Source organism: Malurus melanocephalus, unplaced genomic scaffold (assembly GCF_030028575.1).
Source record: "Malurus melanocephalus ecotype Western Australia unplaced genomic scaffold, MMel_1.1 scaffold_61, whole genome shotgun sequence".
Taxonomy (NCBI): domain Eukaryota; kingdom Metazoa; phylum Chordata; class Aves; order Passeriformes; family Maluridae; genus Malurus; species Malurus melanocephalus.
Window position 1 is genome coordinate 2,540,501 of NW_026623293.1, and position 72,089 is coordinate 2,612,589.

The 72,089-nt window shown below is 39.8% G+C and overlaps 2 protein-coding genes across 4 annotated transcripts in view; one reads left to right on the forward strand and one right to left on the reverse strand.

Annotated features, from left to right (window-relative positions):
* Positions 1-2,800: 2,800 nt before the first annotated feature.
* DNAJC3 (DnaJ heat shock protein family (Hsp40) member C3) lies at positions 2,801-31,864 on the reverse strand. Its single transcript, XM_057366216.1, has 12 exons — positions 31,670-31,864; positions 25,658-25,768; positions 23,460-23,584; positions 22,364-22,438; positions 15,984-16,136; positions 14,549-14,730; positions 12,550-12,669; positions 10,679-10,784; positions 10,461-10,581; positions 6,588-6,720; positions 5,659-5,807; positions 2,801-5,315 (listed from the first exon to the last, which is right to left on the reverse strand). Exons 1-12 carry the CDS (start codon positions 31,749-31,751, stop codon positions 5,158-5,160), a joined length of 1,515 nt encoding a protein of 504 aa, XP_057222199.1. The 5' UTR covers positions 31,752-31,864; the 3' UTR covers positions 2,801-5,157.
* A 9,985-nt stretch (positions 31,865-41,849) lies between these two features.
* The window catches only part of DZIP1 (DAZ interacting zinc finger protein 1), a 38,075-nt gene continuing 7,835 nt past the window's right edge, over positions 41,850-72,089 (forward strand). For 2 of the 3 annotated variants that reach the window (XM_057366218.1, XM_057366217.1), the window contains exons 1-14: positions 41,850-41,909; positions 43,976-44,046; positions 45,344-45,413; positions 45,483-45,977; positions 50,411-50,495; positions 51,769-51,893; positions 53,675-53,836; positions 54,467-54,604; positions 55,611-55,673; positions 56,906-57,046; positions 59,394-59,442; positions 60,777-60,836; positions 69,570-69,712; positions 70,003-70,198. In XM_057366218.1, coding sequence (XP_057222201.1) covers positions 45,411-45,413; positions 45,483-45,977; positions 50,411-50,495; positions 51,769-51,893; positions 53,675-53,836; positions 54,467-54,604; positions 55,611-55,673; positions 56,906-57,046; positions 59,394-59,442; positions 60,777-60,836; positions 69,570-69,712; positions 70,003-70,198 — 1,660 coding nt within the window. In that variant the 5' untranslated portion in view covers positions 41,850-41,909; positions 43,976-44,046; positions 45,344-45,410. The remainder of the gene's footprint in view (positions 41,910-43,975; positions 44,047-45,343; positions 45,414-45,482; positions 45,978-50,410; positions 50,496-51,768; positions 51,894-53,674; positions 53,837-54,466; positions 54,605-55,610; positions 55,674-56,905; positions 57,047-59,393; positions 59,443-60,776; positions 60,837-69,569; positions 69,713-70,002; positions 70,199-72,089) is intronic. The other variant, XM_057366219.1, reaches the window with a different exon arrangement.

A 72,089-nucleotide genomic window follows, 5' to 3' on the forward strand; every position in this document is an offset into this window, starting at 1 on the left:
CAATACTGTAAATTCCTTGCATAACAAGGAAATAACCGAGTCTCCATAKCAGAGGACAAACACCTCCAAACCATTATTCAACTGCATTATTTTCTTTCCAAAATACCTTTCTAAGCTTRTACTTCCATCCTGCTGCCTGACTTTGCAGCAGCATTTCACATCACTCTGACTTGGTATTTCATGCTTGAAGCATACATTGAAAAAATTGCTTTAAGACAGAAGTTAAAGGTTCTTTAAGAAACCTTAGTTCTCTTTGATTATGGTTGTGTGTGTGAGAATGTTATGCAGTATAAAAAGTGGGTAATTCATGCACTGATTTCATTTTCCCTGTAGCTTCCTGTTCTTTTTTTAATTGGGATTACCTCTGCTGGTTTTAAAAAAAGAAATAGCTCTTTAAATACTATTTATTTCCTTGAGATTACTTAAATGATTAGAATATAATTTTTAGACAYGTAATTTGCTGGAGATATTTTGAAGATGTAAAAGGTTTTATGCATTTTTCTACGGTGTTTTATATGTACAAAATGTTCTACAGTATTTTTTTCCTGCATAATGCTACTTTCAAAGAAAGCTCTTTTTTGAGATATACAGTGGTGTATAAAATAAGAAAGGTCCCACAAATATATTGTGGGACTTCTAAAAAATCTCTTTAAAGCAGCACTTTGAGTCATTAGCGTATCTATAGTTTTAATATTTAATYTCTGGATTGTATATGTTGTACAAAATATTAAAAAGTACCACTGAAGAAAAAAATATTATTTTCTGTTCTCCCTTTCTGTATTACACAATAACCATTCCCGACTTGGGTAATAGATCCAAAGCAAAAAAAAAAAAATGGCATCAAGTCCTTAAATGTCTTTAATCTACAGAAAGTGGTTTTGCAGGGAAGCAATAGCAATGTTCAAAATGGGCATCTGTTGTAGGGTGAAGTGTAGAGGTGCAGAAAAAGGATATTTATTGTTTCCAATCTGTGTGTTCTGCCCTGTGAAAAGGAAGGAAACGCATCCTAGTTTAGAGTGTTGCCRAAACATGGTACAATTCAGTAAATAAGGAATATCTAAACTGTTCAAATGAAGGGTTTTTACAATTTGTATTTCTATTACAGTGTCTTTTTGATGTCTTGATCTTCATATCAGCTYTTAACAGAAAATGAACAACCAGGCATTAGTGCAGTATTATTGATGAGCCAGAGCTTTTGTATTAAAAAYATTTCTCAGTAAGGTTCCTTTTAGCCTGTTCCCTGAATCAAGTACTTGCMTTCAGACTGAGACTTCATGGAATCATAGATACCAAATTGGAAGGGACATCAAAGATCACCCAGTCCAGCCTTCGCTGCCAAAAGTATGGTCCAAACAAGATCACCCAGCACCCTGTCAGGCAAATCCTAGTGTCCAGCATTGGAGAATGCACCATTTCCGTGGGGATATTCCAAGGGCAGTTGTTCTCATTGTGAAATCAGCATTCCAGAGGGCTTCTACAATTGCTGTAGTTGACTCCTAYGTATTTGAGGTTCTCTTTCACACAGAATGTGGCTGCTTCCTCCTCCCCTGCCTGCAGAAATGCACAGCTCTAACTTCAAACCTGGAAAGCAGGGTGAAGAAAGAAGGGAAGACAAATACACAGCAGTGCTTTCTTGTTGTCATAAATATCTTTATTGTGAAAAATACCATAAAATAATTCCCACAGTTCTAGAAAAAACAGTTCTTGTGTTTTAGATTTATGATTCCATATAAAGACATTTTATAATTTGAAACATTTGATAAATCTCTGGCTAGCTTTACTTATCCTTCTTAAAACATGAAACTGCTACTTAGTGATTTGCTGAGGGCAAAAAAAAAATTATTCTCCCATTTATTTTGTTATAGCTTAATGGATAAAAGTGTGTATTACAGAGCAAACAATACCTTACAATAAGGCACTTTTAAATACAACTAACCTGCTATGCTATCCTGGCTAGTTTCCAGCAAAGCTCCTATAAATCACAGCYCTAAACAGAAGAATAATTCTTGTTCCAAACACTGGTCTGAAAACTGAAAAAATAACAAGCTTTAAGGTTCTGGTTTTTTAAGGTTTAAGCTGACACATTTTCTGTATATGTCACAAGTTTGAGTTCTTCAGTCTGTAATTCACTTTTAATTTCTTTTAATACTGAYTGATAATACATCAGTATTAAGCCTGTACCAAGAAAAAATATGTTCCCCCCCACTGTCATTTTAAAGCAAGTTGGAAACTAGTTTATTAAAACTGAAAGAATTCCACAGAGAAAGTTTGCATCTACACACAGGCCAATTATGGTAATGATGCTTCATGCACATCTCAGGGTTGACAAACKACCGAGACATTTACTTCAATGTTCAGTTCCTGAACGTTATTGCACTACAGACACCCACGAATAAATAAAAAGGCGAGTTCAGCTTCCTTGCRTGTCGCCTGCACCATTAACACTCAGCGTGGTACCAGCGCTTCATTTTCCAGAACCACATCAGGAAATGCAGCACTGTAGCTGGAGAGCCTTGCAATAGAAATGGTTTCTTTCTAACACAAYTTTGTCTGCCTGTGTTTCCGGAATACCTCAACACCCTTCAAAACACTATTAGGGTGGGAATACTTCTTGTAAAAGGCAGCTGCTCAGTACTAGGAAAGCCTTGTTCTCCACTGTCGCTTTYTGCTATTGTTTCCAAGAACCTGTCTTCTACAAAGGGAATCTATGAACAGCAATCATGCATTAATCATCTTCTTTCTTCTAATCACTACATTCAAGCCTTTTTGTTCGTAAAATGTAGTTTTCCCTTTTCTATTCATTTTCAAAATGCACATGGTACTTTTTTGTTCCTGAATGTTACCGGCCTACAGCAGAACTGTCCTACTGCCTCCAAGAAACAAACCCACACTGCTCCCACATCAGTGCCTTGTGTGAAGTATTTACTCATGAGGGAATGTCTTACTCCTTCTCTAGAAAAAAAAWTAAACCCCAGGAAAATTCTCTCAGCTCAAGCTTTTAAAGCTGAACAAGGGCAGTCCTTTGAAAGAAGATTCATTCCAAGCAGCCCCCTGGCACAGAAKCACAGCTGTGGCCTTTACTGGGACTTCGCAGCCACTCCTGTATGTACAAAACTGGACACACTGGTCATGCAACACTCATTCAAAATGCCCCTGCTGGAGTGATCAAGGCAATACAAAGAAGTGTTCCAATGGCTCACACACACACACAGAACCCGGGAGCCAGCACCACGGGGCCCAGCTCAGCCCTCAGAGGCACAAGGCTGACAAGAGCCGCAGGAGGACACAGGACAGCCACCCACCCWCAGCCACCTGCCCACCAGCAAGAAGCAGGGGCACRGAGGCCAAGCCCACGGGGTTCAGGTTCTTCAGTGGGCAGAGTTCCTGTGTCTGACACGCAGCCCTTGAGAGTCATGCCAGCCTCAGCATTCAGAAGAGCCCTGAACACCTCCAACAGTTGAAGCAAAAATGTTTCCAACAGGTCAAAAGCACAAGCTGAACTTGTGGAAAGTCATTCAACTTGGGGAACATCCAACACTGGTATTTAACAGGCTGCTGGGGTGGTTTTGTACCATAAGCTGTTAGAAATCACCACACATGCTCCTCAGTTTGAAGATAAATTTGTGAACACTGACCTTTAAATTACTGTTGAAAAACATTTTACAAAGCCAGAGGGCCTYGCAATTATGGTGGTGAAGTACTTGAGGCAGGAGCCAAGGTATTTGTTTCAACCGCAGCTTCTACAATACTAAAAACCCCCCTTTGAGACTGAAGGCCTTATTTACTAATTTCATTTGTTTTACTGAGGCTGCTTAGGTTTTCAAATGGCACAAGTTGAAGTGACAGAAGATTCCTATCAACTGATTATTATTTTCCAGTTAAAATCCAATTAAGAGAACACTGATGAACTGTAATTCTTGTGTTCCAAGAAAATGGCTGCTGATGAAACTCATCAGTAATTATGACAGATGCAGTCACAGAATGAGAAGATTCCTTCACTCSTGCCAGCCACATCCCTGGTAACACCACACACCACATTCACACAGTTCCACCAACTACACCAAACCCATTTTAAGTACGTGCATATAGAAAAAAAACAAAAAACAGACTTTTGGCTAGTAGGAAGTGAGTCCCTCTTTCTGCACAGAGCTGTCTCTGCAGTACCGTGGCTGTTACACGAAATATAAAATTACTACAATTTCATGTAGTATTAACTCCCTGTTGCATCACCCAGCAGAAATGAAGTTGTATTACAGGGTAAGGCTGGAGTTAATATCRCATTCCTGTAGTAGACTCACCTCACAACCTGTCTCAGTTCAGTGTCTATGTACAGAACTAACAAATTGCTGCAGAGTCAGGGAAATGTCACATCAAATCTTCTGCTCAAATCTCAAGCAGGTATTTTGTTAAAGTGCAAACTACTCAAAAATCATACCTAAACAAAAAAGCCCAAATCACAGTCAGAAAAGAAGCATTTTGAAAAACAAGTCTTTCCCCCCACCCCCCCACCTCACTGCTGACAATTGCACCAAGGAAATCACCCCAATTAATTTCAGGTTAGTGAACAACAAAGTGAGCAGATATTTCAGATACAATTATTCCCGAGCACTCTTTTTCCAGAGCAATTGTTGGGACTGGTTCAGCATGCAGCCTCTTCCCCACCTATGGCACTGCCAAAACCAATCCAGCAGGTGGTCACTTCATTTTCTCTCAAAAATACTGGGAGATGGATCATTCTGCTGAGTACAACCAACAGTTTGTTAACGTTGAGACTACTGTAACTATTCTTGCCATGTTTATTACGCCCCAATCCAGAAAAATATTTACATGCATTTTTATCCCTAAGCATATACTTGAGTTGTAAATTTAAGTGTTGTCCTAAGTAGCATCTTACTGTTTCTTYCATCCATATGAATAAACATGTCCTGCATATCCACAGCAAATACATAGGTAGCACAACCCCTATCAGTGTGAGCTTGTCACGCTCATCACAAAGCAAACCCAATGAAAAAAAGGAGGAACTTTCTTCTAGTGCAGTAAGACTTGGGTTAAGGACAACATTATAGAAATTAAGATTTTGGGTCTTGAACTGAGAGACTTTTATTTTTCAATGAATTAAGTAAAAAACAGCAGCAGCCACCAGAAACAGTCTTGGCTCTAACTGAAGTGGAATTTGAATGTAAATGGTCCTCCTCCAGAACCAAAAGGGTTGAATCCTTGCCACGTGTTCCAGCTCCTGTGGAAAGGGTTGTTGCCACCCTGCTGGCTCTCTGCATCCAGTGGGTCCTCTCCTGCATCAAACTTTCGCCTCATTTCTGGAGAAAACAAAACCAAGGTGGAATCATACCACAGTAATAACAGGGTTTCCCTGTAATACATCAGTTGTTATTTTATAAATAACAATATTTATTTTATAAATAAATATTATTTTTGACTTTTAACAAAAGTCACTGAAAGACAGTAATTTCAGATTTACATCTGACTTCATGCATGCAATAGATTGGATACAAGTATCAGTGCACTACTTTCTCAAGATGAGTAAGGACACATAGGGAAAAAGGGAAGCTTTAATGCTTATTATGACTTACACCTGTGTTTTGACCTTGATATAAAAAAAAAAAAAAAAAACCTAAAAAAATGAAGCCACTGCATCATTACCTGGGTCAGTGAGGACTTCTTTAGCAGCTGCAATATCAATAAATTTTTTCTCTGCTTTCTTCTTTTCTTCCTCACTCTGGAAGTTATCAGGGTGCCACTGGGATGCCAGCTTTCTGTAAGCTTTTATGATTTCTTGCTTTCGAGCATTTCTGGATGGATAAAATTATAGACAATTTTATTTCCTAACTGTATGCCACACTAATGAAGTTTATTTTAAACACCTAATTAAGGGTATCAGGAAAGTTATGAGGTGCTGTTAACCTCCTGGCAGTAGCACTGAAGACTTCTTACACAAAACAAAGGAGGCAAAGTGCAACTTGAAACAAAAGTTCCTCACTCTCTCCTTCACCACCTGTTTTCCCTTGGAAAGATGCTACTGCCAGTGACTTTGCAGAATAGTTTCTAGTCTGAAGAATTTACAATGAGGTGAATAACAAAGAACAGAGATTGAATTAGTTCACAAATGGAAGGACAACTAATACTAGTTGAGAGCTTTGTGCCTCATTAGCAAGGGAAGTTGTTGGTTTCTCAAGATTAATAGCAGAAGGATTTTTGATACCTTTCAGTCTTTCCAGACTCCTACAATCTATCACACTACCTGGCACAATTTGTTACTTTCAGTAATTCTTGCTAGTCTGCATTTCTTCCTCAGCTCATTCACATGACTTAGGCTCATGTATACTAAGAACCTTTTCCCCAAAGAATTTATTTACTCTCTTTCTACTGTTGTTTTTCCATTCTCTCTAAAGGAATTGTAAACAAATGCTATTTTACAAGCTAAACACTAAAAATTAGTATAGCAGAAGAGTGAAGATGGCAAGAAACAGAAGAAAAATTAACACTCAGCAGAACAAATTCAAGTGATCAGCCCTAGAAGTACTGGTTTAAATAACCAACTTTCATATCATCTTCTCTGGAATTAATCTCACCTTTTTACTCCCAGGATTTTATAGTAATCCCTCTTCTGCGATTGCTTCAGCATTCTCTGGGCACGTTCCAGCCCTTCCCGAATCTGCTGGTCATTTTCACTGTTGGCTTGAGCAGTCTCATAGTCTTTAATAGCTTTTATTAAAAAAGTCAATGTAAAAAGGTTACTCAACTCTACAAACTTCTGTTTAAAGAACTCAACCAACTCAACAAAACTGAAGCTTTGTTATTACCTCATATACACAGCAAAACTTTAGTTTCGACTTGCTACTATGTTTGGGCACTTTTTCCTAAATTAGAAGACTTTGAAATAGAGGAAATTCACTTTCACATATAAATAGGATAATTATCTTTCATCATCACACTTGTGGGAAATGAAAGAGAAGGGAGGTCACCAATGTGGGTCACAGCATTCTCTAGATGTTACTACAGTCAAAAGGATGAACATAATGAGCATCTAGGAGTGGGAGGAGGAAACAGAAACCATGAAGAAAGACTGAGCAACTGGTACTTGAGACGCCCACTGCACATCAGTCCCACATTGTTGTTCAACTGAAGGGTGGATTTTCCAGCCTTTAAATATCCATTCTTCTTCCCCAGTCTGCATTCAATCAACACAAAGTCTCTTCCTCTTTAATGACTATAAAGACAGATTTCAGACTACCACTAAGTTCATACTGTTAGCTAAAGGCAAATAACGGCTTTTTTACACCTTTGCATGCATAATATGCATTTACATTTTTTCCCACAGGCATGTTTCTCACTTTTATTTCAAGAGTTGCATTTCTCAGGAATGAAAGCAAGAGAAGAAATTGTTAAGAAATTTGAGGTCTACACTTCTTTAAGTAAATTCTATTATTATTGCAAGTGCTTAAGATGCCAAGTTTATATATTCTTTAATATCAAAATTTATCAAAGGAAGCAAGTTGAAGTTCTTTAATGAAACTGCTCTTCCTTCACTGTTATAATCCTCAAGGTCTCATTCGCAGACCCAAGTCTCTTAGGTTTCTCAAGTTAGACAAAGTACTTGCATCAGATTATTTCCAAGCAGATGCTATTTCTCAGCAGGTGTTACATTTGTTTTTCACTGTTTCTGAGCAAGACAGCAGGAAGAGCTAATGAATTTGTATTACCCAGACATCTGATAGCACTGCAATCTTGTTTCCGTTACTGACAAAAAAAACATATACCAAAAAGCATTGCCAGAGTCTCAACAATTTCCTAGGTTACTACAAACCAAACAAAACTTCTATTATTTTTCATATCACAGGACACTAACTTCTGTTGCTTGAACAAAGCATTTTCGTTTTTGCTGGTATTTTTAATAATTTGTCCAGTTATTTAAAAAAAAAAAAAAACCAAAACGGGAGTGTGCACTAATACATGTGCCAAACATACACTGATAAAACTAGTAACAGTAGTGAAAATGCAGGGATTTCATTATGCTGCTTTATTGTTCCATTAGTTTTAAGCACCAGTGAACCTAATCTGCTTCAGGTAATACTAAGAGGTGCCACCAGAACGTCTTGCCAAACACAGGTCAGACTGCTCAGCCTCACTGAGCACTACATCACCTACACCCCCAGTGTGGGAAACCTGCTYGGGGCTCAACTACTTGCCATGCCARTATCGCCAGAACKTCCTTATTTARGGTCTGCAAGCATTAACACAGGGGAAGGTGTTTCAGTGCAGCACACTGCAGAGGGAATGCATCCAGCACACTCAGCAAGTACACATTGTACTTTCTCTTGTTAATTTTGATGGTACTTTCCCAGATTTTGTTCTTTCAGAGAGCTAACTGTTCTCTCCACCTGAGGGGTGATGGGGAGTTGGAAGCAGGTGGAGTGAGATGGCAGCTTCCTGACCACAGAAAGTTTGCTAGGAAACCAGGAGACTTATTATTAATTTCTAGTATGTCTAGTGAGATATTAACTCTTTTGAGTCACTATTTCTAAAAGCAGGAGTACCTCACAAACAGAAGAGCCACTGCTGCTTCATTTCAGCCAGCTATTTCAGAAAGCTTCCTTTCATCCTGCTCCACTACATGAGAGAAACAACTACTTCCCCGAGTCACTTTCAATTTAAATACTTCAGTCAAATCTAACTCTCATTATTTCAATGCAAGAGTATCCATAATCTCTCAGAAGGTAATCACATTATACTGCTAAACAACTTTGCTGGCTTTGGTATCTCAGTATCTCGCCTGCATTATCAAAACGGAGACAGAGATTAATTCTGCATGGGGAATGATGGCCAATTTCTCATCAAACACAAGTAACTGTAGACAACCTACATCCATGCAAAGACTGTTACGAGAAATAATAGACTCAGTTTTCACTCTTACTGAAACCTCTACAGTAGTAGGGTGGAGAGGGAAGAAAAGAAAAAAGAAATAAATTAGTATGTTTTGACCAATTTTGAAACAGAAAGGTAGTTCTTTTCCTTCTTTGACAAAACCTGTGCTCTAGACAGACTCCTGCACTCATGAGGTATGCCAGAAATGGAGTCATTAAACATCTGTCTCTGTAGACAAACCCTGGATCCCATCTGATTATGAAGTAATTAAAACCATTTGATGAACTCAGCTACGGATACTGAACCACATATTGAACACTTAACAATAATCACCTTCAAAGTTCTGAACTACAAGTACTTTGAAATTTCCTATCTCTAGAAGGAAAATAGGTGCCTCCAGCTAGAAAATTTTTTGAGGGAAAAATGAGAATCAGTTTGCCCTTTTAAATATAAGACTGCAATTTTAATCGCTCTAGTGTCCTCTGTAGCTAAGAGAAATCAGCCCTCATTTCAGTGCAGTTAAAGCTGAAGGATAAATGAAGACATCTTCAGGCAGATGAACATTAATGGGCTGTAATGCTGCTGATGGAGGCTCTGCTGGAAGGCAGAGTATAACCACAACCACCTCACTACTGTCAAGGGCAGCAGGAAGGCACAGGAGATGCTACAGAACCTGGAGAAGCACAGTTCTGCTCTAGCATGACTCTTCACTTGGAACCAGTCTAGGCCAAGCCCAGCAGACACCGGGAAATAAACTCTCCCGGTTCCCAGGTATGTTCTCTCTGTTTCCTTATATCCCATAACAGGGAGGCATTTCCTCCAGCACAAGACCAGATTGGCTCTCTGCATTTGTGCAGAAGCTTGTTACAAAACTTTTCTTTCCTCCAAGAGGTGAGTCACCCTTCACGGAAGTATTTAAAAGTGATGTAGATGTGGCACTTGGGGACATGGTTTAGTGGTGGACTTGGCAGTGCTGGGTTAATGGTTGGATTTGATAATCGTAAAGGTCATTTCTATCACTTCATGTAATAGGATGCATTGTACAGAGACTCTAGATAGAAAACGCAACCTCAGGAATAGAATCAGTTTATTCTCTGAGCAACACTACTGAGATCCATGGACGAGAAGCAATGGCTGTTAACTTCCTCTGCCCTCAACACATGCTAGGGAATGGAACAGCATTGTTTCATGCTGCCATCTCAAGACATGAAAATGGAGCTCCTAAAATGGATTTACATCACCCTAACTTAAATAACTTTTACCTCTAAATGCAATTTTCTGACATTGCTGATTATATAAAACGTGTCTGAGTTGAGTAAACTGTACAGCCTCATAAAACATCCTGAACACAGTCCACCGTTGTAAAGACAACTCTGCTGTAGATAAAACAAGTACATTCCACTTACACTAATCAAGGCAAAATTACCAAGTATTTTTGTAAATCTGCAACTACCAGTGCTAATTAAGGAAAACACAGTGTAGAATTAGAATCAAAGTGCATGTTAAAAAAAGGGCTTTGAAATGCTGAATACATTTTAAATGTCCACAATAAAGTGTATCCCAATAACATACAACTGTACCTTCTTCATACATGTCTTCCAGCAAATAAGCTTCTGCTCTGTCTTTCAGGGCATTCACATTGGCTGGTTCCAGCTGCAGAACTTCTGTACAAAGTTTGATGGCTTCTGTAGCCTGCTGATTCTAGACATGAAAAAGAAAAACAAAATTCAGGTAGTTGTGGGGGGTTTGTTTTGTGTTTGTCTTAAACACATTTAAAGAGGGAGATAAGCAGAATTACCTTTGATAAGCAGTGACAGATCCTTTCTTTGGCACGAGTAGCATAAACTGGAACTTCTGGCTCAGTTTTCATTACACTATCGTATTTATTGATAGCATCTTCATACCTGTTTAAATCATAAAGCATAACATGAAATGTAATCACTATCTAAGGATGTTGTGATTTATTTATAAAATTCTTAAAATTTACAGATCTTCCCATTCTTCTAGCAAAGGACCTTAATAGCCTTAAAGGCAGGGTGTGAAACAACAGTATGTATAAAATTTGCAAGCACTTGAAGAATTACATCCCCATTCCCTTTTCTGTGCTGTGAGACCAAAGAGCAGGCACTAGGTCTGTCAGGCTTCTGCAGAAGGTAATAACTGCCATACCTCACCCTGCACAGCCAAAGGTCTCCAGATTTGCCTCCGTCCAACATGACACTCTGCACTTCAAAATGAGCATATCCCCCTCTGATACCTGAGATGGACTTGGTTTGAAGTCTTGCTGTGAGCACGGCACTGTCTGCACAGTACAAAAGGTACCTATTCGCAGAGGTACAAAAAAGCTCCTTGTGCCAGCTTTAAAAAAGTATTTTCTCCTCTTCTTCTTTTAAAGTCACACAGTAAAGTGTAATTTTGCGGTGATTGTCTCAAACATGCTAAGTTACATGGTTTGAGCAAGAGACCGATAAGAACATTTACCTAAAAATGGAGGAGTGAGATTGAACCCGTGGGTTGCTACAAGCTAAAGAAATGAAAGTTCTCAGACTCCCTGAAACCAGATTAAATAAGTGAAAAGAGCCCAGACTGCGGGCTTAATAAAACAGGCATCAGCTGTGCTTATTCATACTCCTGATGTACACCATTTAAAAAGACATCTTGAAAATATCTCGTGTTTTGCTAGGGGTCCTTACAGCTGAATGTCATGTGCTTGGGAACACAAAACTGAAGTAAAGCAAGAACTACAAGAATACAGAGGCACAGTCTATCATTTAACAGGGTGCATAAAAGAAAAAACAAGCCCATCAGTCAGAACCACTTCGGTCATCAAGGTACTGCAGTTACTATGTGGTTTTAGTCTTAAGATGCAGTCCTTTAGTCCCAGAATACTTGTAGTCAAAAAGAACTTTTGGAGATCATCTGGTCCAATCCCACTACTCATGCAGGGCCAACTCCAGAAATCTGCCCATGACTGTATCCAAAATCCTTTTGCATAACTACGAAGTGATGAGACGCCCTAATTTCCAGGACAACCTGCACCAGTGGAAATGAGGCAGTGTAAAAAAATATTTCTTTATATTCCAAGGGAATTTTCCATTTCAGTTTGCACCCACTGGCCTGATCCTGTCACAGAACACCACTGAGCAGAGCCTGGCTCTGGCCTCTTGGCACCCTCCCTTCCAGTACTTTGATGAAATCACCCTGTAGCAGAGAAGCCTCAGGTGAACACTCTCAGCCACTCCAGCCCTTCCTTGCAGGAGAGAGATGCTCCAGTTCCTCCATCATCTCAGTAGAATGTCCCTGGACTTCCTCAGTAGCTTCATTTCTCCTATACTAGTGAACCCAGTGCTCAGGTGTGGTCTTATCAGTGCTGAATAATAATATATGAAAGCTAAAAACTCCCAGCCCTATGTTAGTCTCACTACCTACTGCAGAAAGAAGTATGCAAGGGGGAGACAGTGGCATCAAAAGGAATCAGAATAGAATTGTTGCTATGCAAGTCAATATTTATTTTAATTGTAATTTGAGAGCTGTGATCAGTTATCCACTTCAACCGACACATGCAAAAAGCATCACTTTAATCAGATGCTCTTCAATCAGTAAGCTTGTGCTTCAATAGCAGGGTTTTTGTTGTTTTTTTTTTCTTTTAATATAGCAGTAAATACTTACCTGCCTTCTCTGATGAATTCTTCTGCTGACTCAATCTGCTTATTGAGTTTCTTTACTTGTTTATAGAGGGAGAAGCACTGCTTATGGTCTTGGTCCAGTTTCAGACACTCCCGGACCTCACTTTTCACAGAGAGGTAAGGAGAAGGGAGAAAAAATAACCAAAAAAACTAGGTCACTATATATCATAAAATTTCACTTAAGAGAAACAATGCAACATATATAAGCTGTCCAGTACAACACTTAGCTTCTTTACATAATCTCTCCATCTGAAAATTAATATAAAGTGAGACCAACAAGAGTCTTCCAAAACATATATGGATTTTTGTCTGGTTTTGGTTTTAATTCTTTTGTATTGCCAAACACACAGAAGATCAAATGTTACATTAATAATTGATTAAAGAGCAGAAGAAAAAAAGTACTCTGGGAAAGAAATTACATTCAGCAGTTATCAGATAAATATATAGGAAAATTACAATCAATTGTAACTCAGATATATTACAAAATTTCTATGTTGAAGTGTGTTTTGTGCTGCTTGAAACAGATAGAGCTCAGCTAAGACTCAAACCTCCCTGATGGAATCAGCCAAGCCTAAGCCTGACATTTCACTGTGAAGAATGTTTAAATCAGACTCTGATTAGGGCAAATATCTCTTAAAATACTAAAAAGTCTGAAAAAAAAAAAACAACCAAAAAGCCTTCAGAATGCAATCATATGAAGGAATAAATGTTTTAGATCCCATAAACTCATCATAGCACAATCACACTGTCAGTTTCAGGAAGATTATTTTGTTCCTAAGCACAGACAAAAATACTGTATTATTTGAAAATAATTAGGCCTGTAAGAGGAAGAAACTAAAGAAAGGACAAGAATATGCAACCAGCAACTCCAAGAAACTCTTTCTCAGGATCTTTCACGATGCAAAAAAATAACAGTATCAGATAAGAATAAAGGAAAGAGGCTTATCCCTTCATTTTGATTCCATTCTGTTCTTCAACAGTGCTCTCAATCATACTTTCAAATAACAAAAATATCACCTATATTTGAAATCACTGGGCAAAGTGATGGGCAGCTACCAAAAGTCATCACAGAAATGACCTATGAGCTCACAAGATTTAAGTATCCTCTGGAAAGGGGATGCCTAATGCAAACCAATTACTTTTGTGTTTACTTTTGGCCAGCTATAAAATGAATTTTTGCAATTATAATCACATGTAGTTTCCATCCACCAAGAAAAGAAACTCAGGCTTTTTCATTTCTCTTCACCTTATTGAAGAGATTTAGTGGCAGAAACCATATTGGAAGGATTCTGGAAATGAAGGTAGCACATCTGAAATTATGATTACATCATTTGTGCAGCTAGGCACAGAGCACAAACAGAACAGCCCGGATTGGGCAAGGGCAGTTACCTGCCAGACTGACTAGGGACATAGGGGAATAAGACCCTACACTTAACTCACTACGAATAAAAGGGTAGGGCATTATCAAAAAGTCATCCACAATACTGGACACTGTCCGCAGGAATGAAAGGCAAACAGCACTGAACCCCAAGTTCTTCATACTCAGATGCTCCCGTACTTTTTATTTATTCTTAAAGCTTGTAACCTTAATGTATACATTTTTTGTTTGCCTCTTAAACTTAAAATTCAACAGAGGTTTAAGGTTAAAAATAGGCTCCACCAAAGGAAGTTTAGAGAAGCAGTTCATTCCAGGATGGAGAAATACAGTGAAGACAGCACTTGTAAGCAGCTCTGATGGACAGATACTCTGGTGTCTGTTTAAGTAAACAAGAGGCCTGGAACCATTGATGGCTGGTCTTGCCAAGATTAAAGATGGATGTCTTCAATGCCAATTCTTAGTTCCTAGAAAGGAACTCCCTTTATCAGATCTAGACAACAGTTGCTTCTCTACTGAGATCCCACACAACAGATATTTCAAAGTTTATTGTGACCTATACATTTTCTGTCTCAATTATAATGATTACAGCAAATAGCAAGATTACCTGAGAGATAATTCATGGTCCCCCAGCTGATAATATATTCTGCTGATTTTATAGAAGGCTTCAGTGTTGTCATTCTTTAATTTGGCAGCAGCTTTCAAGTCACTAATGGCTTTGCTTGGTTCCCCTTCCTTTATATAACACTCTGCTCGAAGTTCCCGTAGCTCTGCATCCCAAACACAAACCTTGAGAAATCAAAATTAAAGCTTGATTTTGGTCCATAACACTTCACTTCTTTTCCTCCCCAAAAGAAAAATCCCATTTAATTTCACTTTGCCAACTGCAATAGCATAAGGTTCAAGCTGCATGCAGAGCTCATGAAATTAGCATCTCTGCTTCCTGGTGGATGCTGCGATGCACCTGCCCAAATAAAAAACAAAGGCCTGAAAATTTTGTAAATGATTCAATAAACTCATGCAGAGAGATGAATTAAATCTACTGGCACTGCTTAAACTAGGACAGTCTGTTGAGCCTCCAGGAAAGTACATCAGTATCATAAATTATTGTATCTTCCCAAAAGAACAGAGGTAATGAACAGCAAGGACCAAGCTGTCTGTTGTCCTCTAGAAAGGAGCCTGTGGCTAAGATGCAGCTCCACAAAGTTTGAAGGCAAAAATAATTACTCATAAGGAAGTGCCTACCAAAATCTGGTTTAAGGAAGTAATTCTCTATCTCATCAGTTGTTTGGAAACTGTCACTTGAGAGGAGGCGTTCCTCCTTTACCACACTGTCCCCCATAAACCAATTCCCACACTGTGGCACTTTCTTCACTAAAAGCTCCAATGTTGGAAACTTYAAGTCACCAGCACTAATTTGTACATGCAGAGTCACCGCAGTTAACTGTTTTTTGGTACATTTCTATATGACACACAAAATGCCCACACGACTGAGTTATTTACACTTACACTGTCAAACTACCTATATCAATTAAGATTCAACAAATACAGATACCTAAGAAATAAGCCGAAAATTCAGCTACCTATATGCATTTTTAATTTTGTGGGTTTTTTTTTTTTTAATATATTTTTTCACTTCATTTTCTCAAGACAAMAACTGTATGCATATATGCAAGGAAAAATCCAGACGAAAAAAAACCTGCAACTCCTGTATGTGGCAAAACTTCAACGATTTCAGAAAAACTTTTTCCCAGCTTCCCCAGGAATACCAAATTGTAGAAAAATAGGAAATTATAATCAATAATGTTATCTCTAACAGAAGTTTCAATGAAATATCTTAATACAAACTATTATTTTGATTTCTTCTGCATCTAGTGCTCAGCCCTCTCCACCATCATTACAGACCCACGGTACTCAGCAGAACTAAACCAGTTAAACCCAAGTGTTTTCACATCAGTGAAGAAAATATTAAACAAAAACACACASATGTCAGACAGAAGTTCTTACTTTCCTTTCACAGTACCCTTTGACTTAACACTTACTGCCAAGATTTCATCAAGAAGAGAAATAGCAGCTTCGTAATCCTCTTGCTGGTAGGCAGATAATGCTTGTGAATGCAGGCGCTGCAGCTCATCAGATTTTGTCAGCTGAGTCTGGGCTTCTTTCTCCTCATTATTGCTAGGATTGGATTTGAGCTGCAAACATGAACAAGGAGAGAGACTCAAATGCTTGTTCAAGGATCTCTTTTAGTCACATTAATAATCACATCATGCAGAACTGACTAAAGCTGCAAATAAGCAAAATTAGTTTCAAAACTCCACTGGAAGCCTACCATTTCTACCTCTAAACTTCAGAAGAAAGAAACATTGTGAGATTCAATGCAAGATGTCAGCAGTCAGAGAAATCCAATTCCTCATGCTTGATCATTCACCACTGGACACATCATACACAACAGTCAATGTCCCCCATCGCCTGCTGAAAGTTGTGGACCTCTCCTTTGTAGCCTAATTAATTCACCTCTATTGACTGTTATTAAACACTGGATACCTCAGCAGCAAGTAGACAGTATAACCACATGGCATAAGTGCATCTCTCACTTTAAGAACTATAACTAAATGACAGAAATAAATGAAACATGTTCCAGAYAGTTGTTACTGTTAAGTTGTTTCTTACATTTTCCCCACAGAGTGGCTACAGTAGCAAGTTAAGAGGCTACAGCCAGAGAAAAGCTCAGCCGGGCATTTACGTATTCTATTTCCTACATAGTTTTAGACAAGTCTAAAGTTTTGTCTCCAAGGACTCTCATTTCTCAGGTTTATCTTTTCAAAGAGGAGATCTTGCAGGCAACTTTACTATCACCCGGGAAGATACATATAGGCCAGAAAGAATCTCAGCCATTCCCTTGCAAAGTCAGGATGCCATTTGTAGGATTAGTGTAGCACTGGCATCACACTTGTTGCTGATCAGAATGACTTCGAAAGCTTTAAAAGGGACAGATCATCATGACTTTAGTTTTTGTTTTTAAATAAAAACTTGGATTATCTTGCATTCTATACACAGAATGTGAACTAAAGTCACTCAAAGAACTCCATACTTTTTTCTTTCCTCATTTATCTTAAAGTGGCCTCTTCCCTTTTTTTCACCAGTGAGTTCTTGAAACACACAAGTACTTTGTGCTTATGGCTCTAATGTAATTCAAATTCAACCCTCAGAAGTCCTTTACAACAATCTCCCCTGGTTCTGACATTTGAGTACATGAAAGGAAAGAGACTAAATGCAACATCAAAACCATGCACAGGACACACATTTTGTCTTCAATTCCTCTTTACAAATCTTTTTGAAGCTTATGCTGTTTTTCATTTTACCTAGCAAAAATCAAGTTGCACTTAGACCTGAAAATTCTCCTTTATTCCCTACACTGTCTTTCAGCAAAGAGGAGAGGAATGCGATCAAAGAGTTTTTGTCTTTGTAGGCTGATTCCCAATGTCTCAAAGCTTTTCTTCTGGTTAGAACTCTGCTTATAAACCCTTGATGCTGTGCATCCACTCTCTACCCAAAACATGGAGCTTGTAGCAGAGGCAAATTTCTGTATCCGTAATTTTGAAAAGCACCGTCTACAAAATTCTCTGAAGCTCTGAACTCTTCAGTTCCAGCTGACTTGTTTGATTTCTTCCTCAATTTCTCAGCATTTTTTTCTTAAAAATTAAGAGCTTTTGCTCTTAATGGTTGAGCTTTACATTTTCATTTAAACCTGTGATAATACTGCACTCCTTAGATTCCCAGTATGTTTCTTGTAACGTATTTGGAGAACATGTCAGTGGAATACGAAAAGCAACGTTACAACTATGGAGACAAGTTCAATAGTAATAAAGACTACTTGAGTGAAACATCCTAAGTAGCTTAAGGTACTATAATATGTCCAGTTAGGGAAATTTTTCAAGGTAYCATTCAAACTAAAGTCATTGAGTGTTTGTGTGCTACAGTATGATGAAAACATACACTCATAAGCTCTTATTAGGTAATTAGCGTATTTCTATGATGTTTAAATCAGTAACATTAACTAAAGCAAAAAGAAGCCTGTTCATTCAGCCCCCAGAAGAAAAAGCTGGACGTACAATACAGTTCTTTGATACTCTAATTTCAGTTTACTTCTTTTTCTGTCTTTCTGCTAATATTTAATAACATTTCAATCTCCTTTACCTGTGGAACAGCAAGTTTGGGGGCAAAGCTCAGAACAAACTGCTTGTGCAGAGGCTACATGTCTAAGCAGGAAGCRAAGTATTGAGAAAATTCTTGAGACGAATTTAGCACAGGTCTTAGGCAAACCAAACACTCCTCTGAATGCTTCACCAACGGCTCTAAAGCACAAAGCCAGAGGCTGTGCTCTGCTCAATCCTGCAGGACAAGCACCCTGCTGCCGGTGAGCCTGTCCCCAGTACAGTATATTTTGCTGTCTTTCAGGTTTGCTACCTTTGGATTACAACAYTAAAGTAGTTGCAGTTTCACTTGCAGCAACAACAATCAGGCACCTGTTAAAAGGAGTGTTCATTCACCCCACTCCACCCTCCACACTTGTATCCAATTCCCTTAAGCCAGTATACAGGAATGGCTTTGTTACTGTAAGTAATTGCCCAAAACAGATTTACTATAGGTATGTGTTGCTTTATTTTATAGCCTAATCTCAGTAAAGAAGAGAAACAAACCCTAGGGTAAGCCACACCCCACTCTGACCCCCTCAAGTAAGCAAAACTGGAGGTAAAAGAAATCATCATCCTCATTCAATTTATTAAGTTGAGCTTAAAATCATTTGCATCCTTCTCTATCACTCCCAGTGAAGAAACTAGCTTCTTGCATAATTTTATCTAAAGGACTTGACTCAGAACCTTGCAAATTACCTTGCTTCAACTAGAARTCCTGCATTGGTAACATATTAGGTAACACGACTGTAATGACAGACAGATGGAAAGAAAACCTCAAGAAAGTGTTTAAATATCTTCTACTCTTTAGCTGGGAAGCTACAGCTGATCACAATACCACAAAGGAATGTATTTGGAAACATGTAATGTTACTTTGATGTGGTTGAGGGAGCCTCAAAAACCTAACCCAACGCTGTCTAGTAACCCAAACAAATCAGATTAACTTACAGTGCCATAAGGTGGCCTCTCCCACCTGCATCCAAAACACTATTATTACACATATCAATTAGCCATAGAAAGCTGTTATCCAATGTATTTTGCAACAGGCAAGGATTTAGTAACAAAGCAGTGCTCAGATTTACAGAGCTCAGATGGTCTTGGCTGACATCTAGTGGAGCTGGAAGCTGTGCCTTCCGTTCCCAGCTTTGAAGTGTTAGTTCTTCCAAGGCAGACAGAATTGTGTATTTAGAACACCTCAACTTACAGTATTTATTGCAATAAACTGCAAATTTTGAACATTATAGTCTTAAAAAATATTAGAATTTCAAAGAAATAACACAATTTGGTCCTTTCTTCACATTCCAGTAAACAAGGCAGAAGTTCTGTTCTACTTTTGTACCTTCTACAGAATTCACCAACTCAAATCCTTCTTGTTTTCTCTAGAAAACAAGACTGACAATACTGTAAGGCACATACACAGGGCTGCCAGGATTTGCGTTGCTTTTGTCACTTTTCCAGGAGGCCTTCCATCAACTAAAATATGCCAATATTCCTTTTACTTTCAGTAAAAATCATCAGCATACAGATAAACATTCCAAGGCTTTCATGGCTTGAGGCCTTAGACACGAGTGTTGATGCACTCACATATCCGTCCTGATGGCTTCTATTTATCAGAAACTACTAAACCAAACAGAAGGAATTTGATATTCAAGCATATGAACACTCAACCAAAGGCATAGCAGAGAAATAATTACTCTTATATAGCATCAACTCTTATGAGCATCAACTTTGTAAAATCACGCAAGGACTTCTGCTTAYTCCTTGCTTCATGTGGAAAACCTGGCCCACGTAAAGAATTTCATCATCTTGATCCATCAGTCAGCCAAAAGGAGAGGTTTCTAGAAATGCAGTACTGCTTAAAATGTGAAAGCATAAGTTTCCATCAAACCCTCTATCCAAACCTCATGATTAATTTCAGCCAACAGGAAAGAACAGAGTACCCAAAAAAAAAAAAAAAGCTAAAAATAACACATGGAGGCTGGAATCTCAAGAGATTCTGCTCCCAAAAAAGAATCCTGAATCCTTTGCAGTGAGCTATTCCCACTGCCTGCTCTCACACTAGCACTGCCTCATAAGACAGCCAGTACTGATATGCCATAGAACACAGGAATATACAGAGAAACTGCTTAGCATTCATCAAAAGATATTTAGGGTGTTTACATGTAACTTTTTCTTGATATTATAAAATTATATAGAAAGAATTTGAGGACATGAATTTTATTTTCATAAAGGATAGGTTTACTGGTATMTATGAAGAATAGTTTCAACTATTTTTTTAAGTTCTACACGAAGCCACTGGTCTTACAAGCTGGGGAAGTTTACCTGTCATCCTCTGCTCCATTTAGACAGGCTGAATTTTTCTTGCTTTCTCTCCCTCAAAAATGACTGCATCTCCTAAACTGTTGAAATCCCTTTTAAGGAACATGACTACAAGAAAAGGGATGCAAAATCTGAAAGATTTAGAAAACAAGGGAAAGCTCTCAAAGAAACAGGTATTCTACTTAAAGATTTCAAGGCATATACCACAATTTAATTCACTCTCCATACACATAAATTAACTCATTACAAATTATTACTTTAATATTGTTTGGTCATTTTGCTTGAATATATTGTACTTAACTGAAAATTATGCTTTTCAAAACGGACGATTTGACAATTCTCTAACTGACAATATTGTTCACAGAACAAGGGAAAATGGAAGTCAGATTGAGGACYAATATGCTATTTTCCTAAATCAGTTTTTGGGAAGAAACTCTGTTCTACTTCAGATTTAAAGCCTGAGCACTGAAACTATTTGACTGACCARTGGCAGCACTAAATTTTTGCAGCAAGTTTGGCAATAGGGAAAGATATTTGACAGCTGACTGGAAAAACAATTCCATATGCAGTATTAAGCAATACTTCAAGAAAGAGAGCGCACTAACTGCAAAGAGATGCATATGCAAACTCACAATCAACACTGACATTGCATAATTGCTACTGCAGCGAGTGTGTCCTCAGTTAATCCAAGCTGAACGACTCTCTCCCACATTTGCAAACAGGGCTGTGCTGTTACCAGACTGCATACTCCTAAGAAACTTGCTGAGGAAGAAGCAGCCAGCAGAGCCATTGCTACATGAACTTCCAAATAAGCGGCTGGAGCTCTGCTACAGCCACAAAAACTGTCTSTGCATTTATACCAAGATCAATTTCTCCCACCTGTCCTGCAGAGCATACAGGATAACCACTCAGATTTTGTCATCCACACTCACTAGTAGGATTTCCATTAAACAGCTGCAAAATATTGCAATCTGCAACACAGAACTGCTTTTTCCATCACTCTCTTCAAAGATAACCAACAAGACAGTACTGTTGCGTTGCAAACTCTTCTTATTTTGGTTTAAGGGACACACCAGCTGTTCAAACCAGCAACCTTGAAGAGCAAGCAAGAATGAAGAAAGACTCCTATTTATACTCACATTTGCATGTATTTAGTGCAACAGAGAGGAAACCAAGATTCATATTCTCTCAAGGGTTTTTTTGGGGGGGTTGGATCATTTTACTTTCGCAGCATAGGGCTGAAGTGACACAAAATACTCATTAAAACTAAAAACAGCCCAAATGAGTTTTACGTGGGTAATTCCAACTATGTGTATACGGAAACTGCACAATTGCTGATCATGGAGAGAAAGTACTGTCCAGACATTCGTAAAAGATGGACAACTCTCCAAATTGGAAGACAGAGGGATGCCACTGAAATGTACTGATTTAACTGCTCAGTGACTAAACTTAGAGTCAACAATTCTTTTGCAACCAGTAAAAAGAGATAGGAACCTGCAGAGGTTGATCTCTGATRCCCCTAGTGATTTTCCAAGAAGACATCAACACAGTGGTGTAAAGCAGAGCTCAAATACATACTTTGACTCCCATGTCACTTATTTCTGAATGAAGTTTGCTTCCTAGTACAGCTGTCAGTAAGCAGAGATCGTGAAGGGTCAGGTACATGCAAAAAAGACTTTCCAGAGTGCTACATTGCTTCAGTTAACACCTCATTTCATCTGCACCACTATACTTTAACTTCCTTGGTCATTTATTCATGCAAGGCTGCTTAGCTACTACACTTTSAAAGATCAGGAAAGACACTCAGGCCTAGATACCATATACTCTATAGAGCATCAGAGTTGAGATGTGACCTTAACCCAACCTTAAAAGCAGTGATACAGTTCAACACTGGTCTCCAAACTTACCACATTTTTAAAATCATCCTCTGCTTCATCAAATTTTCCTTGCTTAAGCAGTAAGTGTCCTCTTTGTAATCTTGCCTGAAATAAAACATAACTTTTTATATACAAATGGGAATTGAGCGAAGTAGGAACACAAGTTTCACTTTAGTATAGTTAAGTAGCTGAAACAGATCATGACATTCATTCTTTTTTGTTCTTGATTTAATAATATTCTTATAAGGCCTTTTTAATGGTAAAGGATTGCTATGCACCAGAACTGAGGGACAAAAAGCAGACMTTTTTATGAGCAGCTGCAACTGATGGAAAGAAATAATTTGAAGTTTCATATATCAAAGTGARTGTTGACTTCACACCACCTTCCTGATTATAACTGCTTAAAGATTAAGTAAATAGCAGAAATAATAAACAATTTTCCCACATTTAATTATTTCATTAAACTCTCAAGAGTAATAGAAGCTATGTAAAAAGGTAAGTTAATGATTTAGGAGATTTTTATTTATAATATTTTCATACAGCGGTGAAYGTAACCTTTGTTCTTTTATTGTAATCTATACAGGACATGCCACTGCCTGCAAAAAAAAGGAGGTGAGAGAATCAGTTGGAGAGGACTCCAGCATCAGCTTCCAACCAGTGAGGCAGTCTCCATATACAGTACAGAGACGTGACAAAGGAATAAGCAAATAAGAACATGCAACAATCACACAAGAAGGTGGTGGGATGAGGACAGTTCCTGTGGAGAAGAGATACCTGAAATCAAATGCCGATTAAGATAGAAAAAAGCCCCAGAGGCATCTGTGTGCCCTCTTCTCCCTGTCCAAATGCCATAGCCTTGGTGAATGACAGAATATCCGCMAGAGAAGTGTTTAGCATAAATCCATGAACGTGGTAAAACTATTAGCTCAAATAACTGGCTAGACTGTGCTCAGCATAGGTGCAAATTAAGGCACATACACCATTGCTATTATTTTATCCTCTTTAAAGACCTCTGAGGGATAATGAATCCTCTATCCCTGCTGAGCAAATTCTTAAAAAAACTCCAARCCTTCTTTGAAGCAGTTTTTTTTACGCTTGAACAATCTTCAATTTCACTAATACTTACTGATGTGAAGTCCTGCTTTAATTCAACCACTTTACTTAAATCGCGAATTGCTGCTTTAGATTTGCCCATGGCTAAGTACACTGTGGCTCTTCTGTAATAAGCAATGTAGTTATCAGAGTCTCCCTCTGCAAATGAACAAACAGTAATCAGAGTACTATCTTAAAGCAACTGAAATTTCTGGTACAGTGGAACTGTAATGGCTAAAAATACAGTATCTGACTTTTAAGTCACTGGAAACAACAGTATACATTAATAAGCCATAAAATTTACAACATTATGCAAGCAGTATTTTCTATGCAGTTTAATTATTTAACAATAAAGAATACAGAAATACTTTATACAGGAGAACAGCCATTACATACTAATGCTTTACTTTCAATCGCTGGCCGACATTGACAGCTAAAACTAAGGAACTTTATTAATACATAGAGGATGAAAGGTAGAAAAGAGCTAACATAGAAAGCACATTCCAGCACCAAATTATTATCTGACACATAGTTTTGCCTCACTACTCTGGTAACAGTAATGAACAGCAATTGACACCTACCCAGCCAGAAGGCATAAGACGTCAACTTCATAGGATTGAAGAAAGAGTTGAAAATTTAACTGAAGAGAGATAATATGGACAGTACAGTAGCTTTCTTCTATTTTAGATGTTTGCAAAAAGCACAAAAATAGACTGGCTGAGGCAAGACAGGAAGRTCTATCTACCTCACAGTATATAATGATGCAGTACAACCAGAAAGGCATTCTTGTCTCCTCATAAGCGCAGTTGTCCAATCATGCTTAAAATCTTTTTCTTTGTATTTTGCCTTTTTGAAAAGAAGTCTGATGAAAATGAGGCAATCGGGCTAAAACYAGCATCCAACTAAGAATCCCTTAAAGGTCACAACTGAGGTGGTCAAACCATAGTTCTACAAGCTGCTCAAGCACAGCTGGCAAAGCAGTGGCTTTCAGCCACGCAGGCACCTCACTGCTCATCCMACCTCACACCACCGCTGCCTCTGCAGCATCACCAGAAACTGCACAGCCACAGGCTGAACTGGTCCCCTCATCAAATCCAAGTTCAATTTTGCCAACCCATAATAAAGGAGAAAAATCACACTGTAGCACTAACCATGCCCAGATCCCACAAAAATGCTTTGGCAACAACACAGTAACAGAAGGACTGCCTCTAGGTGGAATAAGGAGCTTCCGTAACAGAAAAAAAGGGAAGCTGCCCCTCCACTCAGTTTTTGTAAGGGAAGTTGATCTTGGAGAATGCAAAGAAAATATTAATAACTTAGAATCAACTGATATTTCATTTACATCTCACTATTAAACCAAGGTATATAAATAAAAAAGTAATAATAGTATGACCGATCAATATAACACAAGAGTACATCTTGGTATTATTCTTTTCACAAAGAAAAAAATGCACTTGYACACATTACAATGAAGTCCAACAGCTTAAAAACAAACCACCAAGCAATTAAGAAACTGTAGTGTTAATGGACCTGCTCTTTACTGGTGGTGTCTTCTTTGCTTCATTTAAAGGTATTTAATCAGCTAAGTTGCTTTAAAATTCTTAAAAGTGAACATTTAATGCCTTTTTTAATTGAAAATGCAGAACTAAACAAGAACAAACTCACTAGCTGAGTTCAAGAGACAGACAATTTTGCTCTCCACTACCAGTTCAGTATCTCAAACTAGCAGTATCAGTTTCACTGAGATACCACCCACTTCAAGACTTAATTAAGAAAAAATAAGAGTCAGTCTAGCTATTTTAAACAATTAATTTTTTACCACACTGGATAGAAGAAAGCATGGATAAAGTCATCTTTTCAAAGACATACTCTGAAAAAAATMATGAAGATAAAACCTGATCCTGATGGGATTGGACAGACAGGGAATACTTCGTCAAAAGATACCAGAATCAATTATAATTCCTTTCATACAGCTAGCTTCCAGCAAAAAACAGTGACATACATGTTTATGTATCATGTAGTTAATTTAACAGTTTTCTTTTATCAAAACCAAAGTATAAATATTCTACATCTCTGCTGGCTCCTGTCCAAACTGCTGTATAAAGGTGGCCCAACTTCTGTGACTCATGGAATGCAATTTGCAATAAAGCAGGATATTTAATGAAGCAAACAGTGAGGAAAAACTCATCCAAAGTTATTTCAGTACAAGAGYCAACTCCCTGAGATACGTACCTATAGCTGCATGGAAGTGAGACAAGGCATCCGCCAGCTGTCCAGCAGCCAATAATTTCTTTCCCATTTCAAGTTGTTTTTCTACTTCTGCATTTATTCCACACTCAGCTCCTTAAAGAAAGACGAAAAGGTCAAGGTTTTGAATGACCAGTTTGGTTATACCAAACACATACAAGTAGATAGTACAATCCATGTAAGAATGTAAGATAGTACAATCCATAGTACAATCCATGTAAGAAACTATTATGAATAGAGGCAGAAGTCACATCTTCCTGTACTTTAGATAATCTCAAGAGGTCTTTCCAATCTAATGGATTCTGAGATTCTGTAAAGCACCCTGCAGCCAAATAATCTCATAGTATGTCCCAGTTAGGATGTGTCAAAGTACAAAGTACCCCATTGTGACAAGGCACCAAATATGCACCTACACGTTCAAAAACTTACTTTGACTGACAACATTTTGATGTGGACTTTCAATTTCAGATGAATCTGGAACAGAACTCATAACACACGTGCAGCAAATACACAAAGGCTCCACATTAAATGCCATGACCCTGATGGTAACTTAGTACTTAACTGAGAACTGTTTAGCTACTTAGAGACTGAATTCTCATCTACTGCACTYCTGTCTCATCTTCATAATTCCCAAGGCAAACGTCTACAGGAGTGCAAGTTTTGACATAAACAATTCAAATTCTCACTCCTTTTCCCTTTAACCAGTAGCATGAAAACCATACTTAAGTGGYAAAAGTCTTTGAAGTGCCAGTCTGATTTTAAAGCTAATAAATTGCTGCTGCTCAGCCAACAGGGAAAGACTATTGTTGAGAAGAAATGAGCAGTCGAGTGCAAGTACGTGCTGTACATGCATCAACTCAGTAACAGCTTTTTCATTTGCCCTGCTTCCAGAAGTCTTCAGATCAGAGCAAAATTTCACTACAAATTACTCACCAGTCTACGACTATTAAAAAACTTTCACACTAGACAATTTTTTTTATTAAGAAGATACCCTATGCCTAAACTTTAGCAAGGTAATATACTGAAATCCTGAATAAGCACATTACATTAAAACCCCATGATTTATAACTTATTTCACTCAGGTTTTGCACTGAGCTAATTCAGACAGGCATTTCAATTAATTTTAAATACAAAAATGCAGCAGCACTTTGAAGCTGTTTCTTAGAATCTGAATAAAAATGTTACAGTACAACTGATTGAAGGAAAGTATAACCAAACTTCTCACACTGAAAGACGGTTAAACAACAAAGTATTTATAACGAAAGAACAATAATTTCTTATCATGGAGTCATCATGATTTTAAACCTAGGAGCTCTCAAAACCTGCGATCTTAATTATTTTTTCTTTTCTACTCCATAATACAGCTCATAATTATTTTAATTCCATATCATAAGAAAATCCTTGAACTGTCTAAACTAAAATGAACAAAATCCCCTCTGTATCCACTACAGAAATTTCTACCGGCTAAAAGATTGATAATAATTCAGCAAGCTGGATTACAGGGCTCCCATTCAATTATTTGTTTTAGAATTATGACAGCAAGCAAATGTGTTTTTTTTTTAATTAATGACAATGACTTCATAAAGTAACTCCCAAATTTCCAGTCAATATTTTTGTTTAAGTAAATTAAGTTAAAATAGCTATTATTTATCATATGATTATTTGAGGGTTTTACTAGATGACATATTTCAAAGCCAATTCCAGGTGTGTGAAAAATGCATTTCCATTTCATGTGAATGCCCAATTTGCAGCAAAAAAGGGACATTCTTCCTTGCCCATTTTGCTTCTCTAACTTAAAGCTTCAATCATCAAGTAGTCCAATGTTCTTTAAAATGACATTGGACACACAATGGAAAAACTCATAACTGGAAAAAACCCTCACAACAAATCTCCCTGGCTTTGGAAGTATGCTAGCAATAAAGCAGGTATCAAAATATAAACAGACTGAAGTATTTAACTTGATCTAACACCAACTAAAAATTCTTAAGTTTGATCTCTCCTGTGTCCCTTCACACACAAATATCTGAAATCTTTCAAAAATTGYCCGTTTGCAGAGGTATCCTAGTAGTGGGTTGTAAATTACTATTCGATGAACTTTCCTTCCACTCAAACATGACACTGAATTCCCAGTCTTAAGCATCTGAAGAAGCATCCTTGTTTTACATTCAGTCACATCAGGATAGCTCCAAGAATACATTTTTCCATAATAAAATGTACCTAGATGATTTGGTGTCTTTCAAACACGTTATGTTCAGTACAGTTCTACAGTTACATAATATTTTAGGCAGAAGAGCCATTTTTTCCCTTGGAAATAATGAAGACAATTAATAAAGTAAATGAGAAAGATGCCCACTGATAGCAAACAAGTAATAGAAGAAGGAGCAAMATAGATAAATGAAGAAGGCAAACTGTGAAGTTCTGTAGATTCCCTGCAAAATAAGACTAATTATACTTGATGTACGTTAAACCATACATTAAACCTTGGTTCTGCAAGTTGCTGAAGATCATAAATTGATGCATGAATCTCCAGAAGCAGCCTATATAATCAGCCTAACCATGATAAAAAGTGACACTTACCAAAACTACTCAGGAACACTCTGCACTGACCTGACAGTCGGGCTGTTTATTCACAGAAATCTATTGCTTATTCATTTTCTGGATGCAGGCAAAMAATTGCTCTAAATAAAGCAGCCCACTGTAGACGTCTGAAAACTGATAACATAAGCACAGGAGTCCAAGGACTCAAATTCTTTGCAACCTATTTGGATATCTATGCACTCTTTAGTCTGGAAATGAACCTAAGAACTAAAGTTCTTAGGTTCAAAAAGACCACCAAACCCACCCCAAAGAGCTCTTTCCAAGAGATACACATAGGCGAGCTGGATACCAAGGCCCAGCTGAAGGAGGTCTGTATGCTCCCCCAAAAAACTAAATTTACACAAGAGTTATGCAAGCATACCATTTATTTTTAAACATTTCCAAGTATTTTAATTCRAATATAATTTCTAAAGTCTGCCTAATTGTTAAGTATTTATCTASGGCCTCAGACAACCATACAAATGAGCACCAGTTGTCAGATCAAATMAAATATTCTGGATAAATTTAGTCTGTGGTCTTTGCACCAATGCAAGAGTCTAAGAGTAAAAAAACAACAAAACAACCTAAACAAAACAAAACAAAAAGAACAACAACAACAAAAACAAACAAACACAAACCCCTAAACTATACCCAGAAAACTGGTACTARCCCTGACAACTCAAAGAACAACAATCAAAAAGTACAGGGAAGATAAGCAGGTGCAGCTAACCTGTTTTTCCAGTTAAATACATTCATTTCAAATAACTTATAACTTCCTGGTAGGATTTTTGTTTCATTAGAATATTTGGTGCTAATATGCAGGTACCTAAGTCTACAGACTTTGTATAATTGGTCATATCCACAGTGTAAAAAATTCAAGAAAGTTCRGCAACTTGAGAATAGTTTCAAGATGTTACATTTTTCTACATGCTCCTGTTTGTCCCTCACTGGAGAATTTCTACTTACTTTTTTCTAAATCTTGTTCCTAAGCTCAGTAAAAAGACTATAAAGATAAACAGAATTAGTTCCTACTGTGTACCAAAACAAGTTGTTTCAATGATAAAGAAGCAGCATGTATGCCACTAATGTTAATTACATTCATCTGAACCTTTTTTTTTTCCCCATAGAAGAGCTAAATGACTGCCTTATCTTGTCAGGCGAGTGGGAGATCTGCTTTTGCAACATTTTTTATCAGAATGACCCTGAACCTTAAGTTTGCTGTTATTTTTAAACAGGTTTGGTCTTTGCTTTAGATATACTGGCAAATACAATTTTCAAGAACTACACTGAAGTAAGAAAGATGTGAACAAGCAACCMCAGTTTTCACAAGCAACACTTCTGAGGTTCACAAGGAGCCTCAGAATATCTAGTTGAGCTGTGTGTAACTTCCACCCATCAAGTTTTTATCCTTTYGTTTGCAAAGGAAGTTGGCAAATACGGCAAAGACTGACAGACAGAAAAGCCCCGCCCCCAAGTAGGCTTGGCTATTTGGGGCTAAGAAAAAACCAAAAAAAGCTCCCAAACTTATGACAACAACAAAAGGTGGGGGGGGAGGAAAAGCAACACTTAATGCTTGTGGTCTGACAGTAACTAACTGAGCTCTGTATACTCTGAACCATTTATTCTTCCCCATAATACATTCTCTTTCTTCTACTACGAGGAAGGACAGTGGGAAATGAGCAACACTCTATTCCTCCTCAGTCACCACTTTTTGTTGTGATTAGTGTGGACAAACAGAAATGAAAAATGAATTCTCCCAAGAGAGAATGTGTGCCAAATTCATTACAAATTGGGGTGAAGAGGAAGAATCAAAAACGTTTTTACTGAGTGTACTTACCAGCCAGATATAAATAGTACACATTGACATAAATTGTAAGATACAAAGTTAATATAAAATGACTTTTCCMCAGATTCGTGAACCAGATGACACCAGACATACTTCTATTAGCAAGACATCAAGACACAAATATTTAAATGCAACTATGAACACCTCTGTGTTCAAAGACCAGTAATATTCGGGGGGGGGGGAGAGAATTTAGGTACTTAAATAACATAATCCCCTCCAAAAAATTCTTAAACTACACGTTCTGAAAAATTAACTCATTATTAAGAGGTTAGTAAATTCAAYAAGTAAGATCCAGTACTACACTTCTCATTCTATTACTGTACTCTACATATTTATTAACTGAAGTTAAGAAAAYGTCCCCCAAATTATGAAATGTGGTAAACCCAAATAGCCATTAAACCACTTACTTGAAATAGGCTGGCAACTCTAAATAAAGAATCCTCAGTAGGAGCGCCACTGCCACAATCTGTATACTCTGACAAAAGTTATTATTTTCTTCTAACACTGTTAGAATGCATATTAAAAAAAGAAGGCAATTCGACACCACAGTACATGACTTAATGCAGAGAGTCTTTGCCACGGGATGTTCCTGTTGCCACCTGGCCAGCTGAACTACAATTCAGTGTATCAAATGAATTTTTAATATTAACCTGTATCTTTCTTACGCCCATAGACTTTTTCTGACTACTGACAGCTTCCATCTTCCATCTGCCACTGGAAGGTAAAGAATGTCCCTCATGTGAAACCCTGGCTGTAACTACCATTGTATAACAGTCAGAAATTTAACAGAAGCCGGTGAATAAAAGTCTGGCTACACAGGTGTTGCGGACAGTGTACTACAAATGCAAACAAGCTGCACAAAGCGCAAATAAGCTGAACTGCAAACACTAATGGTGGAAAAAAAAAAAAAAAAACCAAACCATAATAACAAAACAAAAATGGAACAAATTCAACGTAACCATCAAAAGCTTCAGTGAATCTCTAAGTATGGCATTAATACTGGCTGCGGCCGAGAAGGGCCACTGGGGAAGCCTCTGAACTTGGGAACCACAYAAAATCCACACCGGAGGGAGAAACTCACGCCTAGCACAGAACGGCCCATGCTGTCACACAGCTGCCCTGGAGGACACCACGGCACCCGAGCCCTCCCAGTGGCTGGCAGAAGCCTCAGCCCGTCCGTGAGCAGGCCGGGAAGCGCGAAGCGCAMACACAGCGAGCCGCCAACCGCACCGCCAGCAACTCCAATAAACCCCAACAGGTCACGGGCAGCGGCGTGCCCTCGTTACGCACCCTTCGCCACAGCCCTGAGCGATGAGGTGGCAGGCCTGTGCCTCGCTCCTCACACCCCTTCCCGAAATATTACCCCCCCACCCAAGACGACACGGGCCGGGGAAAGCGGGGGGTGCCCCGCCGCCATGGCGGACACMGCGCAGCCCCGAGCGAGAACCAGGCAGGAGGGACGGAGGGAGGGCGACCAGCCACCACGGCCGCGGGCCCGACCCCGGCGAGACGCGGACGGACGCGGCACAGCCCCCCTCGCAGCGCACTCCCCTAGGAACCCCGGCCCGGCTCACCCTGGTACTGCAGGTCGAGGAGAACGAGCAGGAAGGGCAACGCGGAGCCCAGGCGGCCGGCGGAGGCAGCGGGGGACACCATCTCCTCCTCCGTCGCCGCCCCCCGTCCCGACAGTGGCGGCTCCGGACCCGGCCCAAGCGACCGGCGGCTCCAGCTCCTCCGGGGAGGGTCGTGGGCGACGCTGATTGGCCGCGCCGCGCGCGCCCGCCCCTGCCTGGCGCCCTCCGCCGGACGTGAGGGAGCGGCGCGAGCGCGCCCGTCCCCGCAGCGCTGCCCTCACCCAACATGGCGGCGCGGGTGGCTCCGGCCCTCAGCAGCGATGGCGGCGCCCCGCCCCGGGCCGCCTGCTAAAAGGCACGCGCGGCTTGTACCTGTTTGCCTTTCCATTTCAYTTCCCGTCTCTTTGCCCACCCCTGCCCTGCTCATCTTGACGTCCCGAGAGTCAGAAATGGTTAACAATTTACCCAGAGAAATACAGAGAACGAAAATCCGATTGGGAAATAAGGAGTCTTGCCTTACCACGGAAGCACAGAATTTCCTGAGTTAGAAGGGATCCATCAGGATCAGAGTCCAGCTCCTGGCCTTGCACAGGGCATCCCTAAGARTCACACCATGTGCCTGAGAGCATTGTCCAAACACTTCTTGARCTCTGTCAGGCTGGTGCTGTGACCTCTTTCCTGGGGAGCTGTTCCAGTGCCCAAACACCCTCTGGGTGAAGAACCTGTTTCTAATAACCATCCTAAACCTTCCCTAACACAACTTCAGGCCATTCCCTCGGGTCCTGTCGCTACTCACCACAGAAGATACCAGTGTCTGCCCCTCCCCTTCATGAGGAAGTTGTAACTGCAAATAGGTCTCTCCTCCAGAGACCAAGTGCCCTCAGCCACTCCTCATATGGCTTCCTTTCCAGGCCCTGCACCATCCTCATGGCCCTCTTTTGGACACGGTTGAATAGCTTAATGTCTTTCTTATATTGTCACACCCAAAACTGCACACAATATTCAAGGTGAGGGCACACGACTGCAAAGCAGAGCAGGACAATCASCTCCCCTGCCCGGCTGGCAATGCTGTGCTTGATGCAAAAGYGCCACAAGTCCCTGTGCTATTTGTAGTGGAAGGAATTGGTGAAAGTTCATGGCATCTTGGGAGCAGCAGTGGAAACCAGAGCAACTCACCGGCCACCAACTCAAAAGGAAAGGTTGAGTATACAGGCTAATTAGCATGAGAAGTGTGAGAATCACTTAACCAGTGCAAGATAGAATACGAATTTAAAAGAGAACTAGATAACTTTTAGCCAATGAGCTGTGATTTCTTTGCTTGCTAAAATGTATATATAGCATAAAGTTTTGTGAATTGGTGTGTTTGATTTGTGGAAAATTTCCACCTTGAACCGTGCACAGAATAAACAAYGTCCTTTCTTAACTAGCCCTGTGTCTGWGTTTAGAGACTCCCTGTAGTGGCAACACTACAGAATTCGGGCTTCTCAAGGACTGAAGAGGGCTTTGTTCCAGGTCCATCAGAGGGTGCTCCCCAGGTGCTGGCAGGCCTGGAGAAGGATGTGGGCTTCTTGTCCTGGGGCAGACCAGGGATGGAATGGCTGGGGATGGGTGGTGGAGTGAGATTAACACTTTTCAGGGTGTGTTGGCGGCTGTTACCCTACATTCTTTAAGGACAGTATGCCCAGACTATGCAAATTGTAGAAAAATTGGACAGTAAGTCACAGGTAAATTCCTCTTGGCTCTTTATAGGTGCTTCTGACACAGCCATACAGTAGAAGAAGATCTAGTAGAAAGTGTATCTGTCCACGGCAGGGATGTTGGAATGAGATGGTATTAAAGGTCTCTTCCAACCCAAGCCATTCTATGTCTCTCTGTGGTTTTTTTTTTTTTAAGTGAAAGCTAAGACCATGTAAAACAACATGTAATCTAACACATTTTTGGGGATCTTCCTTTTTTTTTTTTTTTCATAACGAAAAGACAATATTCTCAGCTACCACAGGAAATCTAACCCTGTTATGTGGCCAGTTGTTTGTTATTTCAAATTATTTCAAATGGTTTCAGTTTTGGATAAACAATTCATATYAGGGGCATATTCTATGTTATAACCCACAAATGTAAAAAAAAAAATAAATAAATAAAACCAACACTCATGTTCAGGGGAAATCTGCTGAGAAAATAAAAAATTTGAGGCTTGAATTCTGATTTGGCAAACATAGAAATTTTTTCTTTCATTCTGCAGGTATGGTCACATTATATTTTAACTCTAGGTGGTCTAATTCWCAAGCTTTCTTGAAAGATCAGACTGAAAAAAAAGAAAAGTAGGTTATTCCTCTTGAGCATTTCAATTGGAACAAGATGCTTCCAAGCTATCACCAAGAAATTTTACCAGCAGAAGACATTCATAAATAAGAATCTGACATAAGAAATTATAGATGTGAAATTAATAATTGATTACATTCTAAGAATGCATAAGAAAGAATGTGRTAACTCTATACACTGAGGACAAGACAAAATATGATATTGTCTGCATCTGAGCAGACAATCACTGTTACAGCAAATTAATTCCTTTGATTTACCTGAAGAAAAAAGTATTAGACTAAAGCCTGATAAAATCAGTATGAAAGGGGAATTTACACCTTCAACTCCACAAGATAACTGAAAATAATGCCAAGGATGATGATACACATAATGGACCCTTAGAAATAAGATTAGGAGCAAACAAGCTGGAGAAAGCTCAGTATTTCTAAACACTAAGCTGAAATAGCAAGCATAAAGGTTCAAGTATCAAATTTCTTAAAGCAAGATGAAAGTCATAGGATTAAAGCATTAGTATATATTACTTTGAATAGATGCTTGACAAGCTCGTGGTCCTTTACCTTGGCCCTGAWATACAGAGCCAAGGTCAATATTTCAGGCTGACACAGGAATGTAAAGAAAAATGTGTAATGATACCACTACAAAATTATCTGCTCAAAGAAAAAGAATGTATCACTGYCACCTTCTCCTAGAAGTGCTACCATGTGCACAGAATTACACAGTTGTTTTTGAAGGAGGATATAAACCATGAAAGATATTACTTAGATATTAAGTGTAAACGTGGGAGAAAAAAATCCTTTACTACATTGCATTGGGTTTGCATAGCCAGATTTTGGTAGCGGAGGGACTACAGGGGGTGGCTTCTGTGAGAAGCTGCCAGAAGCTTCCCTCTTGCCCAGCAGAGCCAATGCTACCCAGCCCCAGGACAGACATGCCACTGGCCAAGRCTGGATCTATCAGGAATGGCAGTAGAACCTCAGTGATAACATATTTAAAAAGGGGAAAACTAAGTTCTTGTGCAGTTGTAATTGAGGTCAGCAAAGGCCGGAGTGAGAACATGTGAGAGGAACAGCTCTGCAGACACCAAGGTCAGTGCAGAAGGAGGGGCAGGAGGTGTTCCAGGCACTGGAGCTGAGATTCGCCTGCAGCCCATGGTGCAGCCCATGGTGAGGCAGCCGTGTCCCTGCAGCCCATGGAGGTCCATGGGGATCCAGAGATCCACCTGCAGCCTGTGGAGGAGCCCGTGCTGGAGCAGGTGGATGCCTGAGAGGAGACTGTGATGCTGTGGGAGCAGCAGTGAAAACCGGAGCACGGGAGGCCCATGCTGGAGCAGGTCCTGGCAGGAATCTGAAAACCATGGAGAGATGAGCCCACACTGGAGCAGGTTTCCTGGTGGAACTTGTRACCTTGTGGGGGAACCCACACTGAAGCAGGTTCTGCCTGTACAATTGCACCCCATAGAAGAGTGACYCACATTGCAGCAGTTTAGGGAATACTGTTGCCTGTGGGATGGACTCATGTCAGAAAAGTTAATGGAGAACTGTGTCTGTTGGGAGCGACCCCTTGCTGGAGCAGGGGARGAACTCCTTTCCCTGAGAAGCAGCAGAAATAATGTGTGATGAACTGACCATGACTGCATTCCCCATCTCCCTGAACCACTGGGGGAGAAGGTAAAGCATGGGAAGGACAGAGGGATGTGGGAAAGGTGTTTTTAAGAATTATTTTACTTCTCATTATCCTGCGCTGATTTTGTAAGGAATAAATTCAATTAATATCCCAAATTCACATCTGTTTTGCCTGCGGTGGTACTTGGWGAGTGATGTCTCCCAGTCCTTATCTCAGCCTGTGAACCCTTGTATGTTCTCTCCCTTGTCCAYTTGTAAAGGGRAGTGMTAGAGAGGCTTYGGTGGGTGCCTGGCGTCCAGCAAAGATCAACCCACTACACGATCCCTCATGCAATTGCAAAAGCAGAAGAGGAGAAAGACTCAAAGGGACAAATGCCAGCATGGTGACCAGGACCCAAGAGAATGGCATGATGCTGTGTCAGGGGAGATTTAGATTGGATATCAGCAAAAGATTCTTTACGCAGAGGGTGGCTGGGCACTGGAACAGGCTCCACAGGAAATCGTCACAGCACCAAGTCTGTCTGAACTGAGGAAGCATTTGGACAATGCTCTCAGGTACACGTGGGACTTTTGGGGTTGTCTTGTGCAAGGCTGGGAGTTGGACTTCAATAATCCTTGAGGGTCCCTTCCAACTCAGGATATTCTATGATCCTGTGTTTTGGAATTTGAAAAATAGCAAAGCAATATAGCTGCAATGTAAAAATGYTTTCAAARAGATTCATAAAAATCAGGCTGGTTTTAGAAACAAGTTTCTTCAGAAGTCTCAAATTTGCCATGAAAAGGCAGATTGCAAAGACTACCCTAATGTTCCAAGTGCTCGAAAGATAGAAAACCATGGAATTTTTTCTGAGTTGCTGCTGGTAATATACAGTAACATCAGAGGGCGGCAATTAGCAAGAAATGACTCTTGAAGCTACTCATTGCTTCAGAGACAGTGAACTGAATAAGGTGACATTTGGTGGAGGTAGTTATAAACGTGGAGGAGCCTGGTATGTTTGGTGATACAATTTCATTAATAAYCTCGATTCCAAAACCATCCTAACAAAAGTTTCATGATACAGGAAAAGTAGCAATATAGCAGACTGTTGTATTGCATGCACAATCTATTATGAAAATAAAGGATGAGGTGAGAGAGGATGATAACACAGAGGTAGTATTCTCGGGATTTCTACTTGTGGAAGGTCTCCCAGTCCTTGTACCTTATTTTTATTCTCACCTATGTACATCTCTGTCACAAACCTACCTGTGATGGAGCTAAACAAAATAGTAGTGTATATCTGCTTAAGGTAAGTATTTTTATTTATGTAACCACACCTTTTGGGAATTTCACATTTGGATTGGTGGAGAGGAGAGGACTGTGAGGAAATTCCTTTTTCTGTGTTCCTTTGCAGCAAACTGAAACAGAAAGGCTCCTACAACTGGCAGTTCAGCACAAAAACTTAATTCACGTGCTCTAAAGTTGCACTTAGAAAAGCTGATCTTTGTTTATGGACTTGAAAGGGAATGTGAGGGTCCAGTCTTGTCTAGGGCAAGGGAACAAAATATTTATTATGAAAACATGTCCCTATTAAAACATGTATTTTATTTTTAGGGCACAGTACATTTTTCAATTAAAATGCATCTCTGAAAGTCAAAAAACTTTGCTTCAACCATTGGGAATACTGTTAATTTTCTGATGTAAAGGATTTTGTTTTGAAAACATATGAAAAATGTTAACAKTAATGAACTCTTCCTGTTTCTCAACTGATGCAATTTCTGAAATTTAGTGTATTTGCATACCTAGTTTTGATTTCCCTGAAACTGATTTTGGTTTAACTATCATTATTACAGGTATTTTTGTCAGCTCAACTCCAAGTTTCAAATCTCTGTGATACCTGCAAACTGTTTTGTTTCTCTTGAATGTCTCTGATTTTAYAAACTGTGAAAAATACCATTTGCAAAGTACTGTGCCATCCCTGAAGGTGTTCATTATTGTTTTATGTCTGCTAAAACACCAAACAAGCAAAGCTCCCTCCTTCCAAGGACTTTAACCTCAATTTAGATCATGTGCAGCCTTACTTCTGTCTGCTCTAGCAGACACCTCCATATTTTTCCTTCCCAAATGGATGTTTCTGTCTCTCAAGACATTATTAATTCAATCCACTTGAGGCAACAGAATACCCTTCATGCAGAGTTTTACAATCATGTAAGCCATTGACCTGTGATGCCATCCAGCATCCTCTTTTACACACCCAACTGCAGGATCAAAAGACTTAATTTACCCTTAAACTGCTAACAGTTCGAAAGACAACAGAATTCACCTTGCTAGGGCAGCAATAATGGCCCAAGAAATGGGGCATCTTGCATATCTCTTAGAACCAGATATCCAGAGACCAAGCAGAACCATCTATGTCTATGCATTACCTCTGCTCAAACTCACAAGTTTCCTTCAGCAAATCCTTCTTGCRAGCCAGCACAGCAATTTGCAGACAAGTGCAACCTAAGGAACACAACAAAGAGCTTGCGTATATCCTGCAGAGTGGATCAACCCTTCATTTCCTTGTTTTCAAAAATTAAGAGTTTTGCTGAATGCAGGACTTCGAAAAGTCCTGAGAGGACACCCAGTACCAGAGTACGGGAATTGGCAATATCTGGGGGGAAAACAAAAGGTGGGGAAAACATCGCCCTTATATATCAYGTGATTGAGGTTTTGAGAGATGGTGGTTCATTTTCCTTTCTCATACAGTTTATTTCTTGTCTACAAAAATTATTATAGCCCAGTAAATGAAAAAGTGCAATGTAGTTGTTAGAAAATGAATGCCATTTAAAATTCACCTAGAGGTAGCTAAGTGTTAAAATCCAAATCCTTGGTTTTGTGACCTTTCTATTGCCCTAATTGTATMAATTATTTCAGTGCCCTTGCAGACATTTCTCTATAGTTAGGCTGAATTCTCTCCAAGTTTTGAACAAAGGAAGATAAATGAACTGGCCATCTCAGTAAAATCAAACTAGACTTGTTACATGAAGAGAAACTTCTAAGAGAAACTGTTTTATTTGAAGATAAAAAATATTTAAATTGAAGAATCAGAAACACTCAAAATTAAACATAGAATTTATTAAACTACATGGAGCAGTGTCTCTTCAAACTGCTTAATTGCATGTGGTGGCATTTGTTGGAATGAAGGTGGTGACACCAAAGGGTCAGGAGAATGGTTCATTCTACCTTTCTTTTAAATGTTTGTTTTCCTGTGATAAAAATATATTAATTATTTCCTCAAGCAAACTGAGTGATGGGAAGATTGAACAAACAGAAATATTACAGGTATTTGTCGTGGTTTAACCCCAGCCAGGCAACTAAGCATCACACAGCCACTCATTTGAAAATTGAAAAATGTGCTGTGGTGGAAACTGGCAGGAAGGAAAAGATTAAATAAACTAAGAATCTGGCTAGACTCATTATTATACTTGCACCATTCTGGTGAAGTCAACTTTCCAYCAGAGTTAATGATTACTTCTACGCGTCACTCTAAGAGCGCTGTAGGAGCGAGATTACTGAAGAGTATTTCTCAGTTCCCAAGACAGTTTTCCACTGCCCTCTCAAATTAAAGCATCTTGTAGCACATGTGTAGTCGTCCTCCATACCACAAAGTACACCAATAACTTTTTCATTTAACACATCACACCAGTGCCCTGAGGGCACCGCCAGGCCTGGCTGCCCCTGCCCAGCCTCCCCCCAGTGCCTAGGGCCCAGGATCCCATGTCAGTCCCCTAGCAAGACTGCAGAAGTCTCTAGCGCCCCACAGGCCTGCCCTGCCCAGCCTCAGCCCATCCCTGTCCCCAGGAGGTGCCTAATGCCCTGGACTGGGTCTTGCCCCAGTGCCCCCTGTTCCTGGCTGGATGGTGGGATGGGCCATGGAKGCTGGGTCCTGCCCTGACAATCCACTATGCAACCGAGCCACACTGACATCCCTGCTACCCAGGACATTTCCCTAACAACCAGTGCCAAGATGTCTTCATATTTCACCCCACAATCAGAATACTGTCATTTTTGTGTTGCCCAGTTGCAGGTACCCTCCATGAGCATTACAAATACCTTGCAAATGCTCTTGGTCCTCTCCTAGTAAATCCACACCTGTTTTAGGAGAGCACTTTTATCACCAGGTATATAAGGGTAGAACTCACCATTAATGTGGGTTAAAGAATACCCACCCTTGCCAAGTGAGGCTGTACTACCTACAGCTAGTAATTAAAGATTAATCAAGCTCTGGAACAAATTAAGAGTGAAAGAATGACAGGGTGAGAGCCCTTCCCTTGCAGCACAAAAATCCTGGTTACAGCTCTCATCCAAGACCTGCTAATGTATTTTGCATCAAACAAATAGTAGAATAAGCAACCAAGATCCACATGTTTTTGCACACTTCATACACCCCTTCCCTCACCAACTGAAGAGGATTACCAGCATCTTCTCACCCAGTGAGCATTTACTTTGACATAAAAACCTACTTTTCATAGCAAGAGAGATCCTTAGAAGGCATGCTGAACTGTCTGTGCTGTTGCCGTTATGACATTCTAATGGTATGAGATACAAAAGTTCTTGGGCACAGAAGGGACTGCATTTGTGCCTCTTGCTCTYTGAGTGCTCCAACCATTCACATAAAGTGTTCATCAACTTTATTTATTTATTGCATCTTTGCCTCTAGGCCTGAGCCACAGAGGCTGTAACTATCGCACTGCTGGTTTTCCAAGTCCTCTCCTAATTAAGGTTCACCACACTACTAAAGCCTTGATACAGCATCTTCCACTGGCAATGTCTGCTTTAGTATCCCACAGACACAGATCTGCAGAAGCAGAAGTCACTAGTTCTGAGGACTAGACATCCACATTTGATACATGTTCAGGTTTTCCTTCAGACTAGCCTGATCCTCTGGACTGAACACACACTCACTGGAGCATGCTGAAGTACCCTTAGAGCATCAGAAACTGAAGTGTTTGAATGATTACCTCTTTTGTTAAAACTGATGTTCACAGCACATGTGACCACATCTACACTGTTGCAACAGAATTTCATGGTTCAGCAAGGTAAATTGGTAAGTCTGCGTACTTTGGAAAACACAATGGTGTATCCCCGGCCAAATGGAATTCCTAAATGAAGATTAGGTGTTGTAAATGTCTARTGATTACCTTCATCACTGAATTTGCTACCATAATTTATACTGAATACAAACTGTTTGAAATTTTCCTTGTGGCCACAAAGGCTGCACAGCATTTGTCACAGAAAAACAAAATTCAAAATGCTTACAGGGAAAAGGAATAAAATTGGAAGAATCTGATGCAATCTGTAGCTGCTGGAATCAATCTAGCTGAAAGACATAATACATATTTTCATTGAAAATGACAACTTCACCTGACACTACTTCGGTTAAGATACCTGCAGGAAAGCATACTCCCGGCCTTATCCTTGTACYGGAACATGATGTTTTCCTGCATACGTCGAGAAACACAAAAGATTCACAACTTTTCCCGCTGGAGTCAGCACTACACTCTGAGACCCTCGGGCTCCCCTCCAGCTCGGCAGGCAGTCAGGCCTCTGGASCCCAACAAGCCCCACTCCAACTCGGCGGCAGGCAAAATCCTGCAGACCCGCAACTGCCCCCTGCATCTCGGCGGGCAGGCGGGATCCTGCAAGATCTCCAGACACCGCTCCAGCTCGGCGGCCAAGCGGGCTTCTGAAACCCTCAACCCCCCTTCCATTTAGGCAGGCAGACGGGATCCTGCAGCCCCTCGAGCCTCCCATCCAGCTGGGTAGGCAGGAGCGCTCCTGCAACCCTCCAAACCCGCCATCCCTCTCCGTGGCCAGGCGGGCTCCTGCCCCCGCCCCACCGCTGCCTTGCCGCGCCGCCGTCTCCGCGCCGCCGGGGACTCCCCATCCCGCTGAGAAGTTCGCAGCTCCACAGGTTTAATTAAACGTGTCGTGCTCGGTGCCTGCGTGGCAAAACGTGCCTTGAATCTCCAAAGGCAGCCTTTCCAAAGCTTGTTGTGACTTCCCTTGCATTTYACAAAAAGGAGGAGAAAAGGCTGCTTCTCGGTCGGAGACGCTCGGGACGGGACCGAGACAAAGGACATCCCGCCTGGGCATCAACATCAAGGAGCGAGAGTCGGCGAGCAGCGGGGSAGCTCTCGCCTGTCCCGGCCGCCGGCCCCCCCAGTCGCCACCCGCGGCCTCGGGGCAGCGGGCCCGGCGCGGGACGGGCCCGGCGGAGGCGCCGCCGCCCCTCCGCGCCCGGCGGCGCCAGCCGAGCCCCGCGGAGCGGCAGCCCGAGGTGAGCGCAGGGGGCTCCCCTTCTCCCCCACCCCGAGCGCAGGACGGTGGCGGGAGGCAGCGCCCGGCGGGGCCTCTCCCCGGGGGCGGGCGGGAGGGAGCGGCGAGGCGGCCGCGCTCCGAAGCGGAGCCGGAGGTTTTGGCAGGCAGATGGAGCCCGGCTCAGGGCCTCCCGCAGGCCCGGCCGTGCTCGGCCGCCTCCCGGAGCGCCGGGGCCGGGCCTGGCCCGCGGGCACCGCCGCKGGGAAATGCCGCTTTTCCCCGGTGCCGCCCGCCCCGGCGGGGTGGGGTGTTCGGGAGAGCAGGCGGTGCCACCTCTGATCGAGGGGGCCCCGCGGGTGGGTGATGGCCCTAAATTCCTCATGGGCASAGTTCCCAGAGCAGAGTAAATCCGGCAGAAAAAAAGGGGAAAAGATGGAAAAGGGCCGTCTCAGTCCGTCCGTACTTTTTCTGTCTCCATTGAGATACCTGGGCGGCTTGTGCCTCTTCTCAGCRTCGTGGTGCCCGTCCCATCCCTGGCAGTGTTCAAGGCCAGGTTGGATATGTCTCTGAGTAACYTGGTCTACTGGAAGGTGTCCCTGCCCATGGCAGCGGGTTGCWACTAGATGGCCTTTAAGGTGCCTTCCCACACAGACCATTATATGATGCATAGATGATGTAGCGCTGCAAGGTCATGTTCAGTTAAAGCAGGTTTAGTTGTAGGAGCATGCAAATCTGTATGAATGTTCCTGACTAAATAYGTTAGCTGAGGAGCATAAGCTACCCTCAGGCTTGGTTTACTTTGCTGGCTTTAAATAATGTTTGGTTATTTTTTTCTAATTAAACYCATGCATCTGTCAGTGAAAGGCCCTTATTTAAAGGGTGCTTTTTCAGGCTCCTTCTCCTTGACATACAAATTGGTAGCTTGCAAAATTTACATGCTTTTCATGTAAAGAAATTTTTCCTAAGTCAGAAAGATGGAGCACATATTAGGCTCAGATCTTTGGGAGTTAGATTTCATTATATGTAACTTAAACGTTCCTTTGATTAGAAAAAAAACATTCAAATGCATGTTTTTCAAGGCATTTTAAAGAATTTGAGGYATGAACATTTTGGACAGTAGCCAGTACTTGAGAATTTTAAAAAATCTAGCTGCTTACAAATGTAAGGGTATTTGTACACTAAATGGAAGTGAGTCTGTGTTGTTAGAAATGGCTCTGAAGAAAATAAGCAGTATATTTCCTTGCTTCAGGACTCAGAGCGGTGCAAAGTTCAGTGGCAAACCAGGCAAATCTGTATTTGATATATAAAAAAAATGTTAAATAGATTTCTTTGAAAGTAACAATTTGCTGGAGACTGTTCATGGAAAAGGAGGTGGCAAAAACGACATCCTTGCAGGAGAAGACTGCAATGGTGAAAACATCACAGAGTATCTTTCTAAATTRAAAACAAGTGGCATGATAAGTGATGGAAGAATCTGAGTGGAACTCARCCTTGGGTATTGCAGTAAAGTATGGCCAGTAGGCTTAAGGTTAAGGGTCCAAAAAGCAAGAATCAACATAGAAACCTATATYAAACTAAGAGCCTGTAATTTGTGAGGGTCGTTGTGTTAATGCATGTAGCAACATTGCTGGTATTTTTATGGGTACTATGTTGTGATTAATGGTAGACATGTTACTGTTTTTATTGGAGAGGGCAATGTGCAGATGRGAGGTGAGGCTCATTGCAAGTTCCTAGGAGGTGAATGAAGGGAAATATTAAGGGGGAATCTGAACTATGTGGAAGAGCTGGAAGGGGACAAAGGAGGCCTAACAAGATGGTTAGGATCTACAGTACATGATCTGTGAGAAGAAATTGAGGGAGCTGGGCTTATTTGATGTGGTTAGGAGAAGGCAAAGGGTCACTCTACTAATGGCCTACAATTACTTGAACAATTGTAGCAAAAATATTCAAATCATTTTTTAATCTTGGTAATAGCAGATATTCGGTGAGATATTAGGAAAAATGTTTYCATTAGGAGGAGAGCACAGACATGCAACAGGTTGTACAGGGAGGTCATGGACTGTCTGTTCATCTTAAATGCCACAGGTGATGTGAACTAGTGTCCGGCAGAAATCTGGACTGACGATGATCACCAGAGATCCCTTGAGAACGTCTCTGTGAGTAATGCATGATATAAAGGAACCTACAGAGTGGAGTGTATGATCAAATATATATTGTGTGAATGTTCTTGGAGATGTATGGTATCCAGGAATGACCAAGAGGATGAGAAACTGAAATATGTGTGAAAGGGAMTGAAAAGTTAGGGAAGTATAAACATGGAACATGGCCTTAAGGTAGACATTGCATAGGGGACAGAAATATTAAGAAATGGTAACAGGAAGAGCAGSGTTTTGGAGAAGAGTGGTAAAGTTAAGTGAGGGAATAGGATAGTTTTGTGTGCTCAGAAACAGCGTTTGAAGCAACTGAGCAGGAGAATGGGAATGCCGAACTGGAGAGTACTCGAAATTGTAGTGGGGCAGGGATATAGGCAGAAATTGTTGGTTGCCTTGAGGAAAAGTATTTGGGCATGAATGGTGAATTAGGTGATGTACGCAAGCCATTATGTACTTCATGGGGCTGAAGTGTTTGGGATTGGTAGGAGACAGGAATGACAGATGTGGCGAGCTTGTAGGGTTGTATGGTTGCAAGAGTGGGTCTAGTGTGTGGTGATACCCGGCAGAGGTGTGTTGATCTGATGAGTGAGGAGAGCGTGTGGAAGCAGCACGCTGGTGTGTGGGCATTGGGAGGGGTATGGAGYTGCACTGGAGGGATTGCACAGAGCTACCATCAGAGGCACATGAGGGTGCAGCAGCGTGAGGCAGATGTGCAGAGAAATGACATTGTGTATGTATGCTGATGGTGGGGAGGTGACAGGTGTCATCGTATCTGGGAGATGGATGAGTAGGTGAGGCTGGAGAAGGGCATWGGACAGCACAGGGCTAGAGGAGTGTAAGTCATGGTGGAGTGAGAAAGGTTTGAGTCGGGAGCAGCACGGAGGAGGCGCAGCTTGGGGAGGAGGCACGCTGAAGCAGTGAGCGTGCCAGCCGGGTGCCATGTACAGACTTCACAGAAGTGAAGGGAATGTGGAGAGAGAGTATACACTGTGTAATTGTGTTAAAGGTGAATATCCGTAAGAGCGGAGCCGGGGATGTGTTTGCTRGTGCGAGTGGTGTGTGAAGATGGTRAAGCATGAGCATGGTGCGCGGGGCAGGAGAAGCACCGGGACCCACGGGAGAGGGCTCCTTAGCGCGGCGCTGCCGGGAGACTGTGGAGGCGTCGGGGGAGGAGGATGCTGGGAGGGGGAAGGGGACGGGATTTGTGCCGAGCGCGGAGCCGAAGGGCCTTGGGGCGGGGAGCGGCGGGGCGGGCGGGAGGAGGTACAGCCCGGCGTCACTGCAGCCTCCCCCCGTGCAGGCCGGGGCTGCCATAGCGACGCGGAGGACGCCGGCGCCGAGCGGAGCGGCGGGGACGGAGCCCGGACATGGTGAGCGCCGGGACGGGCGGGGGGGGTGTGGGCTGGCGGCCCGGGCTGAGCCGTGTCTCTCTCCCGCAGCCTTTCTCCCAGCGCACATACCACCCGCCGGCGGCAGGGCCCGGCGCGGGGCCCGCGGCGTTTCCCGCGTTCCAGTTCCGCGCGCGGCATGAGAACCCGGACTGGCGGCGGCTGAGCACCGTGGATGTGGAGCGGGTGTCGCGGGAGGGGGACGTGGCGGCCCTGCAGGTGCACCTGGAGCACGTCACCTTCTGCAACGCCGAGCGGGAGTGCTGCCCGCACTGCCAGGGCCCCGCAGACCCGCTGCTGCTGAAGCTGCTGCGCCTGGCGCAGCTCAACACCGAGTACCTGCTGCACTCCCAGGAGTATCTCAGCGCCCAGCTCGGCAGCCTGGAGGAGGCCCTGCGAGAGACACAGGCCCAGCGCGACCAGCTGGGCAAGGAGGTGGCCCAGCGCTTGCAGGAGATCCAGGGGCTCAAGGAGGAGTGCCGGCGGAGGAAGAAGATGATCAGCACCCAGCAGATGATGATGGAGGCACGAGCCAACTACCACCAGGTGAGAGGAGAGGGGCTGCTGGCCCAGTCACTCACACATTGCCAGCTCTGAGCTGGGATGGGTGGCAGAAGTGGCCCTGCTCTGCTGGGGTGCAGTTGCCTGCTGGGTGAAAGGCTGGAACTGCAAGGATCAGTGACCTTGCTAAAGGAAGTGCATTGCTTGCACTTGTTTTCCTTCTGTGTTTCAGAGACCCTTGCAAGAGTGCTACATCATCTTAACAAATTCTCTTTCTAATAACAAGCACTCTTTACTCTTGGATTCGCTTTAGATGCATCTGAAGTGTCAGATACACACACAAAACCTGTGATAAATGTGTTACTACTTTGTGTTGCTGTCTTTGCTTGTCTGTCAACTGCAAGGTCAGAAAACATACAGGGCAAGTACATCAAAACTGATCCTGAACTGTAATGTAGAGTCTGCGAGTAGTCACTGTCCTGCACTGATGTTCTCCAGGCACCAAGTTTCTGCTTGTGTCTGTGACTCAGAAGTGACTCAGGCAATGGTAAAGAGCTTCAGTGAGTTAGCCCAGCTCTGATTCCACAACAATCTGTYCCTGAAAGGTCTTCCTTAAGAGCGTTAGTACATAGCTGTTCTGACTGAGTGTCATGGCACTCTGTTTTTATTGGGAGGGTTTTTTGCCTCACTAATAATGGTGCGGTAGTTTGATTTGAGTATTTTTCAGTTTCAGCATTTTCCACCAGGTTTCAGGAATGCGAATTTCAGTTTCAAATGTAATTTGAAGTCTAAAGCGTGCACTGGAGGCACACTTGACATGGTTTTGGGCTAGCTCTGTACATTTAAAGTTACAGGCAAAGTTCTATATTTTAAGACRTCAACTAAGTTGGCTCAAGTGTTTCTTAAAGGGAAAAGGTACCTTATGCCCCAAGAGTAGAACTGTACATAGGGCTACATTCATGCATTCAAGCATTAGTCTGAAGAACAAGCTGCTGATATATTGTTTAAAAAAACCTTTATGAAACTTGCAAAGCAGCTTTCTGTCCTGTTTTGCAGAAGAAAACTGAATGCCCGTGTCATTTTATGTGTAAACTTAAATAATTATCATACTGTGATTGCCAGATATTATCAAGTTTTCTGGAAATATTTGCAGTGTGCAACTCTCTCTGTGGAAGCTGAAAAACATGGTGGTGAACTTGTCTCATTATTAATCTGTTCAATGGCATTTGCAGGAAAACAGAGATGGAAATGTATTTCCCATTTGTTCCTGCAGTATTTTCAGGATTCTGAGTGTRAATGCCAGAGATAAATGAAACACTCTTCCTAGTGTTTGTAAATGCAGGGTAGTAGTGTGGTCAGTAAACAATAGCTGTGTGATATTTATTTGTGCCTTGATCTTGGCTGCCAGATAATAGGGGCTTTACTGGTGTTCCTGAGAGGGTAGTTCAGATTCCATCCCCTCAAAATCATGGATGTTTTGCAGATAAGCCTGTTACTTCCTTTTTTTTTAGTGGAGGTGCACTTTACAGCTAATGTAAACATATTTTGGAATTGGGATGTAGTATCTAATCCACCATCAATGTAAGTTTAACTATGAARTGCTACTATAAAATTGTACTGATGTCTACAAGTCATAAGTTTAAGACTTGTTGGTCAGTATTTTCATGAGYAATACACATTTAATTTTAAATAGTATTTTTCCCTTTTCATCAATACTTTGTTCAGAAATCTTACATTCTCATGTACAATGTAGGCATAAAGTGCATGTTGTGGTCTAACATTGTGAAAAGTAGTTGCAAGAAAAGTGTTGCATAATTGAAATCCTAAATATTCCCTGTGTTAATCCTGTCTCTTGCAGTAAGAGCTTCTTTCACTACCAGCAAGTCTGACATGAAGTTTGTGCTTGAATGGATAACATTATTTCACAGACAATTTAATTCTGTAAATCATGTGCAATCTGTTACACTGTAAGCTCCCTCTTGGTTGGCAGTAATGCTTTGCTGCCATACTATATCACTTTATTTTGGTTTTATATTAGGTCTTGCATTTGTTCAACAAAATTCAACTTAATTATTCATGGTTTTAGAGTTTGCTGGAAGGTATTTTGTAGAATGGCTGACTACCAGTGGCAGCATTTTAAATATTATATGCAATCTGGGAATTTCACATAGTCACAGAATCATTTAGTTTGGAAAAGACATCTGAGATCATCAAGCACAGCTTCTGACTAATCAASGTCTTATCAACTAGACTGTGGCACTAAGTGCACTGTTCACTCGTTTCTTGAACACATCCAGGGATGGTGACTCTGCTRCCTCTCTTGGTGGTCCATTCCAATGTTTAACCCCCCTTTTCATGAAGAAATTCCTTCTGATGTCCAGCCTGAACCTTCCCTGGCACAGCTTGAGGCTAAATCTCCTTGTCTTGTCATTTGTTGTCTGGGAGAAGAGGCCAACCCCTGTGTTATTGCAACTCCCTTTCAGGAAGTTTTAGAGTGATAAAGTTTCCCCCAACCTCCTTTTCTGCAGGCTAAACACTGCCAGCCCTTTCAGCTGCTCCTCATAGGTCTTACCCTCTTCACCAGCTCTATTGCCCTTCTCTAGACTCAGTCCAGCACCTCAATGTCCTTCTTTTAGTGAGTGGCCCAGAACAGGGCACAGGATTTGAGGTGGGAGGCAGCCTCACCAATGCTGAATACAGAGGGGCAATCACTGTCCTGGTCCTGCTGGCCACAGTACTGCTGACACAAGCCAGGATATCATTTGCCTTCCTGGCCACCTGGACACATGCTGGCTCAAGTTCAGCAGCTGTTGACCAACACCCTCTGGTTCTTTTCCAACTGAGCAGCTTTACAGAYACTTCCCCTAGCCTGTAGTGCTGCARGGGGTCATTGGGGCTGAAGGGAACAACCTGGCACTTGATCTTGTAGTAGCTCATATAATTAAGTCTCTGTTGATCCATCCTRTCCAAATCCCTTTGCAGAGCCTTCCTCCCTCTATCAGATCAGCATTCTCATGCAGTCGGCAAATTTACTGAGGGTGCATTCAATCCCCCGATCCAAATAATCAATAAACATGTTAAACTGGGCTGCCCCAACACTGATCCCTGGGGACACGACTACTGACCAGATGGCAACTGGATGCTACACCATTCACCACAATCTCTGGGCCCATCCATCATGACAKTTCTTAACCCAGAGAAGAGAGCACCTCTCCAAGCCATGGGCTGCCAGCTTTTCCAGGAGCAGTGGTARATGGTATCGAAGACTTTGCTGAAGTCCWKGTAGACAATATCCACAGCCTTTCCCTCATCCACTTAGTGGGTCATCTGGTCATAAGAGGATCAGGTTGATCAAGYAGGACCATTTTTTTTCTAAACCCATAAACCCATTCTGGCTGGTCTGATCCCCTGGTTGTCCTGTGTGTGATCACACTGAAGATGCTCCRTTCCAGAACATTGCCAGGCACTGAGGTCAGGCTGACGGGCCTGTAGTTCCACAAGTCCTCCTTCTGGTACTGATTATGGTGACAAAATCTTGAATCTGTTAAGTTGGTTTCTTGCAGTCATATCRCACTGATAAGGAAATATTACTTATTTATCTGAGTGTCTGTGGTTTGGTAAAACATATTTATTTGGAAAAAAGTATGAGATAGAGGTGATGAGCAGCCCTAAAGTGGTGACTGACCCTCGTGCGTGGTCTTAAAGTATATTACAGASTTTGTAGATGTAGCTTCTGTCCTTGTACTACCCATCTATTTTTAATATATTCTGAATGTAAGTAATGTATTTTGAAGGTGAACAAAAAGGGTGTTTTGACTTAAAATTTTTAGTAAGTAAGTTATCGAAACTGTAATTGAAACAACTTCRTGCATCAGAAGGATGCTAGGTAGCATACTAATGTAGCTACGTACCTTTTCTTATAAAATTGTGTATTGTTAACTTCTCTTGGTTGAAATATCTGATTATTTTACATATCTATGGTCCTTACAACTCATATACTGAACTCAAACCCATCTTTATTGTTTTTTTTCTAGCTGTGTGGTGCTCTACTTGGTGGTGTTACATGAATCTTAAGAATATGAGTTGCTAGTTGGCTGGCAACTCTGTATTTTGCTGAGGATGGTTGTTATACCTTTTTGTTATAGTTCTCTCCCTAGATAGATGAATCCTTGTCTGTGGTTTGTATCTGAATTTGAACTTGCTTGGCCAAAGTCTTTTTTGTTTAGTTTATACAGTGCCTAGCACAATCAGCTTCTTGCTCATGCCCATCACTATGAAACTTTAGATTGCACTAATATCCTGATACTTTACAGAAATCAGGTACCATGAGAATTTTAGTCCTTATTCTTGTGAGATGGAATTTATTAAAGTTACCTTCTTTKGATGTATGAACAAAACGTAATAACTTGTTAAAAACCTTGCCCATTGTATTTACCAAAAAGATGCTACTAATATGTTTTTAACTTTTTTTTTTTTAGTGCCCGTTTTGTGAAAAGGCTTTTATGACCTATGCCTATTTACAAGGTCACATTCATAGGCGTCATCCAGGAGAGACTGAGATTGGTATGTACTTTAATGTTATCAAAAAATTAAGGGAGGTAGTTTAGAAAAGTGTAAATATAGTGAGGATGTACAGTCCATGATTCTGTATAACTTGGAAGAATGATTTTTACTTTTAATATTTATGTGGCAGATACCAATTTGTGTGAATGCAAGTGCCACTGACTGATACAGTGTATCGGGCAACGTATGTTTCTGTCTCTGGAAAATAGTTAACAAAAATCTGTGTGTCATATTTGCAGCATCTTTTCAAACTAGCATTTCTGTTGAATACTTTAGCCACTAGCACAATTCAGAGCACAGTTTCTCTTTAGGCATGTATGTTACGAAGGCGTGGGTAAAATGAACAAGCTGCACTAAGGCAAATACATTTTCTAAACATATATGAATTATTAATACAAAAATAGTCCACCCCAACTGAAATCAGTTTGAGTAGGATCAGGCTCTTCTAACTAAACTGACTGTAAAATGTAGTGAGAAAGAGAAAACTATTAAGAACAGTGTAGTTTAATCTATCTRTAATGGTCAAGGTTGCTTTAACACTAATTTGCATACTTTTGTCTCTCTTCATTGAAAGATGTTTARTTTGGAAAACAGCATTCTGAAAGTTTCTTTAATTAATATCTAGATTGTCTCCTTCCTGCTAGGTGGTGTGCTTATGTTTTATTGATAAGCACTACCATGTRTTAACAAATGGCAGTGATTAGAAACAAGTTCAGAAAAAGGAGCATTTGGGAGTAGAAAAAGTGGGAAGAATCTAACGAGATCTGAACTGTAGCTTGTCAGGAAATGAAACAGCAGCCACAGTGAGAGGGGTCTGAGTAAGCTCCTGAGGAAAGGTGAATATACTGGGAGAAGAAAGAAGCTGTTACGCASCTTACACTAGAAATGGTAGTGGAAGATGCTGCAGAAACAGTTGAAGTGATTGTCATGTAAAAGGATTAGCCTGAAATTGTTCTGTGAGGGAAATACCCCATGCATTTTTTTCTGAAATAATATTCTGTATTGTGCTCAGATTCCCAGATGCTGGGCAAGTATATCCTTGGTAAATTGWTAAAATGTTTCAAGATTAAGGATTTGAGGGTAAGTTAGCAGTCATGGGAATATATGTATTTAAAAGCATCTACAGAGAATCATGATAWTAGGAGGGGAAGTGGTCTAAGAAAGTCCCACTTCATTAAGATGTTACTAAAACACTAGAAATGTRTTTGCAGTAAGTATCACAGTTCCAGAAATTGCAACAAACCTATTTTAAATCTGTGTTTCTTTCAAATAGACCAGAAGAACAAAGGCAAGATACAAAAATTGCAGGATGAGATTGAAAAACTGAAGGAGCAGTTGCAGCTCACCAAGTCCCAGTTAGAATTGGAACAACAGGCTAATTTGGCCAGGTTGTCTAAGGTAATACATACTAAGTAATGTGAACATCAAAAGAGTTAGCACTTGGAACTGTGTTCACTCAGCCCAAAGAAGTGATGGATTTCCCAATATTGAACATTTTCAAGATTCAGCAGGACTAGGATATCCTGGAGGATGATCCCTTCCAATCTAGCGTTCTTCTTCCTTGTTTCCAGAGGAAACCCTGATCTTCTGTGAAACATKGAGTGTTTCTTTCCCTGAACTCAGCATTAGACTTCTCTTTCTTCAGTCCTCTTGTTCCTCCTTTCTTGGAACTGTTCAGCTTCCTTTTCCAAAAGTACTGAATGACCAAATCAAAAGCTGGTGGAGTTTCACTTAGGAGTGCAAGCACTGTCACAATAATGGGCCTTGGCCCTATGTGGACACCTGGAAGATACTCTACTCATTCATTCTGTGCCTAACTTTTGAGAAGTACATCTATAGCATATTTCTTCCGCCCCTGAAGCATTGTTTTGTTTATGAGATGGAACCCAGAGGATTTGTAACAGTCCAGTGTAGGTTTTTTTGGTGCCTTAGGGGCCTATTTTGAAGTCACTTGTCTTAGCTGAGACTCCTAACTGCAAGGGGACTACTTGAAATGTCCTGAAGCTACAGTCTGCTGTGTTACACAACAAGAAGCTTTCAAAACTTCTCTATTTTTCTGAGATGTCAGGGAAGATAGAAATGTGAAGTGTGACTGGTTAGTTTGTCTGCCATGACTGACATCCACTGTCAATTCAGGTGTCATAATGTTACTGCCTTTTGATTGAAAGAGCAGGAGATTTTTCCCACGTTGGGTTCTGGTTTTTAGAGCTTCTACTGGAGGGAATTTGTGTATAAACTACCATGCTTCCTATTCTTGGTCACTTCTTTGCAATGAAAGGATACAGATGATCCCATTCTTCCTAGTTGTGCAATGATTGCATGTTATAGTTAAGAGAAAAAATTCAGAGTGAATGCTGTGRTGGAAAGATGTAGGTGTTTCCTAAAAATATGTGTGGCCTGGGCAGTGAAATGCAGGACTTCAAACAATTTGGGAACTATAAAAATGCATCACTGTGTAGTGGAATCATTGAAGTAATCTAATGGATAAAACGGGGTAAATGTATATGGGGATAAAATAATTCTGGTTTCATCTATGAAAYGATGGATTCTGAGATGAGTGCTGTTACTGAAGGGCAAGATCTTAAGGTTGTGATACAGAATAGTCCTAGGGAAATGTTAGTAGCAGCTAGCAAAGAAAATCAAGTGTTACCAACCAAGATGTTGCAGTTGCAGAAAGCTGATGCAGCCACYGGGGATGGGTGCAAAAGTGCATGAGGAGAAAATGTATTGAAGGTTATGCAGTTAATGAAGTTCACAGAAATGTATGAGGCTGAAGAAGTCCTCTGAGCTGAAAACAGTTGGCAGCTTGGAGACTGTGAAGGAGAACAYACATTTGCTTGCCCCAATGTTAACCTTTCTTACCTATACATTTAAGAACTTAGTGAGAAAAGGATGCTGRGATAAATGGATCTTTGATATGACAAAGTAAGGTAATTTGTGTGTTATTCAGTGAAAAAAAATGTACTGCCAAAACTTTCTTGAAGCATACTTGTTATGCTRGCAAAATGCACAGTTTGCTACCCCAGAGTTCCTTTTAAAATAGGTGGGTTTTATGATTTTTATGTTACAGTATTTCCCAAATATTGTAAGTGACTGAAATCCACATGTAGTTTGGGAGCTTGAATTTGTATTGAATGTAAAGAAAAAATAACAAATAATGTTTTTTAAAAAAATTTCAGGAATGTGAGCAGCAAAAATCAAAAGAAGAAGAGATTCTACAATCCTTTCATAAATGGAAAGACGAAGAAAGAGAGCAATTGGCTGATCAAATAGAAAAGGTGAAAGATATGTTTATGAAAGAGCTTAAGGAGTTGTATTCAAGAAATTCAACCTTAGAAAATGTAAGCGATTTAAATTTTCTAACCTTTTAGGGCATGAATCCCTTACAGTAGAAGGCAGTGAACTTCCATATTTGAAATATGATACAGTCATTGTTAAGGTCTTCCTACAAAACTCTAAAAATAATGAYTGAATGGTAGCCATAATTGTATCTTTGTATACTGGTATTTTATTCACATAATTTCAGAGGGGTTTTTTATAACCTTCAGCAACTATGTCMGTTTTTCTTTACTCCTCAGCCTTTGAATGCCTGTTTATAGATTAGTAGATACTGCTGTGGTTGCTGCATGTTAGGTATTCTTATGTTAATATTCTCATAAGTGGCATGGAGGAGGATACCCTCTGCTTTATAGTCCTGACAGAATTCTTGTTTTCAGCACATGCTTTGGAAATGCTCACTAGCAAACGAATCTTAAAAGTATGGCTGGGTAGAAAACAAATCTGCATGGCATTACCAGAGCAGCATATATTTTGTAGCAGCTATGTCCTGTGTACTTTTACAAGTCATATTTATGTTAGATGTAGATGTTATTAATTGTGAAATTTGATAAATGCTGAACTAATGAAAAGAGAAGTATTCTTTGCATAACTGTGTTTAAAGAAAATTTTATATTCCTCCCCCCTCCTATTAGCAACTGGTAGAATTACAAAAGTCCAATGTGCAACAAAAGTCCAATTTAGGAACACTGAAAGACAGCCATGAATTTACAGACGAGAAACTTTACCGTCCTCAGGATCATCCAAATGTGGTTAGATTTCTGGACAAACAGGTAACACTGTAACTTAGTGTWTTGCTTTTGACAGATTACTTATGTTCTTTCTATTATTGTTCATCTCTGAGTAGGATGTGAAATCTATAAGTAAAATTTTTATTCTTCTCAGTGCCAAAAATAGCTGGGTTTAAACATTTAATGCAATTTAATACTATCTGTATAATGACAAACAAGGATTTATCTTCTTTATCTTTGACAAATGAAGTAATTGTTATTTGTTTATTGATATTCTCTTTTTCTTTATGATTAAATATATCTTTGCCTAGTATGGTGGCAGTTCAATTCCAGAAGGCTCTAATAAAGCATTTGTGTCTGCTGATCTGTGAGGCCACTTACTGAAAAATTGGAATATTCCATTTCCCAGATRAAAAAGAAAATTAGGAAATTTACTGGTGGGATTTGCCAACTTGTACCTTTTTTTTTATTATGGTTTTTAGGATGTGAAGGTCTTTGTTTACTGTATTTTACAGAAGTTTGGTCACTTCTGATCAAAGATGTGGAAAATTTAGTTGGGCTTTCTGGTTTTTTTAATTGCATCAAAGAAAATTGGCTTCCCTCTAAAACTCATATGTTAATATTGGGGTTTGCATTTTTATGCAAAATACATTGTTATTGAGTGCTCAAAATTACATTATTTGTAGGGGAAACCCCCTGCACTTACTACTCTTCTTACTATTGCACAGAGTTGTGTCAAAATGTTTGTGTATTTCTTGCTCACAGTGTCTGCATATGCAAACCAAAGAGCAAATACTCAGTTTTTAGAGTGATTGGTAAGAAAACCACACTCAGATGTATAAATCATGCTGATAACTGTTCTAGGCCTTAAATCCTGGGTTACTCAAATTTCATATAGTCTGTCATCTTTTTGGTATTTATGCTTTATTTTGAAAAATAAAGCTGCATATATTGAACTGAATGATCATGTTTTTAACAAGACATAAAGCTGCATATATYAAACCAAATGTGTTGTTAAGAGGAATTAATATTGATTTCCTCTATGCAGGAAAAAAAGTGGACCTCTCTACTACAAGCCCTCCGCAGTGACCACGAGTCAGAAAAGTCCCTAGTAAGTGACAGAGCAAACCACTTACACCTAAAGGAGACATTTTTATTTTACTACCCTTCCTGTAGTTCTTGATATGCTCTAGTACATCTAGATACTACATGCTAGATATCAAGAGTTTATAAGGGTATGTCCTCTTAGTCATATTTATCATCTCTCTGTTTCTTTATGGTAGGACCTTTTTAAGGCCYGGGTTGAAACTCAATTTATCATTTCAGAATCTGACAGAAAACTGAGACAATRTCTTTTGAAGAGCTTACAGCTGACTGTGTGTGCACTGTATTATGCAGTATTTTCCATGTTATGTGGATAGGCTGAATAGTTGATACTATTGCCAATATGTAGCTTTCATCCGCCCTGTACCTGCTGCTACCATGGACCTATGGCATATGTCTCAGTCTTTTTTTTCTCCTTTCTACCACTTCTCTATTGCTTTTTCTGTTGTAGCTTTCTAATGCAGAATCTATTCAGCTTTTCCAGGAAAAAAACACCATGGCATTTTATTTTGCATCGGTTTATATATTTTACTATACAAAGCTTTATTCCTCAGATTTTTTTTCACATCTGCATTTCTTTTTAATCTCTTTCCTGCTTTGTTTCTCTCGCTTCTTTTCCTTTCATTTTCCTTTCATCTGCGTGACCATGTAAGAACTGAGCAGATCATAGTGGTCTGACCAATGCTTCTCCTCCTCTGGCAAGAAAACACTGGGGAGGAACCATGGAACAGTCCTCAAAAAGGATRTAGTTAATGGTACACCCACATACAGTGCAAGAATAGAATAAGGGAGGAGTAATGTAAGTATTATTTTTGGGATGATGCACCTAAATATTGTTCCCTTTCTTCCACAGTCACAGTCAATATATTACGTTTATTATACAAATTCACATATCACCTCCTTAAATTATCATTATTTGACASTATTTATAATTAAAACATTTTTATAGAATTGTACACTTTTTCCTTCAATCTTATTTTTAGGCAACCTCAACAATGTGTTTGTATGTCCTTTTCTTTATATTGAAATTTAGGTAGTCTTCTYTGTGTAATTAAAAAGTAATCCAGGCACCTGATTTGTAATACACACAAGTCCCAGTGAAATCACAGAAGACATTWAGTTTTTGCTGAAAAAAAAATTGAAAGTATCTAAGCATGGCACTTGCTTGTTTAAGCTTTAACATTAAAATATTTTGTACAGTATTAATATGATGCTACTTTTCTTCTGATTACTTTGTAGCTACTGTCACAGATTGAGACAATTAAATCATCAGCAAAAGAAGACCTGAACAAAAATAGCATCTTTTACAAGAAGAAGATAGATGAATTGGAGCAGAGGCTTCAGGAGCAGAATGATCTGGTTGTTAGTCAGAAGATGCAGGTCTGTTTTGWGAAACACTATATTTCAGAGAGCACAGAACACAGAGAAACATTATGCTAGCATTTGGTCTTTGATATATCTCTGGTTGTGTATTTAATATTCACAGTCTCTAATTGTAATATAATTTAATATTCACATATTGTAATTGCTGGAGGGGTTTGTTACAGTTTGGAAATTATGTTGACAAATAAGAATCTGGAAAAGAGACACAGGAACATAAACCAGGAATTAAAACCATTTGGGAAAGAAGGGCTTAATAAACCAAATATTTTCAATAGGTCCAACACAAAGTTAAAAGATTTCTAGGTCACAGTTACCACAGTTACCTGTACAGACAAAAAGTTTCTGATAGTTAAAAGGATTAAATCTGCCACAAAATAATCATAATGAGGTCTAGTRTTTGATATCTGAATATACATTGCTTCCCATACTAAAATTAAAGTGTCATACTCATTGCTATGAGAATAATTATYGAAATAACAAGAGCAGATCAGTTTCTCCATCTGGGATTGAATAATGCTGGCTATATCTACAAGGTGGGGAACAAGAGGCTGGAGAGGAGTCCTGCAGAAGGACATCTGAGGGTTTGAGGTGATGTCAAGCTGAATATGAGTCAGCAGTGCCTGGAGGRCCAAATGTGACCTTGGGTGCATCAGGCACAGCACTGCCAGCTGGGCAAGCGAGGRGTTTGTCCTGCTCTGCTCTGCACTGGGACAGCCTYACCTYGAGTGCTGGGGRCAGTTTTGGCTGCCTCARTATKAGAAGGACACCAGASTRTTTCAGTGCATCCRGAGGAGGGCAAACAAGATGATCAAAGGTCTTGCAGGCAAGGCTTAGGAGGAGCAGCTGTTGGTTTTTGTCTTGTTCAGCTTGGAGAAGAGAAGGCTGAGAGGTGACCTCATCATGGCCTACGAGTTCCTCAAAGGGGGCAGTGGAGAGTGGGAGCTGATCTCTCTGGTGACCAGTGATAAGACACAAGGAAATGGGATGAAGCAGAGAGGGTTCAGATTGGACATTAGGAAAGGRTTCTTCACTCTGATGGCAGTTGGGCACTGGAACAGGCTCCTCAGGGAAGTGATCRTGACACTAAGTCTGTCAGAGTTCTAAGAGTGTCTGGACGATGTTCTTAGGTTTAAGTTTTAGGTAGTCCTGCAAGGAGCAGGGAATTGKTCTTGATCCTCACTCAGCCTAGGATAATCTATGATTTTATGTTTTACCTAAAATAAGGTTTTGTTGAAACATAAGTATAGATTTTTTTGAAGTGATTGGTGGGTGAAGATCTAGGTAGTCTGGAATACCTAGGCTATGTTTAGACTATGGCATGATTATGTGACCTATTCCTCTATTAGATGATGCATTCTTGTAGATTAACATCTGATTTTACACCTTTTGCTTGAGATTAATGTTGAACCTTTACTTAAGTGCTTAAAGAACGGAAAGACAAATAATGGCTTTTACATCTCCACCTTAACAAATTTGATAGCTGGAGAAATGGAGGACTTAATCATAGATGAATTTCCTGCAATAAARTGACCTTTTGAAAGATAATAATATGACCACTGATTTATAATAGGTTCAAAGGGGTCCAGGTTTGGTGTTTGTGAAATACTGTTGAGGAGATCTACATTCTCAGTCCCTGGAAAAGAGAAGGACTTGAGAAATAGTTAACACTTTTGCACAATGCAAACTTAATTGACAGTGAATTGGTACACCACTGGCTATAGCCAAACTGATAAATAAAAGAGGATCCAATATCTTGTGCCAGCTCCAGCTGGCTGTGTGTGAATGATTTGTGTTCTGCTTCTCTTTGGGGAATTGTAGTGCAGAACATTGTTGTAATGATATAGGATTCACAGGTTTCCTGGTTTATTTAGATCAAATTACAGCCAGCGTGTTTCCTTTACACTGTCAGTTCAGTGCTTGTCCTGGGGTGTCAAATATACAAAATTKTAAAGCATAATGGAGAACTGTTCATGCATTTAAAATCAATGTGTAATTAAACACTCCAGTATTTCCCCGTAGTGGAAGCTAGGCCTGCAAAATGGAACATGAATTGCTGAGAAAGACAGTATTGAAACTCTTTAAGTGCTGAAGTGGCCCAAAAGTCTGCTTTGTCATTTCATTTTGTGACTTGCAATAACAGGATGTACAAAGCATGAATTCACATTAAGACCACACAAAAGCATTCATATATTGGGCACAGTAGTAGTATTTTTCTCCCCAAATCATAACCAATAATTTATGTAATGGAGTAGTACTGAAACTAGATATTTTATTCCAAATGTTCATTTTAGATATTGGTCCTTTACATTTGTATCTATTAATGTATCTGTGTTTTCTCCTTTAGATAAAAGAATTGTCCACGAAGTCAGTTCCAAACGTTAAAACGCATGATGGTGAGTACAAACTGTAAAAAAAAATGGACTTAGTTTCTGATTTCTGTAGCCTGGCTGAAACAAATATATGCATCAACTTGACTACCAAAATACTGAAATAAAATCAATACTGGATATGTATTTGTTTCTCACAGGTACCTATCTGTTTCCATGCCATGATTTACAAAGATCATGTTTTGTAGCTCTAAGGACTTCTAATGTACAAAGTTGATTGCTTGGACTAGTGAAGAGATGTGAAATAGAACAACTGTGTTTTCTATTATGTAAAAAACTTTTGGATTTGCCTTATGAAGTGTAATTTTAATCAATTTTTTTCATGCTTGACTGTCTTTAGGCTGCAGAATTCACAAAAAGGAAAATAATGAAAGAGTAGACAAAACTGTTTAACTTGTCAGTTAAGATGCAGATGTTCAAAGAATGTTAAGAACTCTGGTATTTTTGTCTGTGCAATGCTTTAACATCTGAAGTCTATTAGAAATAGCTAAATCTGATAGTAGCATTTTAGGATGTTGTCCTGCATCACAAATACACATATATTTAATGCTGCTGTTGCAGTGACTTGGAGTAAGTTTATTGCAATGGGTGATGACAGATGAACTAATTCTGATCCCAGTTTGGAAACCATTTTGCTGCATTAACAAGGCAGTGGCGTGAACTGAATCAAACAACAGGGAGTAGGTTTAGTTTGAGGAGAGCACAGTAATGGTATGGCTTTTCAACTGCAGTGTCATATTCATTCACACTGAAGCACAGACAAGTAAAAGTCAATGGCACACAAGCACATTTCCTCCTAGCCCCAAGCTGATCTGAACAATGTAGGACTGAAGTCCTTATTTACTCCAGGGCTACACTCCATACATGCATGTATGTATATGTGCATATATATATGTATACATACATGATCTATGGATGTATGAGGGTTTGCACTCATTGATGTGAAGTGTGGATGCTGCAGATTCTCTCTGGGGAATACAAGCCCCAGTCAGCCTGGTGTTGGCTAAATAGCTGTGGCCAAAGCTTCTTCCCCTGACACAAAGACAGCATGCACTGATGACCAAAGAGATGATCACATTCTAGTTCAGTGATGATTTAGTCAATAGTTTCTTTTCCTGATTCTAGAAGCATTAAAAATGTTGAGCAAATATAGAGATGTACTTTTATGTTGTGAAGGAACAGTTTTTACTTTGTAATTTTTTAAATTTTTCCCCATTAATGCAAACCCCCCCCCAATTTATAAATATGGTTGAATATTGCTACATTTAAGAATCTGTATTTGTCAGTTGCTGTTGGCTGTGATATGATTCCATTATTTTTTTACTATTATGTTATTTTAGTGAGCACTTTTGTAGAGCGTCTTCAAGAACCTAAACCAAGTCCACCAGCTACCACACATGGTAAGTTTTTTTGATAGGTCCAGATCCAGTACTTTCAAGTCTAACACTCTGTCTTCTCAGATATGCTGCTTCTCAAATCATAGCTCTAAGAATAGTTAAATTGAAAGAACWTTATTTAAATTGCTCTGCTGTATGTCAGCGTTGAGAATTTCTATGAAGTAATTATAAGCATGCACTACCGAGAAGAATAAATGAAAAACAAATGAAAATTATTTGAAAATATTTCCTAGCACCTGTGTATTGTTGAAGCACTAAGGTGAAATTTATCAGGGAAAAGAATTATATTTTCTAATGGAAAACATGCTTATCTGATATATGCATATACTGGATGGGTACCTGCATCTACTGGAAYTTGTGTAGGGAAACATGTGGAGATGTTTGTATAGAAGTCTTGAAAGACTGTATTTTCCATGTGRCTTCAAATGGCAAAGAGTAAAAATATAGAAGAAATAATCAAAATAGACAGTTATCTTATCCTAGTTCTTCCAGAATATATCATATAAGTCATTAGTTAGGTATTTTAACTTGTGGCATTTTGCTAGCCTTTAGAAGGGGAGTTGGGGGGGACTATATTTACAGTGTTCTGTACTTTATGAAAATAGTTTTGGTTTTTTAATTAGTATGCAAAGTAATGGAGAGTATTGTTACCATACCAATGTTGTGTGAACAACTAATTCTTTATTTTTGTTTTAAGTGGTAAAGTAATGCAAAATGAGCAAGCAAAATGTTTAAAAACAGTTATTAATTCAAGTTATAGGTAAATAATRTATTTTTGTAATAATTTATATTCGTTTTTAAACCTATCCAAGGGAGACTAAATAGAATTCGTTTGTAAAAAGTGTAGATAATTTTTCATTTTCAACAAATATGAAAAGTTCTGAAAAGGCATCTGTAGAGAAGGAACAGTATACATCAAGGTTTCAATAACTTGAGGGATAAAAAAATATATGTAGTGGTCATTTCAAAATACTTGTTATGATGATTATTTTRAAAAGGAAAATTGCTTATATTACTGCTAATTATTCCATGTTAGCATTATTTGAATAATACAGAGATTTATTTCTAAATTATGCAAGGTTAGTAGTTCATTGCTTGAAGCTTTTCAAGTTAAACTGTATGGATGAATATTGTGTTGAGAAAAGGAATAACGTATTAAATACAGAGAATTAGTAATAGSATTTTAAGCAATTGATTCTTTTTCATTTAAGCCAGCCTCATTACACCAAAACAGTAATGCTGGTTCTGGTTAAAAAGTCTCACAAAATGTAGCTTAGCTATTGCCCTGAATTTAAGATGTAAGTTTTGTGAAGATTATTGCTGTTTTATGAAGATTAAGGACTTACCCACCAGGCTTGTCAATCATTACTCACGTAATGCATTTGCATTCATTTGTACTGAGGACAGAAACTGTCCTGTGAACATTAGTATTTTCRGTACTCTGACAACTTAAATCACCTCATTCAGATCTTTCATGATTTCTTGATGCTTCAAATATGAAATTTGTGACATCTTATGAAACTTCTCAAGATAGAAAAGGCTGTTCCTGCCATTGATACACAAAAGATTCACCATCGGTTTATTGTGAAACCTCAAAGAAGGTGTCCCCTTCAGATTCCTTTGCTGATTACTATTTTATTTATCTCTGCAGGTCTCTCTGTCTGTCCCCTTTCTTCCCTTCTGGATTTCTTTTTAAACTTGCCTTGCCTAATTTTGTGGATATAAAGGTTAGCAGAAGTTACGGTGTCTTTCCCGAAGTTTTCAGGACTCTTCAAGGGATTGACTTATGGAATTAAGACATCATGGCTGCATCTYATGCCTTTATGAAAATGAAAACACTTTCTGGTAACTTCTGTAGACAAATTTATTTAGCACAGATCATCTTATAATTGCTTGTGTATAAAATACCTTCATTCTTTTAAAATTAATTCTAGAAAAGGCTCTCTAATGTGAACTTAAGTACACCTTTCAAAGCCACTCAGAAGCTTTTGCATCCTGGTATTCATTCTGCACATCTTAAATCTGTGTTATGAGAAGATACCCAAATTACAAACGTGAGTTATCTTAGGTGTAGAGTAGGAGAATAACTTAAAGTAGGAGGAAAACACCAGTTAGTCTGGTGTTTTTGTGTTAGCMTTCCTGACTTCTTGTGACAGGTAGTAGAGCTCCTTGAATGCCATCCTGGCAGACMATTCTTCTGCCCAATTCTGAGCTATCTATAGGATTTTGTGCAGTTATAACTTAAGGCTTACTTCAAGATTTCAGAAATTACTTTAGTCTCACAAAAAGGCAACAAATTAATTATGACTTAGTTTTTWAAATAATATTTTAAAATTAGGTTTTGACTCCTACGTTACTCTTGAAATGTTGATACTGTTCAAGTATCAGGTATACTGTTCAAGGTTTAACCTTTGTTAGGTTAATAACATTTGGTGGAATTGAAGACAGTAGTTAAAAAGCAAAGCTACCAATTAGATTGTCCATTAAACACCGTGTGTCAGTCTACAAACATGGTGTGGACCAAGGCCCAGCTATCACTAGGGACATAGCTGAAGCATCTCAGGAAAATTTAGTGAAAGCATTTACTCTTCATAGACAGTAAACAGAGAAAAGGTGCACCTTCAGAGTTTGGTTCAGATTAACTAAGATCTGAATTGCTCTTTGAAGTTGTCTGTGTCTCTTCAGTGACTGTAGGAYGAGTCTGAGGTGACTAGGCTCCTAACTTAGTGGCCTCAGGTAAGTGTAAAAAAATATCATACGTAAGAACATTGGTTTCAGATTAATATTTCTGCTGCTTATGTGCTATGTATGGCTTTCCATTGATTAGTTAGGAGAAAAAAACAGTGAAGTGCATTTATTCAAAAATAATGGTCCAAATTACAGGTATCACAGATTAAGTTGGGCAGCTCTTTGTATATTTTAATAATAATTTGAGTATAAATTAAAGGAGTATATAATGAGTGTATTCATGGCCTACATTCTTTACACCTTCAAGAGGAGCAGTAGTTTACAAAAAACAAATTTTATCCTAGGTTTTCATATTGCAAGTGCAAAGTGCTTACTGTAGATGACACTACACCAATAGAAAATTTTAATGCTTCTGTTCAGGTTAGAGGTTCTTTAGCATTTTATTYCTTTAAGTATGCTGGGCACATTATTTTTCAGTAGTATAATTATCCACTAAGTWATTAAGGTAACCTGTACTTTTGATACATCTCATCTGTGTCTCTACACATACTAGCTAGCAGAAGAGATACTCTGGAAGATGTGGGATGATAGACCCACCACTGCTGGCCTTAATGGTGTCTTGAATTAATATGGCTGATCAGATGGCCAGAAGAAGCACATCTTTGGTAAACATAAGGAGAGCACTCCTTAAGGCAGATCATCTACACACCTGTCTATAAACCAGAGTAAAGGTTTTTCTTATGTGTGATTCCAACATGACAATGAATAGATATCTCTTACAGTGAAGAGAAAGAAAAAGTCTKTTTACTTCAGAGAAGTTGGTGTTTTGAGGTGTTGCACTCCCTCATGCCTTAGCATTTGATCTCCTCTGTAACCAAGCAGTGAACAATAGTATGACATGTAACAATAATGCATTTTGGGTCTGCTCCTACAACTGTTCTTAATAATTACTGATTTTTCATTTCCTCTATTTCTGGTACATTGAGGAAGAGAAGCATGTATCTTAATGCCAGATCAGCAGACTRTTTTTATGTCTGAGTTCTGGGGACCAGACTTTTCTTGTTGCATTTAGTTACTTGGCAAGGGCCTGTGCAGAGATGAGTCAGCCCCTTTAAGCAGAGTAAAGTACAGGTGGAGCAAGCATAGATTAAATCCAACCACACAACAAGTCCCTTACTGACTGGTAAGTCCAGCCAGGAAACTCAGAGGCCATGGTGCCCATGCAGCTAAATTAAATCCTCCCAAAACTTTTCATCTGCTCTTCAGGCTCTGTCCTAAACAGATGYACTTCAGGCTTTTGGGAATGATTCCAAACTCTGTCTGTACACTGTTTTGGAGAATCTTAGTTGGTGAAGGGCAACAGTGTGCCAGGAGAGTAGTGTGGAGGATCATGTTCCGGTGCCCGCAAATGCCATGCACACTGATGAATTTTCCAGCCTTAGAGGCTGAAAGACTGAAAACCTGTTTGTCTCTTAGAGTTTTGCTTTTAAGTGTTTTCCTAAGATATATTGTTATTTTCATCTTGTTAACATCTTGTGATGGTATAAGAAGCATTTTTTTAGAACTTCTTGTTTAGTGCAAGTTGTATGGGAAGAAATCTTAAGTGTGGTAACTAGCTTCAAAAAGCAGGTGAGAGGCTGATTATCACCACAGGCATGGAAAGCATGGAGAGAGCAACTCCCATACCCAATCATTTACACCACCAGTTTTAATCCCCTTCACTGTGCAAATATTGGAGATGTGTCAGTGTCAYGTAGCTCCAAGTGCTCCTCTCACTGTGGTTACCTGTCACAGTGCATCTGCATTTGTACCTCGTGTGCAGGAAGTGCCAAAGAGCACCTTCACTGCAGCATCACTCCCTCACCTTTTACCCATACATCATAGCAACCATGTATAGTGCAAGAGGTTTTTTTGTGAAGGATGAGGCAAATGCATGTAGGCCCAAAATATTGACCAATAAATTGTTTTCTCTTATAAAGCCTGTAGTTGAATGCTGAAAGTACAGTTTGCATATCTATTTTTATTGTATACCCTATTTTTATTGTACACACTCAAGTTGTAGTTTTCATTTCTAGCAATTAATTTGTAGAAGGTGAATATTAACATTTTAAAAACCTGAATATTTATTGGTCTACCTCTAATAATTTTCAAGCATGTCTTATATCTGGAGTCTATAAAGTTGTAAATCAACTGTATTCTGGCTTCATTTTTGTGAAGCAAATTGTACCTGACAGCCTATAGAGTGATGAATTCAATGTGTTTAGGAAGCTGTTTTCAGCAGAGGATACATTTCAAGAATTCTTTAAAGCACATGATAATACTAATTTTACTCAATTGGAGTGATTGAAGATGTTTTATTATGGTTTTATTGGCAATTATTATATATTATATATATATATAAAATCTCTGTCTTGCACATATGGACTCAGTATGTAATAATTCTCTGGAATAGTGAGTTAATACATTTTTCCATATATTTTTGAGGTTTACTGTGTCCATTTCACTTGTCTTTTTTAACCTTCTAGTATCAGATTACACATAATATTTAAAAGTAAGTTTTTACAAAGTACTTCTTATGAGAAATGAACAACAATATTGATTGATATAATCCTGGGTGGCCTTGTCATTGTAGTCTAAAAATATCCCACCTGRCCTACCTGGTGCCATTCCAGAACTTCTGTGACGTATCAGTCAACCTTGCACTGATGGCTTGAAGCTCTGATGATGTATCTGTGATGACACCACACACCTATGTTTGGACAGCAGAATCACACCTGAAGTGACTATTGTATTAGGGTCTCCTCTACAAAAATGTACACAGTTAAGGGTAAGGTTGCAGTGGGTTTGTGATTGTTAAGCAAGTTGTCAGCAATCAAAAAGTTGACATCGGTGTGGTGGGTTTTTTCCTGACTTTCCCTCTCTGGACCTTGACCTTCTTCTGTCCTTTTTGTCTGGTGTTCCTATTCTTCCTCATTATTAGAGCAGGCACCCTTGGTGCATATGCTGGAGCCCATAGAGGAGCTTTCAGAAGAGGAAAAAGGTAATGCTTGATTCAGCTCAAAATATACTGGCATGTGCTTCTTGAAAACAAATTATTTTACTTGATACCAACAGTATTTTTCATTGTATTTCAGTATGTTTGTGTGATTTGAGTGGGAACATTGTGTCAATCTCCTGTTTCCTACTGGCGCTTGTAAATGTTATGATTTCCTTGTGCAAGTTCAATGTTTTTATGAAAATGTGGCTAATTTCTTTAAAGCAGGCACATTCCATATGTCTAAAGGTACTTGAACTAAGCAGAACAAAAATGCTTGATGGGGAAAGGCCCCTCACTAGGAAATTTTTGGTGCTGACACTATTRCAATATGTGCTTACTTCCTTTTTAAACTCTGCATGAGAGGATGAAGAGTTCAGGTAGAAGGAAGTTGGTGGTGGAGGTTGGAGCTGCCARCTTTCATAAATGCATCACAGATACTTTTACAAGTAACCTGAGTTGCACCTACCCATAATCAACCACAGCTCCAGCCAGGGTTGTGCAATTCAGAGTAAAGTTACACAGCCCAGCAYTGGCAGCTGTTGTGCCTCATCTGAGGAGTGGCCTGAAAAGGCCACTTTTACACTGACAGAATGGAAAGCACTGCTTCAGCCTGCATGGTGTTCTTCTCCTGAAGGCAGCTAATGGTACCTTAGATCAAACACCAAATACCTGAATAACATAAAAATCTGTTCTATGTGCGAATATCAAGATTAGTCTTGAACCTTGCAGTCAGTGAGTTTAAATCTCGAAAGAATGATACTGTTTTGAAAACAAAATTGTTGTTTGAATACATCTCTGTGTTGGAGGTTTCCCCAGGGAAAATCCAGTGACTCTGAACGATCTGAAGTAAAGACTTCTTGCATTTTTGCCGTTCCTTCTGCTATTTCTCTTGCTTGCCATCTTCTCTCTTGATGGATTGTCTTTGATTCTTCTGATGTGCCTAAAGGCATGGCCTGAAGGGCAGAAGAGAAAAAGAAAGAATGCAGTCTGAAAAGATAGACCAAGATTTTTTTGGTTTGATGGCAGTCATTTGTAAGGGAGAGTGTGAAAATTCTTGACTCAGAACATTATTTTCTAGGATTATGTAGGAACTGAGACAGTGCACCAGACGTAAGGTGCCTTGTCTCCAGGGTTGTTTAATCTAGTATTTAGGAATGAATAAAAAACCAGTTCCTTAAATAATTGCTCTGGCAAAGAGGATTTGGCTTGAGTTAATTAGCAAGAATTAATATCCTCATTAATTAGGATAACGCTGGATAGTCTTGTTACCCTTATTAGTATGTAGTAATTAGGAATTTTAAAATGAATTTAGATTTATCTTTTTTTTATTGTAAGGATTAACATTGGAAAGAGACAGGATTTTCAGAAGGCTCCTGGGAGCCTTTCCACTTTAAAATGTCTCATGTCTGGCTTTCTGGGAGGATTTTGTATTGCATAATGCCATCTCATCCTGACTGGGGATAGTCAGGTAGCCCTGTGTTTCTTCAAGAGCATTTGTTTGCCTCTTCTAGGACTCAGATCTCCAGGCAAATCAGTTTTAATCTCATCTCTGTCAGAGACTGAGTTGTCCACACGGTTCCCAAAACCAGATGAGGTTTCAGCCTGATTATTTCCTCTTCAGCACAAATCTTTTAGTATGGCAGCTGGATTCTGTCAGTTTTCTTTACATGTAGTTCTTTCCAGGACCCCGTCAGAAGCCAGTTCTTCAAAACTGCCTAAAATACCACTTGTGCATTTTGAGGCTTTTTTTGTGTCCTCTTTACTGTGCTTGTCTTTCCCCTAAAGAAAAATGGAAAGAAATGGAGCTGCTTTCTAATAAGCTCTCATTGTTTAAAAATAGGAAAAGTGGTACATTCATTTCAAAATAAAATATTTTAAAGGCACAATATGGAATTATTCCATCGTTCATGTCCTTGTCTGTTGGCTGGCCGATGACTGCTGCCCTATAAGGCATACTGGGAAGAGATTTACTCCTGCCCAAGATGTACCTGTTATTTCAGGGGAGTTGGGATTGTGGTTTACAGCATACTTTCCTGGGATGTTTTATACCCTTTGCCAGCTTTGCTGACCACTGCCAGAAGAAGCAGCCATCATGGTTCCACAGGTTATCACTTCGTTTACTTAAGTGGCATTCAGTAAAATTTTGTCTTGCCAGAAGCAATAGACAGTGGGTTCCAAATGGGTGTGTTTTGCTTCTTTCTTCCTGTGTATGATCCTATAATACTTTGGCCTAACTTAAATCAGTCAGTCTTCATTTTAGATGGAAGAATCTGTCTAGATGATTCTTTATTTCTTGCATAAGAGTTCTTTATTGACATTACAGTCATTATTGACAGTTGCAGTAAGGGAAAGAGATAGGAACCTCTGTCTGCTTTTAACTATGTGTGATGTCACAGACTTGCATAGAAGAAAATRTGGCATTGAACTTTGTCCTTGAAAGATTTTTGAAGATAACTATTATCCATCATATATTTTCTGTGAAACAGTGTGCCCCAAATAAGATTTTGTCTTTACCAAGACATTTGAAAATGTTAAAACTTTGCAAAGATTTTATTTCAGTAGATGATTTTTATCAGAGAACATCATGTTGCTTGAAGCTTTTCTTGAGAAAAACTTTGTAGAATTCTTCTGATTCCTACTAGAAATCAGCTTTTGTTTGAAATACCACTTTTAGAGAATTTAAGATCGGAAGGTAGTTTATACGAAGTTTTTGAGTACAATGCTAAAATTTGTTGCTAAATATTCAGCAACGCATCTTTACAGCGATTCTGTTACAAGAACAATAAAAGATACTTGTGATGGTGATCACAAGGTGCTGAGGTACAGATTCCAAGTGAGCTAGGTTTTGTAAGCTAGCCAAGATTTTGAAAATCACACAACTTCATGTAGATAAAAAGTGCACGTGTATGTCTATGCTGTTTCTAAAGAATGCATGTTTCAGTGCAGTTTTTAATTGTCTCATGCACTGTGGACTTTTAAAATACCTCTAAAAGTATTTTTTCTTATTTCAGAAACTGACAGATGTGATCACAAGCTAGGTAGAAGTAACCACTTAATAAATGCTCTGAAGTCTGATCCWTCTTTAACTAAAGAATTGCGAGTTGTTTTGGAGCAAGCCCTGGAGGAGAAGCTGGAATCCTTGGGAGTTAAAGCAGTAAGATGATATTGAATTATTTAAAAGAAGAGTAATCTTTGTCCCACTTTTTTTATATTCTCTTTCACTCCTGTACTACAGTTTTCAACCTATAAAATCCAAAGCTAAGTTTCCGTGTTTTAAATAAGTGTAATTCCTGAACCACTAACCTGAGAGGATGGCCATCAAACTACAACTGTGGAGAATATGGCTACCCTTGTGAACAGTGTTACCAACTTCGGTGATTTTTCTACAAGCTTTGTGATATCTGAAKTCTAAAAGAGTGTTTATAATACCATTTGTTTCCTTAGGGTGTTCGTGGAATATCAAGTGATCGTTTAAATAAAATTTTGCGAGCTCTTGGATATGCCAGAGAATGCAAACATAAGCAAGAGCCCTCCATCCATGGAATTCGAGAGAATCTTAAACGTCAAGTTAGCTTTCGGGTTGAAGAGAAATCATCACCTTCTAGYAGATCTGTTTCGTCTCTTCATCTTCCTGGTGAAGGTTACAGTGCATTTTGGGTTTTATTTCRTTGTCTTACATTTTTTAACTTCTATTTCAGGTTTTATTTAACAGCATTTCTGTATAGCTGCTTTCCTATTTTCTACATAAATATTCTGTATAATTATGGACAACTAAACATTGTTTAAAGGGTTCTTGACATGATGTTTAACTGTAAATATCTTAGCTCCTGTATTGGCAAGATACATGGTGTTGTGTTGGAAGTGTTGCACTTTGGCAGAAATTAAACACCCTTGCTTTCCAGCTGATCCTCACAGATCTGAAGGGCTGGGTACAGCTGRGCTTAATTTCTGATTTTAGCCAATTCAGCAGTGTACAGCTGGTCATGTTCCCAGGTGCACCAATAGTGTGAGTTACACTCTGGGYCTGGTCTCATTTTGTGATCACAGATTTGCCAGCATGACACCTTTGTATCAACCCCTCTTCCCCCAGGCTCACTGCAGCAATAAGGATCATCCAGCCTTCACCTGATATCATCCTGTCCCCTCAGCATGCCATCATGGCCACATAATCCCTTAGCTACATCTCATGGCACAGCTCATAGAATTACCTTCATCCTGTATCTCATTGCTGCACGCCACATTCCTACATTATCCACCCTGTGACTGTAGTCACACCTTCAGTTTGGTGTCCCTCTCACACCTGTATATAATGGATTTTTGGGGGGTCTCTGTAGGGCAGAGCCTCTTCCCCACACCTTCCATYATATCACACCCAGACCATATGTGTTTCTGACAGATCATTATCCAGATTTTTACATACATGTCTGTGATGAAAGCAGAACATAGTAGCATCAAGATTAACATAGGAACAACAGGGGGAAGTAGTTTATTGAAGATTTCTTTAGCTGTGGGGACCATCTGAAGAGRGGTTCTAACCACTGATGCTGCCCTTCTTACTTCTTACTGTGTTCTTCATGAGGTTGTAAGTAAAATTGATTAGGTGCCACCAGGATTGAAATTCCCTTTCAAATTCAGTGGTATTGAAGTTACCTTTCTAATTTCAATGGACAAAATACCCTCATCTCCTTCCCTTATATTTGCTGCTGTGAAACAGTAAGTTTCACAAGCGAGAATTGCATGTGGTGCAGAATATGCTACAGTTGCTGTATTGATTAGCCTAGACAGAAGAAGAGAGGGTCTCCACCCTGGAGGTTGAGCTTGGTGATGTATGAACTAAATTTGGTTCATTCTGGCAATAATTTCTCCTACAAGAGGGCTAAGCAGTCTTTGGATCTTCAGTGAAGGTGTGCTGGCATCATTCCCAGTATCATTACTAGAAAGGGAAAACAATACAAATTTCATCAGGATTTGTTCAGACAGGTTATCCCTTGGTGGCTCAACTTGTTTAACTGTTTGGACGAATGATTAAAGTCCCTTTTCCARCTCAGTATATCTCTGTTCTGTCTCTTTAAATGCAGTCATGCTGAGTCTCTTTGGTCTGTCTGGGCCAGGTTGGAGCAGGTGCCATGTTCTCAACAGAACCCCATTCCGCTGCACTGGGGGAATGTGGGACCAAGCTGTTGGAACTGCTTCATGTGTTGCTCAGTCCACTCCTATGATTTTCCCTTTCTGAGAAAATTGTATAAGGGATGGGCAATTATAGACAAACCAGGGATGTTTACGCCAATATCATAAAGTTCCCATTAACTGTTGTAGTTCTTTTTGACTGCACAAAGCGTGCCCATGCTCTAATTTTTCCACAGTGTCAGAAGCAGCTCCTTTAATCCATCAGGCTCTGAGGAATTAAATGTCCTTTGGGYCCTTGGATGCAGGAATGTCTAAGCCTGAGTTATGAAACCGTTCTTCCCATTCTCTGTTTCACACTTAACCTCTGTGGGGTCTTCTCCACCTGTTACTGTATTGCCRTGTTG

What these genes read in the sequence shown, in the direction of transcription:
- DNAJC3 (XM_057366216.1), bottom strand. Translation starts at nt 31,751, where the DNA reads ATGGTGTCCCCCGCTGCCTCCGCCGGCCGCCTGGGCTCCGCGTTGCCC. An exon ending in AGGATGATTTTAAAAATGTG is followed by an intron (nt 16,137 to 22,363) that starts GTAAGTTTGGAG and finishes TCATGTTTGCAG; the next exon opens with CTCAAATCCAATCCTAGCAA. An exon ending in AAAATCCTGGGAGTAAAAAG is followed by an intron (nt 5,808 to 6,587) that starts GTGAGATTAATT and finishes TTATCCATCCAG; the next exon opens with AAATGCTCGAAAGCAAGAAA.